Here is a 72,089-nt window from a genome sequence, read left to right on the forward strand (position 1 = left end):
TGCCAAGAACACTCCTGTCCAAGATCGCCCACCTCTAAGCCTAGGACAGCCCATCTACCAGGTAAACTGAATACTTGATTCCAGACACAGGTCAAATAGAGTATCTGGTAGACTGGGAGGGCCATGGACTAGAGGAACGAAACTTGGGGGGAGCCAAGGACATTCTGGACCCTCTTCTAAAACAGGAGTTCCACATACAATACCCTGACAAGCCTGCACCTAGGGGTCGAGGGTGCCCCAGGAAGAATATAGCTCCCAGAGGGAGCTCCTTGGGAGGGGGTTCTGTCGGTAAGGGCGTTGAGAGCTACAGCTCTAACCGAACTACAAACATGGCTTCTCAGAACTACAACACCCAAGAATCACAGCGCCTCCTAGCTTATTGATTACAGCTGTCTCATTCATGTCTAATCAGCCACGGTACTTAAGCCTCTCTCACACTCACTATCATTGCGAAGTATTGTTCTGAGTTCACCCAGTCATATCAAGCCTTTCTATTTCTGCCTGCCTCTAGTTTTCCTGGCCCTTGCTATCTGAGTCTACGCCTCGTCTTCTCTATATTGCCCTGTTGGCCGATCAACCAACCCTTGCCTGCTTTGTGGCGATTCTAGTTCTTTGATTTGCATGCATGCATGCATACATACATACATACATAACATACATACATACGTAAGTGCCTGCATCCTGACAGCAGCTGTTTGCAGGTTTCGGAAGTTGTTCCTCATGAACGTATCAGTCAAAATAATAAATATATAGAGGATAAAGAACATTACACAGTAGCATGAAGATATTAAGTTTATCTTCTCATGTTGAAAATACCTTCACTACTCGAATATAAACTTCATATCTTCATGCAACAGTGTATTACTCTATATTATGTAGACACATCCATACAAAAAAATATGCAAGTTAATTTAAATTTTGAACTGGTTCACCATTTTGACAATGCGCATCGAGTCAGTGGAAAAATACTGTTAGTGACAGAGTGAAATATCTGGAATTATTATACAAACGAGCCACTTTTTCCATGGAATAAAAACATGTATTCTATTCCCTTCTAGTGGGTTTATTGATGGCATGCAATATTATCATCTTGCTTATCCTCCATATGCCAGTCTCCCCAATGGCGAATGAGCATGCAACATTGTTATATTGCATATTGTCAAGACAACACAAAGTCACACAGCAGAGCTCATGCGAAGATCCAATGACGAGACTTTTCTGCTGTGCATGTGCACAATCATTTCTTTGTCGGCTGGGAAAGAGAGAAGATCCAGTGCTAAGCTTAAGCACTAAATAAATAAACTGAAACTAAAAGATGCGCTGACCCCTGAAAGGCTACCAAAACTTCATTATATAGTCTTTACACATATTTACAAGAGAAGAACATGCCAACGGATATCAAAAAACAGGAAAAGAGAGCAATAGCGGAAATATTGTCGAAGTTCTACTTGGAGGTGAGGAAAGGTGATGGAGACTTTTACAAGAGGACTTCACTCATGGACTTCACTCAGCAAAGCCCTTGTTTTGAACAACTGCAATGTAACAATTAACTACTAGAGTGGCAGCTACAATTATCAACACCTTAATGATCTTCTGACCATTGCAAAAGTAGAAGAGACTTTCAATACGTAAATTATGCATGAATAATTACTCAAACTTCCACTGGAAGAAAAAAAAAGTTGATTCCCGATTACTTAATGTATCAGATCACATGACACCGTTTCACAAATTACACATTAAAAAAAATTAATAAATAAAGGCATGTGGTATAAAGTTAACAAAACCATAGTTTTTATTTAAAATTTGTTTTACGTAGACATATTAAGTACAAAATATCTTTTAAATATATCTATGTTGGTGCTTACGTAAATGAGGAGTTCATTCTTCAAATTTTTGTAAACAAATGAACTGGTAACATTTAATCTGTGTCAGAAAATCTTTTTGTTCCACTTTAAGTATTTTGGTAGATCACTTTGTTAATCATTTCATTGTTTGTATTAATTTCTAGTTTTGTCGTTTTGCAATAAATGTCAGGCAATTGACATTGTAACCACATGAAAATCCAGGTCAAAGGTTGCATATATCATTCCTCGAACCAAAAGTTTATATTTTTACATCTAAAAATATTACAATATCAGTAGACATTTTATGTGGTAGATATTTACAACAAACTACCAAAAAAAAAAAATCTGAATGAAATAGAAAAATCTGAATATTTCAAGCATGTAATTTTTTTATATACTAGGAATTTAATTCTGGTCTAATTCTATTTATTGCAATAGGATTCCAAATACTCTATAAGCATTCTATTAAAAAAAGTGTAAAAAAAAAAAAATTATACACACACACACACACACACACGTGTGTGTGTGTGTGTGTGTGATATATATATATATATATATATATATATATATATATTTATTTATTTATTTTTGTGTGTGTGTGTGTGTATGATTGATTATATATCTGTCTGTCAACAATCTAGCATCTGGACGGTTGTACCGATTGACTTCAAATTTTCAGGGTAGGTGGGCAATGGTCTGTAGATTACCTGATTAAATCTTGGGTGTAATCGGGTCAAGGTCACCGGAAAGGTCAACCTTTTGGTCAAAACATTTTCCATTATAACTCAAACAGTTGCTGAAAGACAACATGCTATATTATGAGCATATAGGAACTCCCATATGGCCTTACATTTGGCACCATGATCTTTGACCTTGAAAGGTCAAACTTAAGGTCACGGATTTTCAGAGGGCTGTAACTTAAACGGTTGATGGTAGACAGATATTTATCATCAACTTATAGGAAGTGCCATATGGGCTTTCATTTGGCACCATGATCTTTGAGTGACCTTGAAAAAGTCAAACTGAAGGTCATAGGTTTTCAAAGGGCTATAACTTTAAAAATGTTTCATGATAGCCAGATGTTTACCATTATCAACATATAAGAAGTCCCATATGGACTTTCAGTTGCTGCCATGATCTTTGACCTTGAATGACTGAAATGTCAAACTCAAGGTCATGGATTTTCATAGGACTATAACCTGATAGCTGATTACCATTATCAACATATAGGTATAAAATAAGTACTGCCGGGCGACAGTACTTATTTTTGCCGGGCAACACTTTTTTAAAAAAAAAAAAGCATTTCATCTACTTCAAATGTTACACAAAGATCGATTACAAAACAGTTGTACATGTCACTTTATTCTACAGAGTGTTGATAATGGTGGACACCAGTGAAAGCGATCACCATTATCGACACCTCACATGATTTCTCAAACGAGTTTAGATACAAAATGGCGACTGTCAAATGAAAGAGTAAGAAACAAAGTAGGTTTCAACAAGGATATCATGAAATATTGGTGAACCTGATAAGTAAAAACATGTCCACGATCTTTACACCATGCTTACCTGCGATGATTACGTCCGGGTTTTCCTCAAATTGCTGATCATGCTTTAAAAAACAAAAAAGACAAATTCCATCTCAGGTAACAAGCTATGTCATCAGACAAGATCAAAGGGCGGGCAGGGTGTCTTCCGGTTGACTTGATTAACCAATAATAACTGTTGTAACTGAAACTCACCTTTGTAAAATTTGTTTTTTTGATTGGTAAGTCTGAAAAGGTGTCTAATTATGGATAGTCGATAATTGCAGGCGCCGCTCTACCAAAAGTAACTGAACTTGAACTGTCAACCTGTACATAGCTTGTTTATAAATTGGGTTGTTGTTCAGGCTTTTTGGACTTGCACCATTTTTATTGTTATAACGTTGACTTTGTACATGTACATTGGATTGACAGAACATTGAATTACATTTGATCAGACTCAGCATTCAATATTGGTAAGTTACCCCCCCCCTAACTTTTTGTAAAATCTATAATTGTTCCATCGCCTGTGTATGTATGTATAACAACAACAACAATAACTGTTTTTTCGTGTTATATCAGATGCTAGCTGGATGGAATACATCTGATATACCACTCAAAGCCAGTCAATATTATTTAATTATTTTTTTTTGCGGTCCGGTTTCCATCAAATCTTGCGCTCTGACTGGCTGGCGATCCTACGATACGGACCCTAGTTACGGACCTCTGGCGACTCGCTCGTTCACAACAACAAAAAACACAATAGCAATTTTTGTCAACATTTATCTTTTTTATAAGATTTATAAAGCTAATCAAAAATCTTGTAAATTTTTGCCAGCATTTCTCAGGAGAATAGCATTAATTTTACATCATGGATAGCGATAACGACAGTCTTCACAGCAAAAGCGAGTTTTACTACCCTGAGGAAGAATAAATAAAAGAGAACATTTCAGGAGAAAGCTAAAAACCTCTAACTTGCTAACGCCGAGCAAAAACATGGCTGAATCCTGAATGACTCCATTTTGTATAAATAGGGGACTACATAGGTGGCAAAATGTAGTTTTTTTTTTTCCTGCCATGGAAGTGCACTTGTATACCGAGGAGGAAGCCATTTACATTACAGCCGTTAATGAGGATTCAAAATGACGGCTCGGTTTTCCCTTTCGGGCGCTCTCGTTTTCTGTTAGAATTTGGTAAAGAAAAAAATAAATATTATTTACCAGCTTAAGGTCAGTCCATATGGTGAAATACCTACTTTCAAGACCTCGGTCACGAGGTCATGAGTATTTCATGACACGGACCTCCCAGCTGGTAAATAACACATATATTCCTGAGACTGAAACACACCAAATTCTACTGTGAAATATGAAATTAAATATAAAAAGAACCATTAATTCTGTAAAGATATTTACAGTTTATTGATTAATTTCCAGCAGGTTAATTACAGGTGATAATATGCAGCACATCACTTTTAATTCACAGCACCACTACACTGATTTTTGCATTGAATTCCGTCTGTAGAAACAAACAGCGCACACACTGGCTCATCAGACAAACAGGCATTTCAGTGATCAGATGAAGCCGCATTAAGCTCTGCTTTGCACAGTTTCTGTACATGTTTATACGGGTAAAATATCAGTCTTACATTGACTCTTTGTGGAGAAAATCAAGTTTTATACATTTTTTCTTTCCCCCCCCCCACAGTCAGAACACACAGCACAGTGTATAAAAGACCACCTGTAGACTACAGCAGCCTATAATTATTGTTCACCCTGAAATGTTATTTTGAAATAATGAGAAATAACATGAACATCATATTTGAGGAATCAAGGCTTTTCACTCTGTGTGACTCTACAGCAAATCTCAACTCTGGTCGGTGAACACTGAGCACCAACCAATCAGTGCACTTTGCCTATTAATATATGCATTTTAAGGGTCATCAGCCCTGGCGACTTGTCCAGGGTGTATCCCGCCTCTCACCCGTAGTCAGCTGGGATAGGCTCCAGCTTGCCTGCGACCCTGTAGAACAGGATAAAGCGGCTACAAGTAATGGATGGATGGATGGGGTCATCAGAAAATAAAGAGTTCAGGATCTGTGTTAAAATGTTAAGAATAAAATGGTACACGTAATTGCAATCTCTATATTAGAGCCCTAGATAGGGGAGAGTGTGCATCACTGTATCTGACAGCAGAGACTTGGCGATTAATGAAATTCTTACAGAAACACTACACAACATGAGGTAATGTCAGTGCTGATATGTATAGAAATGCACATGAAATGTCATTACAATGGCAATACAGAGATTTAATATCAGCACACAGCTATTAGTCCCTCTCTGCCTTTACTGTGGAATTTCTGCTGACTCGGCATATGTGAAACTGACACGGAGAAACACTCAGGAGGACAGCAGTCTCTTTGTGGCAGTGAGAATGATGCATTTAGCACCCAGTGGGAAAGTCAAAACCTATGAACCGAAGTGCACCATCTGCAAAAAACGTGTTCAAAGCAGATGTGCGTATGCCTTGCTGTTTCATGACAATGAGAGCTGTTTCAAAACAGTGGGACTGGAGAAAGGAATGCAGAAAATACGTGAATGTAGTACACACTCACTGGTATGTATCAGCGTGAGGGTTTGATAATGTGCATCAGCTGGGCAGTGTGCAGCAGGGACGGTGGGTGGGTGTTGGAGAAATACTGACAGCAGAGCCAGTCCTCAAGCTCTGTGCTCTTCTCGGGTTCCAGCGACCGCTCGGCAAACTTCATCATGAGCAGTGCACGCTTCACATCCAACCAGTTCAACAGTGTGTCGAGGTCCTTGTCCTTCCTGTTGTCAGCAGCGACCCGATCGAGGAGCTCTCGGCGTGGCCCCCACAGCAGACTCTGCAGGCCACGCTTAGCCTCTACAATATGGATCCTCTCACCCGGGTCAGGACGCAGCAGGAGACGGGCAAGACGCTCCAATCCAGATGAGTAGATGGAAACTGAGGGGATGGATGGAAGCTCGTCGATGCGGTAATGACGGTTTCGGAGTGATGGGACGGCCTCGAAAGGATTGGGCAGGTGCAGCATCTCGTAGATCAGGATCCCCGTCTGGAACTCATCAACCTTGCGATATTGAGAGGCAGAGACGACCTCAGGCGCCATGCGGGTCAGCTCGGCTCGCTGCTTCTCATCTGCCTCACAGCGCCGCTTTGCTTTGGAGAAGTTGCTAATTATGAGGCGAGGTAAAGGCTCATGAGGGGTGGGGTCAGAGGTCGGAGGTCGTCTCTGGGGCACCAGGAGCACGTTTTCAAGGCAGAGGTCGCGATGAGTGACACCGTGCACTTTAAGGTGCTCGAGAGCATTACAGAGCTGCAACAGGAGGAAACACACGCGCCGCTCATATACCTCAGGATGAGAACGATGGAATGACTGATACTCACTCACAAAGTCTGCCACGCTCTGACTCGGCACGTCGCGTGTGATCACCACCACACGCTCCTGTTGATCCGAGGGGGTGGGACCTGGTGGGGAAGAAGGCAGGGCTAGAGTCTCTTCATGGCCAGGGAGCATGCTCAGAGGGACACAGGCAATGAAATGACCGCAGTCCTGCTGCAGGTTAAAGTGGGGTGGGATCGACTGCTGCACAGACAGACCAAACAGGTGAGACCGCATCACCTCCTGGTTTTGGCCTTTACAGATCTGCATATGGGACACAAGAAAGACAGGTAAAATGGTTACAGAGGTAAATCTCTCAACAGAAAATGTCATTTTTTCCCCCCTTTTAATTCTTCTCTGTACTGTTGCTATTGTCGCATTCGGTCTTTTCCTCCACTTAGTTTTCCTCTCTGTTCTTCCCATCCTTCACTGCCTATTACTATTTTCTTTTTTTTGTCATTTACTTTTTATTGGTTTTTACGGAAGCCGCGAGAGGCCCTTCATATAATCTTTTTTTATTCACCTTGTTATCCCGAGATAACGACATAATTAATTCAGGATCTTGAGAAAACAACACAACTAATTCGAGATCTCGAGAAAACAAAACCGTTATCCCGAGATAACGACATAATTAATTCAGGATCTCGAGAAAACAACACAACTAATTCAAGATCTCGAGAAAACAAAACCGTTATTTCGAGATCTCGAGAAAACAAAATTATTTCATGATCTCAGCTGGATCACTGTATCTCCGTCGGTAGAGACGAAGCCGGGCCAGTCTTCTGCGGAGGTGCCGCGGACTAATTTTGAAATTATCCCTTATTAAAAGACTTAATGCAATCTCTCCCTGTGTCAACCCCTGATCAAAACATTGCCTTATTAGGTGATCGATTATTCCAGACATTCTAATGACCAAAGTTGCATCTATACAGAATGAGAAATAGCCCCAAAGTCAGCATATCACAAGTCTCTTGGCGCACCTGAATGAACCATTTCTCAGCTGTTTACTCGAGATCATGAAATAATTTTGTTTTCTCGAGATCACGGAATAATTGTTTTGTTTTCTCAAGATCTCAAATTAGTTGTGTTGTTTTCTCGAGATCCTGAATTAATTATGTCGTTATCTCGGGATAACAAGGCGAATAAAAAAAAGGATTATACGAAGGGCCTCTCTCGGGTTCCGTAGGTTTTTGATTTTGTATGTAAATGAACAAACAATCAACCAACATGAAGACCTATAGACAAATACAGAAAATATCAAGGGAAAAGTAAAAGCGTACAAAAGGGGATTGGAAAACACCTCCAGTCATGAAGGTGGAAAGAAAAAAAAAGGTACAGAGAAATGAAAAAACATGAAAGTATTCTGATAGTCCAATCTGAGATTACCTGAAGTCTGGTCTTATGGTAGAAACTTATGTAATCCAATTTGCCAATTTTCAATAAATACCTCTTTTTGTGTTCTTAGATTGAAAGTAATTCTTTCCATTACAAAGATGCTGTACACAATATCAATCCATTCATCTACACTAGGTGCCTCCCTCTTCAGCCATTTCTTCATTATTGATTTCTTACAGACCACCAGTAATATTCTCAGTAAATATTTATCTTTGTTCCTCCACTCCAGTTCCTCTAGATCCACCAAATATAACAAACTGAAACAAAGTTATTTTTGTTGAAAACACAGTCTCTACAGCCCATTACTATTTTCAACACATTCTATTCAACAATGCAGTTCATAAACACTACAAAGTAATTAGGGGTATAATGATGCATCAAATTGCGATGACGCCACAGCCATCTATGTCCGGCAACCCAAGAGAGCAAATTTAGCCTGTGCTTTCAGGTGGCATACTCAGTCTCTCGTCAATTACAGTGATACTAGCAATTCACGGGTTAGTGTCCGTGAGCTCACTGCATACGGAATTGGGCAGAGAGAGCTTTCCTCCAAATGTGTTATGCTGTTTGAAAAGATGTGGTTGGCTGGCTTCACGTGCCTTGGTAGAAGCATGTGATGACCATTGCCCTCCCTGGTTGACAGGGAAGGCCCATTTGGTGGGTGAAAATTAGCCTGGGCCCGCCCATCCTAAGTGTGACGCAACACGGGGGGCTGTTGCGAACTTAGTCTAGCAAGGCAAGCTATCTCCAGCTCTTCCAAGCTCCCGAAAAATCGGGAGCCAATCAACTTTGAGCATCTCCAACGGCCCTGGGTAGAGGCGTGTTCAAGGCAGTGACATAGTAGAACTGCGACCGGAAGCCATAGATTGTTTACAGAATCTATGCCGGAAGCGCTTCATTCACTAGAAACATTACGAACATCGAGTAGCGGCAAGCCTTTGACACAGCGGTAGATGCTGTATCGAAAGCATTCAACGGGAAGTTTCTCTCCATTTCTGCTCGTGTTATTATCTTCCTCTTCAGCTCCTCCTTCTTCTTCCTGTTACTCAAGCAGTTTCCGTCGCGTCACATATGGTATGTCAGAGAAAAGAGTGACGTGATTGGTTTAAGCTTCATCACAGCCTTTTCTGGCTTCGACCAGGAGCAGACTGAGGCATTTCAGGGAGGCGGGTCAAACACGCTCTTTGGGAAACGGTTGGGCTTAATATCTATGCCAGACCAATGATCGCAGAGCTTTGAAGTTGCGTTAGCCAGACTAGGTGAAAATTGCCCAGGATGTTGAAAATTTTGGGGTGGAAAAGGCTCCTTTTTTATTTCAGGTCTGTATAAAACTAAATAAATCAAAAACATTTATACGAATAGAACTTTAATATTATAAACAAAAGTTGTACTACAGGTTCACCATGTCTTAAATAAATAAAACCTTAAATTCCTCCCAAGATTTGATTGAAAAACAAAGTCTGACTTTGGAAAATGATCAATTGAAACATAATGAGCTTTTTAGCAGTGTCTGAAGTGTCATTTTAACCAGAAAGAGGGCTTCAAAATTGACTAAAATGCCTAACTTCTACAGCTTCTTTCTTAGGCACTGTAGACTGCAGCGCTGGTGTCGTTTGCCAGCTACCGAAGAGCTTCTTTTAACACATAACATGGTTGTGTAACATTATAACCTATGTGTGTAGGTTGTTGCAATCCAGAGCCATCAGGCCCAGTGAGCTCGCTATATATTTTAACCAAGTGTGTTGCACTGATGAGACATTTGGTGTTCAAATCTGCAATTACCCTAGATGCATAGAATGCTGATTCCCACCTTGTGAATCTCACATTCCCATGATGCACCTTGTCAAATTTTGTGTGTCCATACATCGTCATACCTCTAGTAGAAGTACATCAAAACCACACACACACACACACACCTTGACAGCGTAGGATGTGTGTGTGTCAGAGGAGCAGGAGGCGGGGTAGTACGCGGCGTCCCTGGTCACACACACGGCACGGCTGCAGCTCAGTTTGAACAGACTCCACTCGTGCTCGTTGAAGAAGCGATGTGTGCGTTTCTGTGTGTGTGTAAAACGCTCCTCACACTTCACTGCCAACCGCCGCACACACTCGCCGTACAGTCCACCCAGCCGTGCGTACACGCTCTCCCGACTTGCCCCGCTGCTCAGGAGTGTTTGCAGAGATGCTGAGGATGAATACGAGAGCTGAGGAGACGAACAGGAAGTGACAGCATGACCTTTGACCTTCGTCTCTGTGTCAGAGGAGGTGGTGCGGCTCAGGAGCTTTTTCTCCGGCAACGGCGGGGGACAGGTACTCTGACTTGGGAACAGAGCAGGACAGGAGCGCTGAGTTGACTCCTGAACAACTATAGAGACAGACGGAGATAAACATTTATTGATTGCAATGATAAAATTTTACACCGAGTTCAGACGGTTAAAAGGTCAGCTGTTTATTATATTGGTCATGTGACTTCCAGACAGAAAACCATTCTGTTAGTCATGCCAAAAACAGACAGACATGACAGATTATATGAGCACTGGAAAGACAGACTGCCTCCTGTGTGCGCGCGTTACTGTTTAACTAGGTAACGCCTTTAACACAATGAGAGGTGGAATGAGAACTGTGTTATCAGGGTGTGCGTGTGTGGTCTGTGTACACGTAGTGAGACAGCACTGATGATTGCCTGAGACAGAATTACACACCTGAGCGAGAGAGAGAGAGAGAAACTGGAAAGAAAGACAGAAGAAAGAAGGAGAAAAAGACAGGTAACAAGAATTGCATAGAAATAGGAGGAAAAAGGGAAAAAAAACCAAACACACAAAAAAAGAGTGAAAGACAGAGGATTGCATGTGTGTGTGCGCGTGTGTGTAATGAGTAGTTTCATGGGGATAAATAGCTGTGGTACGTGACAAACCATTATTTCCTCTTATTATTCTCTCAATCTCTCCCAATTTCATTCGCCAATCCCGCTCTTGTCTGCTAGAGTGTAGAGAGCTAGTCCACTAACGGACTCTGGGCAATCAGTTATGGAGATGTCGTGCACTCACCAGAATCGGACAGAGCCGGCAGGCTATCTGATGAGGCTGTACTCGTTTCCTTCAAAGAGTGAGGGAGCGACTCCACTGATCCCCGCTGATCCAATTCCATACTGCTCACACTGAGCTTAACACAGGAGCTGCGTGCGCACACATACACACACGTTAAATACACAGCTTACCACATAAGCACACGTGAAAAATAACTAAGCAGGACATACAAGGGACATGAGCATGGATAATATTTTTATAGCCAGCAGTTTATATTTTGAAGATATTGTTTCATTACGATAACACTTCACTACCCGTTTTATCCTCATCCTCACAGCAGTCAGCGTTTAATGTATTGCTCACGGCGCTGCTGGGTGTTGGTCATTTGGTGGAACATGATGATTCACTGATGCCAAAATACCATCAAAACAACCAACTGTAACCTGATGCTTTTAAACACACTCATTCTTGACTGTTGTGATGAAATTATGCTAATTTAGATGAAAAACAGCCCATGACCGTTAACTGAACCCTACCTTAACCCTTTACTCCTTAATGACGACATATGACGACCCCGTGTATATCCCATAATGACGACATATGACGCCTTGTCTGAAACCTTGTCTTTAGACTTTTTTTCTTGTAAATATGTTCTAAGGGTGAACAGTATATACATATACAAGGGCAGCTGTAGCAACTGCTTTAAGGGGTAAAGAGTTAAGGTGTCCTTCTTGCTTTCTAGCTTTCTCTTCGTCAGTGTGGGTCTGTCTCCTCCCTTCACAAATCGCCCCCTCTCTACCAATCCCTGTCTGTCATTATTTGTCTATCAGTATTTTTGTCTCCATATTTAAGCCCCAAATCCTGAACAGCCTGTAAAGCACACACTACACAGAAACTCATCTCATCTCATCATCTCTAGCCACTTTATCCTGTTCTACAGGGTCACAGGCAAGCTGGAGCCTATCCCAGCTGACTACGGGCGAAAGGCGGGGTACACCCTGGACAAGTCGCCAGGTCATCACAGGGCTGACACATAGACACAGACAACCATTCACACTCACATTCACACCTACGGTCAATTTAGAGTCACCAGTTAACCTAACCTGCATGTCTTTGGACTGTGGGGGAAACCGGAGCACCCAGAGGAAACCCACACGGACACGGGGAGAACATGCAAACTCCGCACAGAAAGGCCCTCGCCGGCCACGGGGCTCGAACCCGGACCTTCTTGCTGTGAGGCGACAGCGCTAACCACTACACCACCGTGACGCCCACACAGAAACTCACACACTCTTAACACACACACAAAGACAAGTGGGAGTAACACAAAGTCCTGGAGACAGTGAACACAGCTCACCTGCGTCTTCACGTACAACCCTGATTCCAAAAAAGTTGGGACAAAGTACAAATTGTAAATAAAAACGGAATGCAATAATTTACAAAACTCAAAAACTGATATTGTATTCACAATAGAACATAGACAACATATCAAATGTCGAAAGTGAGACATTTTGAAACTTCATGCCAAATATTGGCTCATTTGAAATTTCATTACAGCAACACATCTCAAAAAAGTTGGGACAGGGGCAATAAGAGGCTGGAAAAGTTAAAGGTACGAAAATGGAACAGCTGGAGGACCAAATTGTAACTCATTAGGTCAACTGGCAATAGGTCATTAACATGACTGGGTATAAAAAGAGCATCTTGGAGTGGCAGCGGCTCTCAGAAGTAAAGATGGGAAGAGGATCACCAATCCCCCTAATTCTGCGCCGACAAATAGTGGAGCAATATCAGAAAGGAGTTTGACAGTGTAAAATTGCAAAGAGTTTGAACATATCATCATCTACAGTGCATAATATCATCAAAAGATTCAGAGAATCTGGAAGAATCTCTGTGCGTAAGGGTCAAGGCCGGAAAACCATACTGGGTGCCCGTGATCTTCGGGCCCTTAGACGGCACTGCATCACATACAGGCATGCTTCTGTATTGGAAATCACAAAATGGGCTCAGGAATATTTCCAGAGAACATTATCTGTGAACACAATTCACCGTGCCATCCGCCGTTGCCAGCTAAAACTCTATAGTTCAAAGAAGAAGCCGTATCTAAACATGATCCAGAAGCGCAGACGTCTTCTCTGGGCCAAGGCTCATTTAAAATGGACTGTGGCAAAGTGGAAAACTGTTCTGTGGTCAGACGAATCAGAATTTGAAGTTCTTTATGGAAATCAGGGACGCCGTGTCATTCGGACTAAAGAGGAGAAGGACGACCCAAGTTGTTATCAGCGCTCAGTTCAGAAGCCTGCATCTCTGATGGTATGGGGTTGCATTAGTGCGTGTGGCATGGGCAGCTTACACATCTGGAAAGACACCATCAATGCTGAAAGGTATATCCAGGTTCTAGAGCAACATATGCTCCCATCCAGACGACGTCTCTTTCAGGGAAGACCTTGCATTTTCCAACATGACAATGCCAAACCACATACTGCATCAATTACAGCATCATGGCTGCGTAGAAGGGTCCGGGTACTGAACTGGCCAGCCTGCAGTCCAGATCTTTCACCCATAGAAAACATTTGGCGCATCATAAAACGGAAGATACGACAAAAAAAAGACCTAAGACAGTTGAGCAACTAGAATCCTACATTAGACAAGAATGGGTTAACATTCCTGTCCCTAAACTTGAACAACTTGTCTCCTCAGTCCCCAGACGTTTACAGACTGTTGTAAAGAGAAAAGGGGATGTCTCACAGTGGTAAACATGGGCTTGTCCCAACTTTGAGATGTGTTGTTGTCATGAAATTTAAAATCACCTAATTTTTCTCTTTAAATGATACATTTTCTCAGTTTAAACATTTGATATGTCATCTATGTTCTATTTTGAATAAAATATGGAATTTTGAAACTTCATCATCATTGCATTCCATTTTTATTTACAATTTGTACTTTGTCCCAACTTTTTTGGAATCGGGGTTGTACATGCATGAGGAATCACGCTAACAAACAAACACATGCTGCAGCTCTGTTCCTTATGGCCTCTTACACAATCATACTATACTGTCACAAAGCTAAGGTGAGATAGAGTCCTAGGATGAGATGAGACCTGGGGCATATGGGATAACAACCCGCCAATCAATCAATAAAATAAATGAACCAAAGGCAAAAATCTGCCTTGTCTCATTTCTTTAACGTAGAAAGAGGGTTTAAAAGCTCAGTGCGCCATCCTGCTCTCAGCCAACCCGCACATGGTGCCTTGTTCTCTGTCGACCTGTACGTGTTCACAGCCAATTAATCAGTATCATCGGGTTGTCCGAGAATTACGGTTTTTGGAATTAGTGTGAGAATATTGCTTTGTGGGTGGCATGGTGGTGTAGTGGTTAGCGCTGTCGCCTCACAGCAAGAAGGTCCGGGTTCGAGCCCCGTGGCCGGTGAGGGCCTTTCTGTGCGGAGTTTGCATGTTCTCCCCGTGTCCGTGTGGGTTTCCCCCGGGTGCTCCGGTTTCCCCCACAGTCCAAAGACATGCAGGTTAGGTTAACTGGTGACTCTAAATTGACCGTAGGTGTGAATGTGAGTGTGAATGGTTGTCTGTGTCTATGTGTCAGCCCTGTGATGACCTGGCGACTTGTCCAGGGTGTACCCCGCCTTTCACCCGTAGTCAGCTGGGATAGGCTCCAGCTTGCCTGCGACCCTGTAGAAGGATAAAGCGGCTAGAGATAATGAGATGAGATGAATATTGCTTTGTATGGAGATTACCGAGTGGAAATATTACATCACACGATAAAGCAAACCATATAGAGACCACTGCACTAGTTAGGTGCTACCAGGAAACCATGGCAGCCAGCAGTAAACCTGAGTCAGGAAACACAAGCAAGTGTTCAGGCAATGTGAGAGGATGAATGGTTGGTGGTGGGAGCGCAGGGTAGGATAACACCACCAACTCAGGCTCATCAGCTTCTGCTGTTTGTTGTGAAATCGTGAGGTGCTTTAACTGTCAGACAAACGATGAGCACAAAACAGAGAAAGCAGCCAGGCATGTAGCGAAGCATGTCACTGCATGTGCTGTCGTATTAGCTGCCAACTCCCGCGTGAGGGGGTGTCACTGTGTTGCTACATAAACAGAATAAAAATACAATTACGTATTAAACCTGTAATAAGGACCACATTCAGGACTAATACAGACTCATTCAGTGTATGTGAATGAGTGAGAGTGTGTGTGTGTGTGTGTGTGTGTGTGTGTGGGGGGGGGGGGGGGGGGGCACGGATTTGTTCAAACAAACCAGACTCTGTCTGTGTGTGTGTGTGTGTGTGTGTGTGTGTGTGTGTGTGTGATGTCTGTCTCATTATTTGCCTAAACACACACACACACACACACACACACACAGAGTCAGGATCATCTGATCAGTTGAAAAGAAAGAGCCGGAGTGATGCAGGACTGAGCAGCGCATTCATGCCCTTTTTCCATTCTCTACACACTGCTGAGGTTTCTGCTACTACGGTACATTACAGTTTAATAAGCGTTAAAAAAGTTACAGCTTTTTCTCTGACCGTTACAAAGCACAGACTCTGGAGACTCCTTCCAAACATGTTAAATAAGCATCATATACTAATACCAACCTGGGATTTGCAGCTGCACTGCTATCAGAGCTGCCGTTACAGAAACTTAACACCTTCTGACCCATCAGAATCCAACAGTGCTGTGGTACAAGGGTAACGCACACAAGTACACACGAGCGTGTAATGAGAGCGCAACGTCTTAACCATTGTTCTCTTATCTAGTCACACAGCTCTTACTTGTATTTTGTGTTCGAACATTTCACATGAGGTCAGTGCTTCAAGTCTAACCCCAAATTCCAAAATAAAGGATGCTCAGAATTTATTACGCCACATTAATCTAACGCTGTAGACTGTTTTTCCTCTTGTGCATGTTTATGAATAACAGGAAGTCAAACACAGCCAGAAACCACATTAGCAAGTCTGTTTGAGACCCTGAGCCATTGCATCATGCTACACTGGAGGCTAGAAGAGTCTGTTACTTGTTCGCATCAAAATTCTAGTGCAAAACAAAAAAAAGAGCAAGCTTCTCACAGAGAAAACATCACAGCTGACTCAGAGAACCATACGACGTAAAATAACTACTCTGAAAGGTGTTTCTTACCGGTGGTGTTTTTTGGGTGGAGGCAGTGGAGGTCTGGGCTCACTGCTGCTGCTGTCAGTTTTCATCTCTACTTGTTTCTCACTGGGACTGTTGTCTCTCTCGTTGGTGCCAGGCGTAGAGTCACACTTGTCCTTCCATTCTCTTTCTGTTTTATTCTTCTCCTCCTCCTCCCTTTTCTCCTCCTCGGCTCGAGGCTCTGAGCTCCACAAGCTGCTCAGCACTGTGAATAAAAGTTATTAAAAGCTAAAAATCAGTGCTGTGGTACAAATCGCACTACGTTTCTGGACTGACTGTCTTATTGACACTACACATACGCTTATCCACACACATCCCATGGGCATTTTTACCTGGGCAGGAGGAGTGGGCGTCACCCTGAGACTGTTTTAGGGGTGGAGTGACGTGGAAGTTAAGCTCAGGAAGAGGAGACAAACTAGACGTGCCGAGTTTTGGAGAACGTGTATTTCTTTTGGGAGGAATGGGTGGGCTCGCTTTGGTCCCAGTCTGCACAGACTGGTCTGTGGAGACTGGGGCCGCTCCCAAGACGACAGGGGAAGATGGCCAGTTGAAGACAGGGCTAGAGGGGTCATCAGGGGTCGTGGGGCTGAAATGGAGCCACTGAGTGCTAACAGCAGAATCAGGGCTGCTCAGGTAAAAGGTGCGGTTGTTCTCTTCCGTGTGGGCGGCCATGACGGTGATGGTTGCTCTTTGACCTTCCCCATCGTCGCTGACTTCGGAGATGTCAGCATTCCGGCGAGGACGGCGCTTCCGCTTTGAGCTCTCAGCATAGATGGGCTCTGACTGGAACGTGGCCAGGCCAGATAGTGAGTCTGTACTGCTGCAATGTGAAAAGTCTGACAGACTGGCGTTAAGGGATTCCGGGATGGCTGTGGGTGACGAAAGAAAACCGAGTGTCTCTGAAGATGCACCATTAACAATCCCGTTTATACTTCCTGCAGCTGTGTTTGTTATGACTTGCACTTCCTGTTTGTGATGATGTAAAAGTGAATCACAGGCAGTGATGTAAGTGCACTTGGGTGTTTTGGCCACCTGTGGACTGAAGGTCTCTTTTAGGCCAATAGGACTGCGGCATTCCTCCTGCATGATCAACACACAGCCTGTGGTGGGCAGGGCTTTAGGAGACACAGGTGTCCTGCTTGAATAATCCAGCTTTGTGGAAATGCTGTTCTGCAACATCACATCCTTCAGAGCTTTACTGCAGCCGTTACTGTCGATGTAGAGAGACGACAGGTCCAGGATATTCTTCAGTCCAACTGGGCTCTTATGCACCTTCAAAGAAATAAATGAATGAACAAACAATAAACAAACAACTTTGTCCAACATTTCAAGCAAGTCTTTGAGTGTGTGCAAGAATTAAAAACGGGATGAACAATTAACGATAAAGCACTTACTATCACCTCTTTCAAAATATTTAAATTTTATTCAGTAAGCAAGTTAATATTTGTACACTAAATACTTTCATTGCTCAGTAGAATATTAGACAGAGCCATCATTAAATCAGTGAGTTCTGTCCAGAAATAATTTCAGTGCATAAAACGTAGTTAGAAAATAAAAAACTGTTAAAAGGTGCAGGATGTAAAGTTAGTATACACTACCGTTCAAAAGTTTGGGGTCACTCTGAAATGTCCTTATTTTTGAAAGAAAAGCACTGTTCTTTTCAATGAAGATCACTTTAAACTAATCAGAAATCCACTCTATACATTGCTAATGTGGTAAATGACTATTCTAGCTGCAAATGTCTGGTTTTTGGTGCAATATCTCCATAGGTGTATAGAGGCCCATTTCCAGCAACTATCACTCCAGTGTTCTAATGGTACAATGTGTTTGCTCATTGCCTCAGAAGGCTAATGGATGATTAGAAAACCCTTGTACAATCATGTTAGCACAGCTGAAAACAGTTTAGCTCTTTAGAGAAGCTATAAAACTGACCTTCCTTTGAGCAGATTGAGTTTCTGGAGCATCACATTTGTGGGGTCGATTAAATGCTCAAAATGGCCAGAAAAATGGCTTGACTATATTTTCTATTCATTTTACAACTTATGGTGGTAAATAAAAGTGTGACTTTTCATGGAAAACACAAAATTGTCTGGGTGACCCCAAATTTTTGAACGGTAGTGTACATGCACAGTATACAGTGCCAATCAAAAGTTTGACACAGCTTCTAATTCAATGGTTTTTCTTTATGTTTATTAATTAAAAGACACTTAATGCCTTTTAATATTAAAATAGGAATTTAGATAAAATAGGAAATTACGATAGGAATATTGTTTCGGTTTCCGGTTGAGAGTACGTTGTGCGCATTCTGGCTGCTGCTTCTCACCGGAGCGTTTTATTTTATTTTCTCGCTTTTTTTTTTTTTGGCGTTTGTGTAGTTTGATGTTTGTTTTTGTCCGCCAGTTGTGGTGTAGCTCCAGACCCAGTTCTGGGCGTCAGTTCCCTCCAGGCCGTGGTTCGCCGTGGGTGATGCCTGTGCTCCTAGTTATGGACTGCAGTGAGCTCGTTGCTCATTTTAACATCGTGGTTGTCCAGCGCTCTGCGCTTTAGTGCTTGGTGTGACATTCCAAGCGATATTGCTCGGTGGCGTCACGGTGGCTGTGCTGGCGGTTTGGGACATACCAGCGCTCTGCGTGGAGGTGCGTCTGTGCTTGCTTTGTGGATCCATGGTGTGGAACTTGTTTTCGTGCGCATTTTGGTGGGACTGTGGCTGCTACACCATTGGAATGACATCCTGGCCTCTATTTGGTGGACTTTTTCCCCCCTCCCTATAATTGTAAAGCGACCTTGGGTTTTGAGAAAGGCGCTATATAAAATTGATTATTATTATTAAGGTAATGATGGATGTCTTTTCTCTTTACTTAGTTGAGTGGTTCTTGACATAATATGGATTACTGCAGTTGTGGAATAGGACTATTTACTGCATTTTTATTATTTACTATTTGATCTCAAACACATTATGAAGGCAATAAATTCCTCTAATTAACTTTTGACGAGGCACGCCTGTTCACTGAAAAGCGTTCCAGGTGACTACCTCATGAAGCCGGTTAAGATAACGCCAGTAGTGTGCAAAGAGTCATCAAGGTAAACGCTGGTTACTGTGAAGAATCTAAAATATGAAAACATTTTTTAAAATCACTTTCTTTGTGTACCACATAATTCTATATATGTTCCAGATGTTGTTTCATCGTTTTGAAGTCTTCAGTATTGTTCTACGATGTAGAAAATAGTCGAAATACAGCAGGTGGGGGAACCAACTATGAATGAGTAGGCGCGTCCAAACTTTTGACTAGTAATTTACATCCAGACAAGTCCAGTCTATGCTTAAATGCCAACCACATAAGGACAAATTTTTATTCATTTTGGGAACATAATAAAATTCAAGTCCTTGTTCTTAACATAGTGATCAAGTTTTAATAAAACATTGTATATACTGTTTATTAGTGTTTAATATACCATTTATATATGTACTTAGGGTTGCCACCATTCCGAAATGAAAATAAGGGATGCCCACTACGGCTCCTTGGGGCCATGACCACCACGGGCACGACTCCCATGGGGTGGGGTGCCCGCAGCAGTGGTATGTTTTATTTTGTAGGTGTTTTTAGTAAAGGGGTGATCAAGAAAGCAATTACTCATACTTAAAGCTTGAAATGCTTTATTGCCAATGCTGTAAAAATGTATAATGTACAAGTGGGCAACAATGAACTTTTAAAATATAATCTAAATATATTGAGAACTTAATATCACTGTAAATATAAGTGCATAACTGTTCTTGGTGTAGGGACTCTCTTTGTGAACCTTGGGGACATTTTTACTTAGAGGAAAAAAAGAGAAGAAAAAACAACAAAAAACACAACAAACATGTATGTCTGTTTACAGTTTGCTCTGTAGTCGTCTCCACTCACGCTGTCCAGCCAAGGATGTGCCTCTTCCCACTCACATCTGTATTTTTGTAAGCGTTTACGCTTTTGAGGACGTGGTGGAGTCCCGGGTGCAGCAGACATTTCTAAAAGGCCCGGGTTTTTTGAGCAGCGCCGGTGTGTGTCTGTCTCTAGGCAACCGTGACAGCATCACACGCAGTGACGCAGGCAGCCAGGCACAGACGCACAGAGCGTGACACAGTGGGGAGGGGTTTGTGTCCAGGGTAGATCCCGCAACGGAGTATTTCCTGTTTTATTTTGTTCATTATTGTTAGATTTAGTGTTGATATGTGTGAGACAGACCTGTGTATTGGACATTTATGAAAATACGGAACAAATCGCATCCCGTATCGGTTCAATACAGGACACAAGATTTAATTGCCAAATAAAGGACGATTCCGTATTTTACGGGACAGGTGGCGACCCTATACTATTTATATATGTTTATTCAGTTGGTCTTACTTAGGGGGGCACATTACTCTTGTATCATCTCCTTAGTCTCTGTTCTTAAACTTATGGCTTTCCCTGGCTGCCATTCGTCTCCCCCATTAAAAATTAACATATAGCAGCTGCTAAAATTCTGATATATGTGGCAAATATGGAGTCTTCTGAGAGTTTATTTAAAAAAAAAAAAGTTTGTAAATGTTCATGCAGTAATCTAATTCTATTTACTGTATTACTTAGACCAGGGCTTTTCAAAGTGTGGGGCGCGCCCCCCCTGGGGGGCGCCAGAGTTCTTCAGGGGGGGCGCAACGTGAGAGACAAAATGGATCGATTTTTAGTACCTAAAGCTACAGGGAGTGAGGAGACGGCCAAGCAAAAAAACAGAGCCTCCAGGATGTTGCGATTTGCAACTTCAGCGCAAATTCAACCAATCCCCACGAATTCAGGGCGGTGCTGCAATTATATCCAATCACCGCAACTTTCCCGCAAATTTGACCAATCGTTGGCGTCGTCTTGAGGTGACATCGACAAACTACCTTCCGCCTTACTTCCGGATGTCTATGTTCAAGAGAAGCAGCATGCGCCGCCGTGCGAGTCAGTGTTTCTGTAGGCTTAAATTCTGTTACTGAAAGTGTGTTATGTTTACAGTGAAGGACTGTGTGCACTTTATTTTTTTTTACTTAATACAAGAAATTAATGGATGCCAACATTTTTGCCAAAATGGTATTTTATTTTCCATTGTTTAGGCAGCTTCAGCATCATACTGTGAGATTCTGTTCAAATTGTTTTTTTCTTCTATGAAGCCTGAGCCATTTATTTTATTAGTTTATAATTATTGTTTAATTTAGTCTTCAGGAGAGACTGCCTGCACACGGTACTAGTATTAATAGTTTTTTTTTCTTACATGAAAGCTGAGGCATTTATATTATATTTTAAGGTAACTTCATGTTGTGCTGTGAGGTTCTCTGCACTTTAACTTTTGAACCAACAGGAGCATTTGGATAAGTAAAGCCTATTTTTCTGCATTTTTGTAGTCCTGGTAATCTTTTATATTGGTAAAGTTGTTTATAGGACTATTTCTCAGTGTCTTTGTTTTTTTAATCAATAGTTTTTCAGTAATAACTTAATATTTAACATATCACTCAATTTTAATCACAAAAAGAGAAAATCGCAACAATTTCTCGCAACTTTCACTTCCTCCCGCAGTGTAATCGCAACAAAAACCTAAACGCTGCAACTTTCATCGCAATTTTTTGGAAACCCCCACAACATCAGACATTTTAGCTTGCAACAATCACAAAAAAGGCCCGCGGAATCCTGGGGGACTGGAAAAAGAAGGAAGTATGACCACGATTATTTAAAGTTTGGATTTTCATGGACTGGATCTGAAGATGCTCCACTGCCACAGTGTGTTGTCTGCCAAGAGGTGCTAGCTAACGATGCTATGGGATGTTTAAAATGTGTAAAACAAGATGTTTTAAAAAGCACAGATGTTTAAAATGTGAAAAAGAAAAAAATAATGTGTACAACAACCATTTTCTTTTTAAATACGAATGGAACATTAAGTATAGCAACAACAAAAATTGTAAGGGGGGGCGCTGTTGTTTATTTGCTCTCTGAGGGGGGGCTGACTCTCCCACACTTTGAAAACCCCTGACTTAGACTAATTAAGACCATCCATATTTGAATAAATACCACAGATGTGCACATACAGCATGGTAGTTCTATTATGACTTAACAGACCTTTAGTGCGAGTGGTGTGCATGAATAGGAAGTGCAGAAGTTCTCTCGCAGATACCTGCTGTGTGTTCATGGTAAACTCCGCTGCTGGATCAGTTGTGTCCAAATTCATCATTGTAGGCTTGACGGCGATAGTGGGCTTGATGTAGGGCGAAGCTGAGGTGCCTTCATCCTCCTCTTCGTCCCCACACAAACTCTTCCTGCCTTTCGTGTTAGCGTGGGCACTATGTGGATGGAAGCAGTTCTTACAGGATCCTGGTTTCCACACGTGCTCTGCAAACTCACTGCACGCTGACATTTTATACAAACACTCTTCCGCTCTGGGAAGGATGGGGCTTTGGGTTACAGGTGGGTGAAGCCAGTGGAGCAGAGAAAAGGCCGACTGGTCATGATGTGCACAAGTGTGTGACCTCAGACACCTGAGAGGAAATAAAAAAAAAAAAAAAGGCAGAAAATTAAAACGGATTCTACTTGTAGTCCTGCGATAACTTGGCGACTAGTCCAGGGTGTACCCCGCCTCTCACCCATAGTCAGCTGGGATAGGCTCCAGCTTGCCTGCGACCCTGCACAGGATAAGCGGCTACAGATAATGGATGGATGGATGGATCTACTCGTAGTAATAATAAATTGAACATAGCAGTTGTTAATAAAGCTCTTACCAAACACAACTGATGATGTTGGCAGAGTGTGTGACTTGTCAGTGACCTTTAACCATCATGTTATGCAAGTTACATTCTGAACACCCAAAGCAGCAGCACAAAGCTTGTTTCATTGTGAAAGAGCCACTGAACAGAGCCAACATTTTTCATTTAATCTATATTATTATACAAGAATGCCCAGACCATCTCTCATATCATCTCATTATCTCTAGCCGCTTATCCTGTTCTACAGGGTCGCAGGCAAGCTGGAGCCTATCCCAGCTGACTACGGGCGAAAGGCGGGGTACACCCTGGACAAGTTGCCAGGTCATCACAGGGCTGACACATAGACACAGACAACCATTCACACTCACATTCACACCTACGGTCAACTCACATTCAAAAATACGGTCAAAAAAAAAAAAGAAAGGCCCTCGCCGGCCACGGGGCTCGAACCCGGACCTTCTTGCTGTGAGGCGACAGCGCGAACCACTACACCACTGTGCCGCACCGCCCAGACCAGCATGATAAAATACAGTAATAATAATAAAAAATAGGAATTAGTATTACAAAGAAGTGGGTGGCACGGTGGTGTAGTGGTTAGCGCTGTCGCCTCACAGCAAGAAGGTCCGGGTTCGAGCCCCGTGGCCGGCGAGGGCCTTTCTGTGCGGAGTTTGCATGTTCTCGCCGTGTCCGCGTGGGTTTCCTCTGGGTGCTCCGGTTTCCCCCACAGTCCAAAGACATGCAGGTTAGGTTAACTGGTGACTCTAAATTGACCGTAGGTGTGAATGTGAGTGTGAATGGTTGTCTGTGTCTATGTGTCAGCCCTGTGATGACCTGGCGACTTGTCCAGGGTGTACCCCGCCTTTCACCCGTAGTCAGCTGGGATAGGCTCCAGCTTGCCTGCGAACCTGTAGAACAGGATAAAGCGGCTAGAGATAATGAGATGAGATTAGAAAAGAAGTAGAAACAATTAATTACTTCAATGAATAATAAGCTCCAAAACAATGTCAATTAAAATAAGCACCACAAATATTAGGTACAACCAACATAAAATCCTAATTTATTCTGTGGTCTGAGAAGATTTAATTAAACAAAACATTTTTTATTTATGTATGCATGTTTAAAACAGTGTTTTACTTTAAAACAATAAATATTACAAAAAGCTCTGACATTTCTCCTTTGCTTTGTTTTTCATCTTTTGAGATTCATTTTGGGGATAAAGTTAACAAATAATCCTGAAATCACCTGGATGTGCATCAGCAGCCACTGGGTAGATTAAGAACATGTTGGTGCCTGACGCGCTGCTAATGTAGATCACTGGATGCTTTTTAAAAAAGTAGCTCGATGGTGACGGTAAAGGAGAACACCACGGTGGGAGAACACCACGGTGGACGAAACTGGTCTTCCATTGGAATGAACAAAAACGTAACTTCGCACATGCATACTTGCCAACTTTCAAAATTCTCATGGGGGAGAAAAGTGCGTGAACGACATTTTCAATTGGACGAGGGTATGATGCGCGGTTGAAACGATAAAAACAGTGGATCCCAATTAATTGCAAGCCATTTGAAATTTATACAATTAAAGAGTTTTTGAATTGTTGATATTGTTCTATCAGTTACCATAGGTTATGGGATTCACGTATCAGGCATGAGAGAGCTCAGAGTGAAAAATCTGAAATAATACTCGAATTGTAATACAACCCCGAGTCCAAAAAAGTTGCGACAAAGTACAAATTGTAAATAAAAACAGAATGCAATAATTTACAAATCTCAAAAACTGATATTGTATTCACAATAGAACATAGACGACATATCAAATGTCGAAAGTGAGACATTTTGAAATTTCATGCCAAATATTGGCTCATTTGAAATTTCATGACAGCAACACATCTCAAAAAAGTTGGGACAGGGGCAATAAGAGGCTGGAAAAGTTAAAGGTACAAAAAAGGAACAGCTGGAGGACCAAATTGCAACTCATTAGGTCAATTGGCAATAGGTCATTAACATGACTGGGTATAAAAAGAGCATCTTGGAGTGGCAGCGGCTCTCAGAAGTAAAGATGGGAAGATGATCACCAATCCCCCTAATTCTGCGCCGACAAATAGTGGAGCAATATCAGAAAGGAGTTCGACAGTGTAAAATTGCAAAGAGTTTGAACATATCATCTACAGTGCATAATATCATCAAAAGATTCAGAGAATCTGGAAGAATCTCTGTGCGTAAGGGTCAAGGCCGGAAAACCATACTGGGTGCCCGTGATCTTCGGGCCCTTAGACGGCACTGCATCACATACAGGCATGCTTCTGTATCAGAAATCACAAAATGGGCTCAGGAATATTTCCAGAGAACATTATTTGTGAACACAATTCACCGTGCCATCTGCCGTTGCCAGCTAAAACTCTATAGTTCAAAGAAGAAGCCGTATCTAAACATGATCCAGAAGCGCAGACGTCTTCTCTGGGCCAAGGCTCATTTAAAATGGACTGTGGCAAAGTGGAAAACTGTTCTGTGGTCAGACGAATCAAAATTTGAAGTTCTTTATCGAAATCAGGGACGCCGTGTCATTCGGACTAAAGAGGAGAAGGACGACCCAAGTTGTTATCAGCGCTCAGTTCAGAAGCCTGCATCTCTGATGGTATGGGGTTGCATTAGTGCGTGTGGCATGGGCAGCTTACACATCTGGAAAGACACCATCAATGCTGAAAGGTATATCCAGGTTCTAGAGCAACATATGCTCTCATCCAGACGACGACTCTTTCAGGGAAGACCTTGCATTTTCCAACATGACAATGCCAAACCAAATACTGCATCAATTACAGCATCATGGCTGTGTAGAAGAAGGGTCCGGGTACTGAACTGGCCAGCCTGCAGTCCAGATCTTTCACCCATAGAAAACATTTGGCGCATCATAAAACGGAAGATACGACAAAAAAGACCTAAGAAAGTTGAGCAACTAGAATCCTACATTAGACAAGAATGGGTTAACATTCCTATCCCTAAACTTGAGCAACTTGTCTCCTCAGTCCCCAGACGTTTACAGACTGTTGGAAAGAGAAAAGGGGATGTCTCACAGTGGTAAACATGGCCTTGTCCCAACTTTTTTGAGATGTGTTGTTGTCATGAAATTTAAAATCACCTGATTTTTCTCTTTAAATGATACATTTTCTCAGTTTAAACATTTGATATGTCATCTATGTTCTATTCTGAATAAAATATGGAATTTTGAAACTTCATCATCATTGCATTCCGTTTTTATTTACAATTTGTACTTTGTCCCAACTTTTTTGGAATCGGGGTTGTATAATAACAATGATAGGGAAGTCTTAAAATCAGATTTTTAGCTGAAAAATCTCATGCCTGAATATTGTATACATACAGAGACCCACAGAAAATAACACAAGTGATGCTTTCGAAGAATGTTTAATTTCTTAAAATAGTCACAGTGAATGAAAGTATTATTGGATTGCATCAAATGTGTTTTCCTTCTGTAAGCTCATGTAAAAATACAGAGAACTATAATATATGTAAATTAAATACAATTTTAATAAGATTTAACCAAAATAGTAACAACTCAATTAAATAAATACTGCACTGTCTTAGTACTACTGAAATGCATCTCTCTCACTAAACACTTTCCAACAGAATTTTTAAAAAGCACTAGAAATCCTATCAGAATGCATCAAAGGAATTTGCTCATTTGCAAACTTTTACAAAGTTTTCAAACAAAATTTAAAAATGGCATTATAAATACGACCATACTATCAAAATATACTCCACAAAGAAATTCACTCGAATGCAAAATTTTTGTACGACCAAAATTCAGGGCGGCACGGTGGTGTAGTGGTTAGCACTGTCGCCTCACAGCAAGAAGGTCCGGGTTCGAGCCCCGGGGCCGGCGAGGGCCTTTCTGTGTGGAGTTTGCATGTTCTCCCCGTGTCCGCGTGGGTTTCCTCCGGGTGCTCTGGTTTCCCCCACAGTCCAAAGACATGCAGGTTAGGTTAACTGGTGACTCTAAATTGACCGTAGGTGTGAATGTGAATGGTTGTCTGTGTCTATGTGTCAGCCCTGTGATGACCTGGCGACTTGTCCAGGGTGTACCCCGCCTTTCGCCCGTAGTCAGCTGGGATAGGCTCCAGCTTGCCTGCGACCCTGTAGAACAGGATAAAGCGGCTAGAGATAATGAGATGAGATGAGACCAAAATACACTCACTCGTAATCTTTCACTTAAAACCTCAAAACTCTATCAAAATCAATCACTTTCCAGATAATTCACTTGTAAACTTTCACTTAAAAAAACTTTCAAACAAATTCAAAATAGCACTAAGACACGACCACACTATTCAAATACACTCAAACAAATTCTGTCATGCAAAATTTCACTAAACACTTTAGAAGTTGTACAGTTTGTTTCTGAAATGGTAGGGAAGACTAGTTTAATGTCCATTATATTCTCATTTAAGGTATCTTTACCTTAAAATGTGTAACTGGCTGGTCGAACATTTGTTTATCCATGGAAATTCATTCTCCCGTGCAACCTGGTATTTGCATTCATATTTCTGGTATTTGGTTTAGTGGCCATGATGAATGACTGCTTGTAAAAAATGTCGGACAGCCTGGGTGAATCCTACATTACGGAAGTGACTGTCGTTCTGTTCGTTGATTGGTTAAAAATCAGTTGACATCAGCAGTGTTTCTCACACGATTCTGATTGGACATAATCGGGAGGATTTTTAATTTGGCGGTAGGGATTTCCCAAAACCGGGAGATTATCCAGTTTTTAACAAACACGATCGGGAGGTGGGAGACGGAGGCTAAAATCGGGAGCCTCCTGCCGAAATCGGGAGGGTTGGCAAGTATGCACATGGTGATGTACTTTTACCAACTGGCTCAATTTCACGTTCTTAAGCACTTACACGTACTATTTTGAGTGCAGACGTGCGTTCACACTGAATGACAACGAGCAGTGCGCTATGAATATTCGGATGATGATGCGACAATCGCAGTCAAATGTTGCGATGATCATTTCTGGTAAGTGCACAACTTTCAGTGTTCAATTTGAAACAACACTACATTGTCAAAATTCGCTCTATGCAAGGAAAGTGCATAGTGTGAACAGTGTGCTACAGGGAAGTGTGCTCAGAGAAGTACCCGGAATAACACACAGCACTAGCCAGGGTGAACCTGTTCATTGTTACTGTCCTGCTCGGTCTTGTTTTTATTTCACATTCAGAAGATGAAGAGTCCTCATGCTGGGGCAGGTTTTGTCTCTGAAGGACAACAATTGTCAAAATCGCATCCAAGAAAACACTCATGAGGAGTTTTGCTGGAAGAAGCAGGAATGTTAGGAATGTGTGCATGTTCGTGACTCGCACCATGAAGGAGTTTCACACCACAGTGGTGAGAGACAAGGTCAAACACACACACTTCAAAGTTCTCTCATAATAAAAAGGGTTAAAGACTCCTCTTCCCCCAACAATGAAATTAATGAATTCTATGTGTTATAACTGTGGTATAGTGTTGTACTAACACACATCCACACAGGTCTGTGGCTCAGCAGGCTTAAAAAAAAAAAAAAGGGAAAAAACTTCACCTTTGTCCTGCTTTTAGTTTCATCACAGGAAGCCAGGTTGTTAAGCAACTCCACCCATCTCACACACACACACACACACACACACACACACACACAAGCAACCTGATAACCAGAGAAACTCAGCTGCTTGCTTTCTGTGGGGTTTCGGTCATGTGACACAAGTTGATAACGCTTTACATTCAGCTTCAGTTCATTACAATTGTTTATCCCACATCGCTGTTGAATCCTGGATTTTGTTTGGTGCTGATTAATTTTCAATAACGGTGCTGGTTCATTATCCTTTCTACAGGAACAGATCAGCCACAGGGACTTGTATACTGAACGTTCCACATAAATGGATAAAAAAGCGTGCAACTGTCGATATGGTGAAGTTTTCTGATAGGAGAGGTTTATTTAACATTTATGGAAGGAGTCTTCAGTGTCAGTGCTTTGTAACGGAGATTAACAATTCTTCAAGAAAGAAGAGTTTACACTCTGGGGTTGATTTCTCTTATAAACTTCAAAACAGAGGCTGGCGAGGGTATTATCATAGCTGCAACTATAAACGAGCACACTACTAGTCGGTAAGGCAGTGTAAAGTTAAACTAGTTAACTCAAACGAGTGTGTGAACTCCGCTATACGTGTCAGTGTCTTGTTGCTTGATAATTACAGCAGTTTGTAGTTTGGCTGTGAAAATCTTGCCTGTCTGTCTGTCTGTCTAGTGATTGTTGTTAAATAAAGACTCAGATTGGATGTAGGTGACGAGTCCAAAATCTCATACTGCAATACTTTAAGTCATCTTGATAGACTGTATATAAATTACAACATCTAGTTTGGGTGGCACGGTGGTGTAGTGGTTAGCGCTGTCGCCTCACAGCAAGAAGGTCCGGGTTCGAGCCCCGTGGCCGGCGAGGGCCTTTCTGTGCGGAGTTTGCATGTTCTCCCCGTGTCCGCGTGGGTTTCCCCCACAGTCCAAAGACATGCAGGTTAGGTTAACTGGTGACTCTAAGGCCCTGTCCACACGGCAACGGATTCAGGTGAATCTGATAAAATTGTTTATCGTTTCGGCCTGGCGTCCACACGGCACCGGCGTTTTGGGTGCCCCAAAACGAAATCTTTTGAGAACGGGTTCCAGAGTGGAAAGATCTGGCAACGGCGCCGTTGCGAAGTCGTCTGGATGAGTAGAACGGATTTGTTTACGATGACGTCACAACCACATGTGCTTCACGCCGGCTACAAGTGTAACGAACTCGATGCGAGTTGTCAACAAATCCTATAACTTGGTTCATGAAACACGCTTACAAAATATTTTCACTGTGAATATTTATTGTGTAATGGTGCAAAGAGAGAGAGAGAATAGCCCTTAGGGCAGAGTCAATCCCGCCAGCAAAAATAGGGAAAAAAAGGAGCGATCTCACCTCTTCAGATGTTGGTTTAAGTCCTACAATACATTCCTCAAAAAGGGTGTAGAACAACAAATTAATCCATCAACGTGTAGCATTCAATTTATTCCGGACCATTAAAGACGCCGCCTTCCGCGTAGAATCATACGTCATCCTCGCCGCCATATTGGATGGGTCATCTTGGATGGGTGAAAGCGGAGAATAAAGTTGCCTCATTCATGTGCTGCGTTTAACTGTACCAACAGGTTTGCCGGCTAGAGATAATGAGATGAGATAATGCCAATAATATAAAATGATTATTGTGTAAACCATTTTCTCGACGGTATCCTCAATCCCTGACCTAGTGAACTCGCATGAGGAGGTGTGTTTGATAAGAGACTCCAAAGCACTTCTATAAATTGCTCTGGATAAGGTGTGTGCTAAATAAGCAATTTAAACTCAACAGTATAATCCATCTATAAAAGTGCAGTAATCCATGCAAATTATATGATCTGAAGTTGAGGTTTAAATGAGTTGGTCTTCTCGTGTGTACATTCTCACACACACACACACACACACACACACACACACACACACACACACACACACACACACACACACTTTTCTGAATTTACAGGATTTTAACCAACAAATTTCTTCTGCAAAGCTTGTATGAACATTGATAAACGAGGCTCACTGTCTTTGTTGAAATTTAATTAAAAAAAAAAAAGCACAGCAGTGTTTAATGCTGCTGAGCCCCCCCCCAAAAAAATTACAGCATTGTTCGGTTTAGTTCTGATCAGCAATGCCGTGTATTTCTGTGAACGCTTGATAGCTATCATGTATAATAAAATTGGAAACAAGCTCAGAGCAGCAGCAGAGGTAGCAATAGAACATGTTTACACAGCAGTGGATTAAAGAGTTTTCAGCACAGTCGCGGCCTTGTGCTGAGAAACAGAGCTGCTGGAGCATGATTCAGGACGAGTCCGGAGGGAGGGGTGTGTGAAATTTTTGGGGAGCCGCAGTCAGACACAAAGGGGATGAGAATCGCTGGAGTAGGGAACGTGATTGGGTGGGAAAAAAAAAAAAATTGGACAGTAATAGACAAAATCGCATTGTGAAAAGTCGACAGTGTGGCAACTGTCCAGTCATACACCATGATGAAGGAGGAAACTATAACTAATATACAAACAGACTTTACGGTCCAACCAGTTGCATGTCTCGTTTACTAATGACGCGGACACCTGATGTCACCAAGTGTATAATTGTATTCATATCACATGATCAATATCATTTCACCATCATATCAGCACACATCAGTCTGCAGAGAAAAAAAAAAACACACACAACAGCAAATTCAAATTAGATCCACTTACTGTACTATCAACTAATGACTAGCAATTTGCCAAAGTCTTTCCCACGCCTGTGGCGCATGGGGTGGCACTGAGCTCCGTTTCCGTAGCCCTCGGCATCTCGCCTATTACATAGCTAGGGTTACAGTGGGGCGCTAGTCCTCTGGTAACCACGAGAGTTTGACTCCCCACTCGCATCTGTATTGCGGCGTGCCTTGCCAGACGACAGTAGGTACCATTTTTATGATGGTCTTTGGTATGACCCGACCATGAGTCGAACTCGCGATCTCCCGATCGATAGGCAGACACACGAACCACTAGGCCACTCGCCGGTTACTAGCAATTTGACCTGAACTAATATTTTTTGCTTTACCATTTCCTCCATTTTAAAATATTGTGCATTAAGGAGAGGGTTTTTTTTTTTTAACAATTATATACAGTTTATTTTCAGTCACATTATCCACTCCAGGCTAAAAGCCCACAGCTGGGCTTTTAGAGAACACATTCCAATTAAAATATTCTGATATGCCTCAGGTACAATGAAAATATCTTCCCACATTCAAGATAACGCATTACTATACACCCTGTTAAAGCACACCGTATTCATAAGGAAATCTGTCCCTGAGGGCTGAGATGGTGTTTGTTCAGGAGACGGAAAGGAATGCAGGTGAACATCCTGACGCTAAGACTCCAGGCCTACAGGTCTGACATGTCAATAACCAACAAGACGAGACAAAGACGCAGCTTAAGTTACAGCGCCGGAGTAGGTTTCACTGAACCACTCGCCAAGGCTGTGTATACGTGTGTGTACACAGCAACAGCCAGGATCTATGTGTAACCACCTGTCATTTAAGTCAACACTCATTATTTTATTCACTAAACACGCTTCTGCTCGTAACTTTACAATGCAGTAATGATGGGCAGTTTTATTCTGGAATCATCTGCACATCAGCATCTCAAACACAGAATAGTCAAATCGTTACAGATCTGTATCCAAAACCAAAAACAGACTTTATTTTATATAAAAGGACTGATTCCAAACTTTTCAGTGATAGAGATCTATGACTGCAGTATATAATGCACATACTGCTGTATTCACAGTTAAATGAGTGGAGTGAGGGTTTAATACTGTAATTGCACATGTTATTCAGCACTCGGGTGTAAAAATTCAGCACTTAAGTGCTATTCAGAAGTTACACAAGACAGTAGAAAGAGTGGAGTTTGTCTAAAATAGAGGTGTTTCAATTCTGACCTTGAACATCCTTGCATACATGTTTGTTTTGTTTTATAACCGCTTATCCTGTGCGGGGTCACGGGGGGGCGAGCTGCAGCCTATCCCAGCTGACCATGGGCGAGAGGCAGGGGTACACCCTGGACAAGTCGCCAGCTCATCACAGGGCTGACACACACAACCATTCACACCTACGGTCAATTTAGAGCCACCAAATAACCTAACCTGCATATCTTTGGACTGTGGGAGGAAACCCACGCAGACACGGGGAGAACATGCAAACTCCACACAGAAAGTCGTCACCCCGCTCGTCGGCCGCTGGGTTCGAACCCAGAACCTTCTTGCTGTGAGGTGACAGTGCTAACCACTACACCACCGTGCCGCCCATATACATATCATCTCATTATCTCTAGCCGCTTTATCCTGTTCTACAGGGTCGCAGGCGAGCTGGAGCCTATCCCAGCTGACTACGGGTGAAAGGCGGGGTACACCCTGGACAAGTCGCCAGGTCATCACAGGGCTGACACAGAGACACAGACAACCATTCACACTCACATTCACACCTACGCTCAATTTAGAGTCACCAGTTAACCTAACCTGCATGTCTTTGGACTGTGGGGGAAACCGGAGCACCCGGAGGAAACCCACGCAGACACGAGGAGAACATGCAAACTCCGCACAGAAAGGCCCTCGCCGGCCGCTGGTTTCGAACCCAGAACCTTCTTGCTGTGAAGTAACAGTGCTAACCACTACACCACTGTGCCGCCCATATATATAAAAAAAAAACCACACAAATTAATTGACTGGTTATTAACTAATAAATTTGTTAATTAACAGTATTGTCACTTCAAAGTCCATTAAAAGGTCCCCCCCCACTCCCACTCCAAGGACATCAGAGGAGACATCTTAAAAGGAGACACTGCTTAATTAAATGACTGATTTTTATCAATAAAATAATGAAGGAAGCTGGACGCAAACAGATTGCACTGTGTCACACTGTGGACACTGTGGTTTTCGTCGCAGGAGTGGGCATCAGCTTATAAAAAAAAAAAAAAAAAAACTGGGGTTATTTTATTATTTCAACAAAGCATATAGCAAATTAAAAGCATAATTAAATAACCTACGAGTGCTCATTATGATTTTATGACCCAATTTAGTACCTTGTGGCTTCATTAAATTTTGTACACAAGCAACTACGTGGGCATGATTTAAAAAACAATTTCAATAAAATGTAAAATAACGGGATGTGTGGGATCAAAGGATTACTTAAAGGAAAATGCTTGTGTTTAGAAGCAACAATCGAGACATTATTGAAAAACCTTGTCTCAGATGCGTCTGCTCCGTGAAAGTCTGGCAACCTCGGAGACGTGAACCATCGGCCTACGTAGATGATTTTGATACCAAGTCTTTGGGTTCAAGTCACCGACTCATTAACTGATTCATACAACTATGAATATACGGGTCTGAATATACAGGCCTCATAACTTGTGCATTATAGAAACTGTTCCCATGTTCAAGAAAAGGAAAATAAATTCTCATTTACTGCATTTATTCAATATGCATCCCAGTCTCTTGGTACAAAATCAAAATTCTGGTGTGCATCCCAGTTGCCTAGGCAATGTCAGCATCCTGTAGCAAAGCTTCTCAGAGTCACACCACCTTATTTATTACTTTATTTTATTTAATAATTAACTGACTTAAAAGCTAACTATGTACCAGTTTAATGTTTAGCTAGCGCCACGTGTTCACTGTGTAACACTAGCCAAATATTGGAAAAGAAAAAATTAAAAACAAACAAAAACAAATTTTGGGTATCATTAGCTAGCTAGCCGTTTCAGTTAAGCCAATATATTAAAATCTATCAAGTAATAGGGCATAGAGTCATTTTGCTGCCAGGAACAAGAAAACTAACATTCAAGGTCGACTGCCTTTCAGATTTTTCAAGTTTAGCTCCTAAAAAGAATTTTCCCCCACAGCCAATTATTTTTGTTTAGTGGAACGAAAGCTATTGAATTCAAATCGCAGACTTCCAATTTTATTTCAATAGTTTTTTTTTTAAATAAAACAATTCATGAATTTAGGGCCACGTGGCCCTAAATTCGTCGCTATTTTTTTCTCGCTTCACCCTGGTGCAATACAAGATACTACATCATGCATCATGTGGTGGGCTTTCCCGGTTCACGCAAGGCATTGTGGGATACAAATTCAAAACAGGAGAGAAAAATGGAGGACGCGAGTGTGCGAATGAAACGTGAAAGACCGACTACAGTAACGGAAAGCAAGAAGACAAGACGTTATGTTGCGAAGGAAAGGAAACGCAGGACCAAACTAACAAATCTCGGCGGTCAGCGAGCACTTCGGTGTGATCAGCTGTTCGTTTAGCGACAAAATGATGCAACTGTCAGTGCACGGTCAAGGTAAACCTGTAGATGGCAGTAACGCAACACTGGATGCCAAGGGCCATAAAACCCTAAAGGCCTCTGCATGCTCTTGCGACAAGGCTTTCGCAGATAGCTTTTCGCAGACAGTTGTAATTTATCGTTGAGCGGGGAGTAATAGGCGTGCGCGATGTTATTCACCGCTACAACGCAAGGGGGCACAAAGTCACGAAATCGCTAGGAGTAGTTGGTGGGTGTGGTTAGTGGAGTGTTTATCCTCCGGTTACTTATAATGACTAGAACTGGAGTCGTATAGATGTACGTACTTCCTCACTTCCTCGATCAACCGCTCTTCATGCTGCTCCATCTTCGCTCGTGTTTTTAAAAATGGCGGTCATGAAAACAAGCCAAACCGGGAAAGTAGGGAAGCGGAAGTGCGTGTACAGCGGATGTAGAGTGGACCAATCAGAGCCCTCTTGTCTGCGACGCTGTCTGCGAGGCTTCTGCGGTGGTCACAATCTTTGGGAGGTGCGCGCAGAGCGTCTGCGAAGGTGGGGGGGCTACGCAGACACTGTCTGCGATGCTATCTGCGAGGACTGGGTTGTCAGCATAAATTGGCCTTAAAGATGAAGAAGAAAATGACAACTAAGGTAAGCGTACACATGGACTTCCTCTGTCTGCTTGACTGGACGAAGCGAGTGATTTCATGCACATTATTTGCTAAGGAATCTCTTCAAATTAAATAACTTCCCAGCCACAGAATGGCCTGGGTTTAAGATATTACAGAAATAAACATGCATCACAAATGACCAAATTTCAGAGGGAACTAAATTTCACAGATTTCATGAAATCGAAAGGCCGTCTACTTTTAACAAAATAAATTATGATCGTTATTTTTAAAAAAAGGAATAAAAATAAAAATGTAGACCAAAGGAAAAAAAAACTACTAGCAACATATGTCAAATGTGTCATTATGCTAACTAGAGCAGTTCTCAAAAGGGCTCCCTGGGTTCCTGAGCAGCAGCTCCCGTCCCAGACAAGTGTGCGTGTGTGCCACCTTCTGCATCATTTCCTTTCTAGACAATAAGCGGCATAGTTCCTGCAGGAACAGCAACTTGTACAGGAACTGAAATTGTGCTTTAGGGCAGTTCCTGAACTCTGTGAAACTTTCAGAGGAACTCCAATGTCAGTGCTAACTCATACCACCTGATAACTACATCAGATAAACCTCCAACTTCCTTCCCTTACAGTGCCAACCATTTAGCATTCAGGGACACTACACAGGCTGAGTACAAACACCGTTGCTGGTAAAACAATAGCTCCTACGCCCTATACAGTGCACTGTACATATGGTATGAAGGAAAAACTGTATAGAGTTATGCCAAAATGTAGGTTCCTTCTTCATCTCATAGACGTTTGTGATATTACCAAATGATGTATTTAACCTACTGTATCTAGTGGACTTTATAAGATAAAAATATACAGGCATGTGTGCAAGGTTCCAAAAAAAAAAAAAAAAAGAGGAAAATTTTTTAGTGTCAGATGATGACTCCGAAGGGGTCATCCCGACAACGCAAGTTGTCGTGGGGAGGGTATGGGAGGGTGTGCCCTCCCATGGGGGGTCTGGGGGGCCTCCCCTGGGAAAATTTTTGCAAAATGAAGCTTAAATGGTGCCATTTAAAGCATACTTGAGGCCTTATCAAGACAATTTAAAGAGCAATCTAAATGACAGAATAAAATATAAAATATGCCAATTTCAGAGAAAATACAACAAGTCTCAATAACCATTAAAACATTTATTGACTGTAAAATGATTGAATCATTTAGCTTGAATTCAATTCAGATTTCTTAAACAACCATAAACAACCATCAATGAAAAATTGATAAAGCACTGTCAATCATTTCAATAACTCAAATTAAGAACACACTGCATGTTGCAGAATTTCTCAATATAATGTGACAAAAGGAATTGCCAGTTACATACACAACTTAACATTTATGTCCATCAGGATTAAATGTTTCAATCATATCAGCATAGTTAACATACAGCTAGTGAGACATGAAAAATATAATCACTAAAAACATTGAACACTTAAGTAAGTAACCAGGCCCATCGCCATGGATTTTTCACCCCCTTATCAATTTTCGTGACATCGGACTTCCACTCGACTTTCGCCATGTTTTCATGTTGATGATGGCAAACTCCTCGCACCGCGTGCTTCGATAATGCTTGTCTTAGTCACTACAGCGTCGCTGTACGGAGCTTAGAATGGCAGGAAATCTCGTCGCTTCCGGGCCCAGTTAAAATCCGGAGAATACCAAACGAAATTTCGCGATAATTTTTTTTTTAAAAAACGAGATTGAAATACGCGGATATGACATTTTTACGCGAAAATTAACTTTCAAAAGCGCAGATTTTCGCGTTTTCGCGGAAATTTCACATGCCTGAATATATACTTTAATGATCCTTTGCAGGAAGTTAGATTGTTACAACAGCAAAGACACAAAACACTTTAACAATCAGTCTGCGCACACAGAGGCCATATTACATAAACACAGACATCTTGATAAAAAAAAGTGTATCGACAATGAGCATAAAAGTGCTAGCAGTATATCTAAGTCTAAAAAAATGGCATAAATAAATAAATGGTTTAAAAACTGAGAGCATGTGGTGTAAGTGGTTAGCACGGTCGCCTCACAGCAAGAAGGTTCTGGGTTCGAGCCCAGCGGCCGACGAAGGCTTTTCTGTGTGGAGTTTGCATGTTCTCCCCGTGGGTTTCCTCCGGGTGCTCTGGTTTTCCCCACAGTCCTAAGACATGCGGTTAGGTTAATATGGGACAGCCTTGGGCTCCCCGGGTGCTGTTAGCATGGCTGTCCACTGCTCCGGGTATGTGTGCGCGCACTCATTGCTCACATGTGTGTTCACTGCTTCAGATGGGTTAGAAGACGAAGAAACCTTTATTTGTCACATGCACACTTCAAGCACAGTGAAATTCATCCTCTGCATTTAACCCATCTGAAGCAGTGAACACTTGCACACAGCCACACTAGAGCGCCCGGGGGGCAGTCAGGGGTTAGGTACCTTGCTCAAGGGCACTTCAGCCCAAGGCCACCCCACGTTAACCTAACTGCATGTCTTTGGACTGTGTGAGAAGATGCAAACTCAGAAACCAGCATCAGAAAGGCTCTCGCCATCTGCTGGGCTCGAACCCGGAACCTTCTTGCTGTGAGGCGACCGTACTAACCACTACACCACCGTGCCGGGTTAAATGCAGAGAGGAATTTCACAAGTGTGTGATGCATAAAGTTGTGCTTTCTTTCTTTCATGTGGATAAAAGGACAGAATTGCACATTAAACAGTCTGATAGCAGAAGGCAGGAAAGACTTCCTGAACTTAATTGATATTAAATATGACATTTGGGATTAGGTAGCCTACTCCCTTTATAAGAACACTATAAAGGGGATAACATGCATGTTCAATATTCAGCTTCCTGAAAAGTTTACTATATGTAAGGGTCGTTTTACAATCAGGGTACAAAGTTTGTGTCACAGGGGTCCAAAATCCAAATTGATTCAAACTGGTTCTTGTACCAGTTTTTAAGTGAAGGACAAGTTAAAGAACAGATTTCAGGTAATTTTTTGACATGTGTGTATGGTAATTTTGTGTAATCTGCTATAAGATAAAGAAGATTAAGTGTAGCTTTAAGCAGGCCTGGGAGAAACAAATGAAGTGATTCTCGGAGAGGACATATTTTTTTGACAATTCAGAATCCACTACTTCCATAGTGCTTTTAAATATAAGGCTGGAAGCTTTGTGTTAGTTGTCTAATATTTATGTCCTAATATCTTGACCACATTTTAGGATGAAAATAGTCATTTTAGATATGTTATTTTATATTGAAAAATTAGCTGTCTCGGAGAGGACTTTTTTTTTTTTTTACACAATTACATACTAATTTGATCAAAATAGTCTGAAAACTTACTGGCATTCAACATTAAAATTTAACTACAACCCCGATTCCAAAAAAGTTGGGACAAGGTACAAATTGTAAATAAAAACGGAATGCAATAATTTACAAAACTCAAAAACTGATATTGTATTCACAATAGAACATAGACAACATATCAAATGTCGAAAGTGAAACATTTTGAAATTTCATGCCAAATATTGGCTCATTTGAAATTTCATGACAGCAACACATCTCAAAAAAGTTGGGACAGGGGCAATAAGAGGCTGGAAAAGTTAAAGGTACAAAAAAGGAACAGCTGGAGGACCAAATTGCAACTCATTAGGTCAATTGGCAATAGGTCATTAACATGACTGGGTATAAAAAGAGCATCTTGGAGTGGCAGCGGCTCTCAGAAGTAAAGCTGGGAAGAGGATCGCCAATCCCCCTAATTCTGCACCGACAAATAGTGGAGCAATATCAGAAAGGGAGTTCGACAGTGTAAAATTGCAAAGAGTTTGAACATATCATCATCTACAGTGCATAATATCATCAAAAGATTCAGAGAATCTGGAAGAATCTCTGTGCGTAAGGGTCAAGGTCGGAAAACCATACTGGGTGCCCGTGATCTTCGGGCCCTTAGACGGCACTGCATCACATACAGGCATGCTTCTGTATTGGAAATCACAAAATGGGCTCAGGAATATTTCCAGAGAACATTATCTGTGAACACAATTCACCGTGCCATCCGCCGTTGCCAGCTAAAACTCTATAGTTCAAAGAAGAAGCTGTATCTAAACATGATCCAGAAGCTCAGACGTCTTCTCTGGGCCAAGGCTCATTTAAAATGGACTGTGGCAAAGTGGAAAACTGTTCTGTGGTCAGACGAATCAAAATTTGAAGTTCTTTATGGAAATCAGGGAGGCCGTGTCATTCGGACTAAAGAGGAGAAGGACGACCCGAGTTGTTATCAGCGCTCAATTCAGAAGCCTGCATCTCTGATGGTATGGGGTTGCATTAGTGCGTGTGGCATGGGCAGCTTACACATCTGGAAAGACACCATCAATGCTGAAAGGTATATCCAGGTTCTAGAGCAACATATGCTCCCATCCAGACGACGTCTCTTTCAGGGAAGACCTTGCATTTTCCAACATGACAATGCCAAACCACATACTGCATCAATTACAGCATCATGGCTGCGTAGAAGAAGGGTCCGGGTACTGAACTGGCCAGCCTGCAGTCCAGATCTTTCACCCATAGAAAACATTTGGCGCATCATAAAACAGAAGATACGACAAAAAAGACCTAAGACAGTTGAGCAACTAGAATCCTACATTAGGAATGTTAACCCATTCTTGTCTATCCCTAAACTTGAGCAACTTGTCTCCTCAGTCCCCAGACGTTTACAGACTGTTGTAAAGAGAAAAGGGGATGTCTCACAGTGGTAAACATGGCCTTGTCCCAACTTTTTTGAGATGTGTTGTTGTCATGAAATTTAAAAATCACCTAATTTTTCTCTTTAAATGATACATTTTCTCAGTTTAAACATTTGATATGTCATCTATGTTCTATTCTGCATAAAATATGAAATTTTGAAACTTCCACATCATTGCATTCCGTTTTTATTTACAATTTGTACTTTGTCCCAACTTTTTTGGAATCGGGCTTGTATGTTTCCAATGATATGGAACCAAATATTTGTTTTATGGTATAAAGAATGATTTAAGTGCATCCCTTTTGGAGCTACCTGTGGTCAAAAAAGCACTTTTTCTAAATGACACGAGTAATTTTGCTAAATATGACATATATTGCCATACATTCACCAAAAATAACGTTATCACCATTTTTTTTTCTGCATGGTAAATAGAGCTATCACAGGGCTACAATAAACAACCAAGTTTATTTAGTCAAGCCTTTTGATATTGAAGATAATAAGTGTTAAATGTGATTTTTAGCTTGCCGTACCCTGATTGTAAGATATAATGGATCCGACACCGTCTGTAGTGCACTAAATGTCATTTGAGATTCAGTTTCCTCTATTAGTGCACATGTTCACCAAGGATTTTCAGCTTCCTACTCCACCTCGAGTATAAGTTTACTGAGCAGGGGATGAGATTGATCATCACCTCTACACCAAGTTTAACCCACTAGATATTGTTTTCATGATTTTCTAGCAGCGGCCCGTTTAATTTCTAAACTTTAATTCATTTATAAACTCGAACAGGAAAAAAAAACACACATTTGGCACTTCATAACTCAAAGGAATGTTAATGAAACGTGGCTTAATGTGAAATTCCTGGTTAAAAAAAATAAACAACAACCCAAAAACTATAGCTAGTTTGAAAAGCAAACGCGCGTGACAGGTTTGAGGGGTGTAATTTTGATGGTAGACATTAAACAGCCTGGCTTTACCTCAGTCAGACAGCACGCTGGCTCTCTCCACAGCCTCCACCGGATTTCCGTTACAGTTTAAATCCTTAACGGTTATTTTTGTCGCTACAATTTAAATCCTGAACGGTTTAAATCCTGCCGCGGCAGGAGAAAGCACGCGAGCCCTCTTTGATGTGTTACAGCGTCCGCAGGATCAGTCAGACTGAAGAGACCGCGAGCAGAGGGGCGTGACCAAGATGGAAGAGGTGTGGCTAACAAATCCGCAGGGGGGACATGTTGCCAGATTGGTGGTGCTATTTTCTCAGTTCCCTTTTACACACACACATACACACACACACATCCATCCATCCCAGCTGACTACGGGCGAAAGGCGGGGTACATCCTGGGCAAGTCGCCAGGTCATCACAGGGCTGACACATAGACACAGACAACCATTCACACTCACATTCACACCTACGCTCAATTTAGAGTCACCAGTTAACCTAACCTGCATGTCTTTGGACTGTGGGGGAAACCGGAGCACCCGGAGGAAACCCACGCAGACACAGGGAGAACATGCAAACTCCACACAGAAAGGCCCTCGTCGGCCATGGGGCTCGAACCCGGACCTTCTTGCTGTGAGGCGACAGCGCTAACCACTACACCACCGTGCCGCTGTCCTGTCCAGTCCATCCCATCCCATCCCATCCCATCCCATCCCATCTCATCTCATCTCATTATCTCTAGCCGCTTTATCCTTCTACAGGGTCGCAGGCAAGCTGGAGCCTATCCCAGCTGACTACGGGCGAAAGGCGGGGTACACCCTGGACAAGTCGCCAAGTCATCACAGGGCTGACACAGAGACACCCATTCACACCTACGGTCGATTTAGAGCCACCAATTAGCCTAACCTGCATGTCTTTGGACTGTAGGGGAAACCGGAGCACCCAGAGGAAACCCACAAGAGAGCATGCAAACTCCGCACAGAAAGGCCCTCGTCGGCTGCTGGGCTCGAACCCAGGACCTTCTTGCTGTGAGGCGACAGTGCTAACCACTACACCGCCCACATTATGAATAATTGATCATCTCGTTCAAGTGGCAAGGTTATATTAGGCAGCAAGTGAACAGTCAGTTCTTGAAGTTGATGTGTTGGAAGCAAGAAAAATGGGCAAGTGTACGGATCTGAGCAACTTTGACAAGGGCCAAATTGTGATGGCTAGACTGAATCAGAGAATCTCCAAAACAGCAGGTTTTGTGGGGTGTTCCTGGTATGCACTGGTTAGTACCTACCAATAGCGGTCTATGGAAGGGCAACCACACTGTAAAACATTTCAAATTGGTTTAACTTGGAAATGCAAGTTCACCTGCTGCCTTGAAAATGCAAGTTAACTCAATTTGACGATTATCTTTGTTTCAACTCAGAAAAAGTCTCAATTAGTCAAGACAACTAAGTAATTCAAGTCTAACCTTTGAAAACTTGCACAGATTAGTTCAAATTAAAACACTTTTCAGAGCTCATTGAGTTAAAGAGAAAAAGTAAGTGGACATAACTAAACAAGGCTGAAATGTTGTACAGTGCAGTGAACGAGGGACAGACTATACAGTAGGTGCCCAAGGCTCATTGATACACACGAGAGCAATGGCTAGCCCTTCTGGTTCAATCCTCCAGAAGAGCTACTGTAGCACAAATTGTCAAAAAAGTTAACGCTGGTTATGATAGAAAGGCGTCAGAACACACAGTGCATCACAGTATATGCTGCAGATGGGGCTGCGTAGCCACGGACTGCTCAAAGTGCCCATGCTGATTCCTGTCCACTGCCAAAAGCACCTACAAATATCAGAACTGGACCATGGAGTAATGGAAGAAGGTGGCCTGGTCTGATGAATCATGTGGATGGTCAGGTGTGTATGTGTCGCTTACCTGGGGAAGAGATGGCACCAGGATACACTATGGGAAGGAGGCAAGCTGGCAGAGTCAGTGTGATGCTTTGGGCAATGTTCTGGTAGGAAACATTGGGTCATCGTATTCATGTGTATGTTACTTTGATACGTACCACCTACCTAAACATTGTTGCAGACCAGGTACACCTCTTCATGGCAGCGGTATTTGCTAATGGCTCTGGCCTCTTTCAGCAGGATAATCCACCCTACCACACTGCAAAAATTGTTCAGGAATGCCTTATGGATCTGCTGTGAACATCTTGGTGTCAGATACCACAGCACACCTCTAAAGGTCTTGTAGAGTCCATACCTCAATGGGTTAAAGTTTTTTTTGGCAGCACAAGGGGGACCTACACAATATTAGACAGGTGGTTTTAATGTTATGGCTAATTTGTATACTCGCCATTTACTTTGCCAGACAGGCTGGTTTGAGTATTTCATAAATTGCTGATCTCCTGGAAACTTCATGCACAGTAGACCCTAGGGTTTGCACAGAATGGTGCAAAAAACAAAAAACTGTGTGAACAACAGTTCTGTGGGTGGGAACGCCTTGAGGTTAAGAGATGTCAGAGGAAAATGGCCAGACTGGTTTGAGCTGCCAGGAATTATATACACTGCAACCCTGCTATAACAAACTCTTTTACTATGAACTTTTGCATATAATGAACTGTTTGTGTCCCCTGCCTTTAATGACAATGAGTCGGAGTCTTAAAAAAAAAACATCACTGAGTCATGTGCTCCTCTTCCCCCACAGACAAACAATAAGTAATCAAGTCCGCAGTCAAGTTAACAATACGTGTTAACGCCATAAAACAAAGGCTTAACTAGCATCGCTTAGGTGTCAATCACTAACAATTATTGAGAATGGCTATCGCTGACTTAAAAAACAATGAAGTGATACTCAAGTTTTACTCGAGTCTTTACTCTGTAAACATTGTTGTCATGGCTACTCATAAATGTAAGATACTCTCCGTCTGTCAGAAAACGTAAGTGGTAGATGAACATAATCGCTGGAAGAGTTTTATTTAAAAATACACTAGCAAACAGATCCAAATCAGTGATCAATAATCAAGCTAGGCACAGACAGGATATCAAAGGCAGGGACAACGGGAAAAATCTAAACTCCAAAACAGTGTCAGAAACCAGAATATCAACATGGTGCTACAAAAAGCTTGGTACTGTGAGACACAAGGTACAGCATGTATACTTCGCAAAGCCTGTGGGTCCTTATAAGCACGCTGTGATTGGCTCTAATCCAGAACAGGTGCACAGTAATTAGTTCGAATGGTGCTGCACGTGTGTACGTGACTAGCAGTTCGAGGCATGCTGCTGCATGCATGCGGACATGACACTGCCTAAGACAAACTTCATATCCTGGAATGTCTAAAGTGTGATGAGAAAGCAACGAATTTGTCCAAAGAATATAGTATCCTGAAAAATTCAATTTTAACTTTTAAAGCAAAAGAAAAAGAGCTCTACAGCAAGCAAACAACGGTGAGTGTGACTTATTTCCTTTACTTCATAAATATGTAAGTGAATTAAGTGTACATATAAATTAAGTAAAGTTGGTCTTGGTTTATGTAAGAGTGAGTGCTTGGTGTGACAAGTGGGTCTATTCCAGTATTATGAACTTTTCAGTATAACAAACTATTTGGACATCCCCCAAGGAGTTTGTAATAGTAGGGTTACAGTGTAGTAACTAAAATAATTACTCTTTACAACCATAGTGAGCAGAAAAGCATCTCAGCATGCAGTTCATTGAATGTTGAGGTGGATGGGCTACAATAGCAGAAGACCACACTGTGTTTCACTCATGTCATCCACAAACAAGAATCTGAGGCTATCATAGGCACAAACTCACCCAGACTAGACAGAGGAAGATGAGAAAAAAGTCACCTGGTCTTTTTCCAGTCTTCAACTATTCAATCTTCAGTTGTCTGGTCACCACAAAGAAACTTTTTATAAAAAAAACCCCCAAAGAGTCAAAACACTTTCTTATGCTTACTGAGGTTAAAGTTAGGGTTGGGTACTGGGGTTAAAGTTAAGGTTAGTTACTGAAGTTATGGTTAAGGTTAGATTTATATTATAGCGTAGTAATAATTTGCTGCATTTATCATTATATCAATGGAAGGTCCCCACCTTAGTGGTGCAGTCCATCCATCCATCCATCCATCCATTATCTTTAGCCACTTATCCTGTGCAGGGTTGCGGGCAAGCTGGAGCCTATCCCAGCTGACTAGGGGCAAGAGGCGGTACACCCTGGACAAGTCGCCAAATCATTGCAGGGCTGACACATAGAGACAAACAACCATTCACACTCACATTCACACCTACGGTCAATTGAGAGCCACAAATTAGCCTAACCTGCATGTCTTTGGACTGTGGGGGAAACCGGAGCACCCAGAGAATACCCATGTAGATACGGGGAGAACATGCAAACTCCACACAGAAAGGCCCCCGTCAGCCACTGGGCTCAAACCCAGAACCTTCTTGTTGTGAGGTGACAGTGCTAACCACTACACCACCGTGCCAACTAGTGGTGCAGTAGCTAATAATAATAATGATCTTTATTGAGGACACCAACATCACGGAGTGATTTACAGAAGGATCCTCATTGCTGCTTCACAGGTTTGAATGACTGTGTTAATATGTGTGTGTGTGTGTGTGTGTGTGTGTGTGAGAGAATGTGGGTTCATGGTGCTCTGGTGAGACTGATGTCTCTTGCCTTACCCCCAGTGTTGTTGGTATAAGCTCCGAATCCACCATAACCCTGAGCAGGGTGTGTCCACGTACGTGTGTGTGGCAGCCATGGCCTGAAGGTTAGAGAAACAGCCTTGGGCCCAAAGGGTCACTAGTTTGATTCCTGGGACTGGCAGGGGCTGTTGAGTGAATGAACAGCACTTTCCCCTTCCTCTGTATCATGGATAAAGTGCCCTTGAGCAAGGCACCTAACCCCCAACTGCTCCCTGGGCAGTTGTAGCATAGGTGCCCACTGCTCTGGGTATGTGCACATGTGTGTGTTCACTGCTTCCAATACAGAGGAGGAATTTCACTGTGCCTGAGTGTACAAGTGACAAATAAAGGCTTCTTTTTATGTGTGTGATGGTTTGACATGTGTTTGGCAACGTACGCTTGTCAGTGCCTTCTTATTTTGAATCTTCAATGGAACCATGTGTAATAGAAAAATATGACCACTCGGTTTTGTAGAAACCTCTCTCTCTCTCTCATTATCTCTAGCCGCTTTATCCTTCTACAGGGTCGCAGGCAAGCTGGAGCCTATCCCAGCTGACTACGGGCGAAAGGCGGGGTACACCCTGGACAAGTCGCCAGGTCATCACAGGGCTGACACATAGACACAGACAACCATTCACACTCACATTCACACCTACGGTCAATTTAGAGTCACCAGTTAACCTAACCTGCATGTCTTTGGACTGTGGGGGAAACCGGAGCACCCGGAGGAAACCCACGCGGACACGGGGAGAACATGCAAACTCCACACAGAAAGGCCCTCGCCGGCCCCGGGGCTCGAACCCAGGACCTTCTTGCTGTGAGGCGACAGCGCTAACCAATACACCACCGTGCCGCCCTTGTAGAAACCTACTTTCGGAAAACTGGAAAACATTTGTATGGAAAGTACCAGGAGGTCCTGAAAAAGTGGGTGTGAAAAAGAAAAATAAAGAACATGCTTCAGCTTGTCCGATGCTACTGATAAATGTTTCAGGAGACACAGAGACGTGGGAAAGTCTGTGAGAAATCAAGCACTGCTCCTTCTCCTCATTTCACTCGGTGCTTTTGACTGGGCATGTCCCTAAATTTATAAAACAAAACACATAACATGCTGACTGACATACCACGCTTTTGTATATGTGCATGACTAATGCTTGGATCGGAAGCTTTTCTAATCAGTTTTGGGAAAATTAATCACTTGAAATGTTTAGTAACAATTGTTCACATGAAACTTCTTACTCAGGTCAGTGTTTCTTTAATGATTGTTTAAGGAATGTTTAATGGCCTTAAAGTGATGAAAATGTCTGAGAAAGCGCTCTAAACAATTAGCCTTTTTGAAAATACTTGCATCTATTAAAATACACGAATATGCAAATTTGGAAATCCTCCATGTCCTCTTGCCATCGCTAACAAGCTAATATTAATAACATTAGCTAGCTCATGCAGTTAGTTAACTGCTAATATACTAGCTCACATTAATCAGTGGTATTTCACTATCAGAGTCTCATGTTTCATTTTCCCACTGATTTATTTAAATTCCAAATGTAAGTTGCTGTTGCAGAGATCATGTTGAAGTCATTAGGACTTTGTGTACAAAAGAGGAAAGTTTTGAAATTTCAGAAAAGGAAGAAAAAAAAATAAACAAGAAAACAAAATCAAGGAAACAAAACAGAAATTAAAACTGACTTGTTCTATTCCTTCCATTTCTTATTTCCATATTTAAAACACATAACTGCAGAATGTAAAAACATCTAAACATTTATCCTGCTGGGACAAAATGATATCATTCCTCACACAAATTAATTTGCTTTCTTTGTTCACTCGCTTTTCTTTCCTGAGCTTAAATCCTGCCTTTTCTCATCAGCGCTTTCTTTGTTTGATGCTCTTTTGACATGGCACTTTGACCTTTGACCTTTCGAGTTAATAATTCAGTAAGTCTACCTTTCCTTTTTTTTGCTCTCAGAGTGAGAGATGAATGTGCAGAGTCACGCACTTAGGAAAAAAAAGATAAAAGTAAGAACGAGTCAGGGGTTCAGAAATGTTAAAGCTGAGATAGATAGATAGATAGATAGATAGATAGATAGATAGATAGATAGATAGATAGATAGATAGATAGATAGATAGATGTGTTAGGTGCTAAAGTGTTTTGAACTTATGGGGCACTGTACTGCAGTGATGCCAACATGATCCCTCATCTCATGCTCATATAATACCCATCTAATACGACTTGACTCAAACTGTTCTAAGGATGACTGCGGAGATTTAACCAAGGGGAAACAGATGAGAGGAAGTGGACAACAGGGGGTAAGTGTTAGAATCAGGAATGTGAGACATGAGTTTTGTCACAGTCGTAAATCAGAATTAAGATTTGCTGCTCCAGTCCATATGTAATGCTCTAAATGCTTAAAATGACCCTGAGGGTTGGCTTAGTGCTCATAGCATTTAATGACAACATTAAAGTCCCTATGAGAGCTCATGATTTGATTTTATATGTTGACTTTTTTCCCCCTTTTGAAACAGGAAGTCAGAATGACAGAGTGTTGAAATGCTTGACTCATTTACACATCAGCCAATAGTGTTCGAGATATGCCATACCCATGCTGAATCAAAACAAACTTCACAGTAGCTTTATACACTTGGGAAATATGGAGAACAGTGACACATTTCATGAGGGATTTTTTCAACTGTGGAGTATTTCTCATCACTGCCTTCATGCACACTTTAACCAGAATGATATCCTAGATGATGACATGCGTGTGATTTTAGAGTTATGTTGGATATTTGAGACAAGGTTAACCGTCAGCTGTGCTTATAGTGATGGAGTTGCAGGGTCATCACTGGGAAGCATCTGACATATCAGAGTGGTAGATAAAATGATATTACTTACTCTACTTACTTCCTGATGGGATTGTGTTCTCCATCCGTCTGAAGTAGCGACATTCTGGCACTGAACAGCCTCAAGTTGGTACAAAATTGCTCTGAAAAGTACTTGTCACAAAAATGCCCGTTTGCACAAATTCCACCTTCTTCTATATAAATAAACTCCAACCAACAAGTGATGGCTGGAAAAGGGAATAGCATGCAGGAAAATGCACAGCAAACATCTACAGTGTCTTGCAAAAGTATTCATCCTCCTTGGTGTTTGTCCTGTTTTGTCGCATTACAAGAAGGAATTAAAATGGATTTTTGGAGGGTTAGCACCATTTGATTTACACAACATGCCTACCACTTTAAAGGTGCAAATTATTGTTTTATTGTGACACAAACAATAATTAAGATGAAAAAACAGAAATCTGGAGTGTGCACAGGTATTCACCTCCTTTCATATGAAACCCCTAAATAAGAGCTGGTCCAACCAATTCACTTCATAAGTCACATAATAAGTTGATTAAGTTGATTGAGCTCCACCTGGGGCGGCACGGTGGTGTAGTGGTTAGCGCTGTCGCCTCACAGCAAGAAGGTCCTGGGTTCGAGCCCCGGGGTCGGCGAGGGCCTTTCTGTGTGGAGTTTGCATGTTCTCCCCGTGTCCGCGTGGGTTTCCTCCGGGTGCTCTGGTTCCCCCACAGTCCAAAGACATGCAGGTTAGGTTAACTGGTGACTCTAAATTGACCGTAGGTGTGAATGTGAGTGTGAATGGTTGTCTGTGTCTATGTGTCAGCCCTGTGATGACCTGGCGACTTGTCCAGGGTGTACCCCGCCTTTCGCCCGTGGTCAGCTGGGATGGGCTCCAGCTTGCCTGCGACCCTGTAGAAGGATAAAGCGGCTAGAGATAATGAGATGAGATGAGATCCACCTGTGTGCAATCAAAGTGTCACATGATCTGTCACATGGTGTCCATACAAATCAACCTGTTCTGGAAGGACCCTGACTCTGCAACACTACTAAGCAATCAACATGAAAACCAAGGAGCCTCCAAACAGGTCAGAGACAAAGTTGTGGAGACGTATAGATCAGGGTTGGGTTATAAAAATATCCCAAACTTTGAATATCCCAGGGAGCACCATTAAATCCATTATAGCAAAATGGAAAGAATATGGCACCACTACAAACCTGACAAGAGAAGGCTGCCCACCAAAACTCACAGACCAGGCAAGGAGGGCATTAATCAAGTCAAGTCAAGTTTATTTTTATAGCGCTTTTAACAATAAACATTGTCGCAAAGTAGCTTTACAGAATTTGAATGACTTTTTTTTAAAGATTCTTTTTGGGCTTTTTTCACCTTTATTGGATAGGACAGTGTAGAGAGAGACAGGGAGAGATTGGGAAATGACCTCAGGTCAGAATCAAACCCAGGTCCCCGGATTTATGGTATGGTGCCTTAGTCGACTGAGCCACAACACCCCTGAATGACTTTAAACATGAGCTAATTTTATCCCAAGTTGATCCCCAATGAGCAAGCCTGTGGCGACAGTGGCAAGGAAAAACTCCCTCAGACGACATGAGGAAGAAACCTCGAAAGGAACCAGACTCAGAAGGGAACCCATCCTCATTTGGGTGATAGATAATGTGCTTATAACATTTTTAACAGTTTTAATACACTGTAAAAAATGTCCATAGAATTAACAGTGAATTTATGTATAATCATGACATAAAAAAACTGTAAATACAAAAACAATGAAGCAGTGTGTAATTTACATCAATATACTGTAAAACTAACCAAATACCACTGTTAATTTAACAGTAAGAATATGCTGAATTGATCATATTTTTTTGTAGAATTTACAAATTGTTGTAGTTTAAACACAGACAAACTGTAATACTAAAACAGAATGTGATAGTTAAAATTACATCATTGCCCTGTTAAAAAAATAAATAAAAAAATGGCCACCGTCGTGGCTCAGTCGACTAAGGCGCCATGCCATGAATCCAGGGACCTGGGTTTGATTCTGACCCAAGGTCATTTCCGATCCCTCCCCGTCTCTCTCTCCAGCTCATTTCCTGTCTCTACACTATCCTACCCAATAAAGGTGAAAAAAGCCCCCCCCAAAAACATCTGTCTAGTAGATCATTGCTTGTAACCATTTTGAATCATTGTTTATTGTACAATGAATATCCGTAAAATTAACAGTTATGTATTGATTATTGTACATTGAATACCTGTAAAATTTACATTTAGTTATCATTAATTGTACATGGAATCCCAGTAAAATGTACAAGTTATTCTGTAATATTGTTTATATTTCACTGTATTTTTAACAGGATTATTCTGGCAACCACAGCTGCCAGTGTTTTTCCGTAAAAACAATGGATTTTTTTTTTTTTTACAGTGTATGAAGTCTGTATTGTTGATGTTATAAACTGTTCATTAATGGAAACTTGAGTGCAAAACTGTTCATGACAACTGCAGTCCTAAAGATAGCAAGTCAACTGTAGTCCACAGCCATAAAAGCATTACTGTAAGTGTCCAGAGCATCTTCCAAGTACGACTTTCAATTGTCCATATGGGGCCGTCCTCCACAGGAGCAATATGATGAGATTTGAGACATTAATCAGAGATGCAACAAAGACATCAAAGATAACACTGAAGGAGCTGCAAAGATCCACAGCGGAGATGGGAGTATCTGTCCATAGGACCACTTTAAGCCACAGAGTGGGGCTTTATGGAAGAGTGGCCAGAAAAAAGTCATTACTTAAGAAAACACATTTGGAGTTTGCCCAACAGCATGTGGCAGACTCCCCAAACACATGGAAGAAGATTCTCTGGTCAGAAGAAACTAAAATTGTTCTTTTTGGCCATCATGGGAAATGCCATGTGTGGCACAAACCTGAGAACACCATTCCTACAGTGAAGCATGGTGGTGGCAGCATCATACTGTGGGAATATTTTTCATCTGCAGGGACAGGAAAGCTGGTCAGAACTGAAGGAAAGATGGATGGCACTAAATGCAGGGCAATTCTGGAGGAAAACCTGTTTGAGTCAGCCAGAGGCTTGAGATTGGGATGAAGGTTCACATTCCAGCAGGACAACGACCCTAAACATATTGCTAAAGCTACACTGGAGTGGTTTAAAGGGAAACATTTAAATGTCTTGGAATGGCCTAATCAAAGCCCAGACCTCAATCCAATTGAGAATCTGTGGCATAACTTGAAGATTGCTGTACGCCAATATAACCCCTCTAACTTGAAGGAGTTGGAGCAGTTTTGCCTTGAGGAAGGGGCAAAAATCCCAGTGGCTAAATACCTATGCACATTCTAGATTTCTGTTTTTTTTTATTTGAATTATTGTTTGTGTCACAATAAAACAACAATTTGCACCTTTAAAGTGGTAGGCATGTTGTGTAAATCAAATGGTGCTACCCACACCCCCCCAAAAAAAATCCATTTTAATTCTAGCTTGTGATGCGACAAAACAGGACAAACACGAAGGGGGATGAATACTTTTGCAAGACACTGTATATGCAGTGCCCTCCACAGTTATTGGCACCCCTTGTAAAAAAAAAAGGCAAGACACTGTATATTTACTGCTCATGGGCTGCTACTATAGAGCAAGACAGGCCCGGCGGGGGGGGGGGGGGGGGGGGGGGGGGGGGGGGGGGGGGGGGGGGGGGGGGGGGGATATATTCCAAAGAGCATTTAATTGAGCACAACAACACTAGTGAAGGATGAGCCAGCAAAAAAAGTGTATAATTTTCCTGTAGGAAACTATAACATTAAAATGAGAATACCTCCAAGCTTATTTTTGTCTTTTTTTTCCCTACTTGGTGTCCATAATACTAGTGACAAGGACCAAAAGCTCTGAATCCCCAATTTTGATTTCAGTAGTACAGTAAAAACATAATTTCTCATTCCCTATTCTAACTATGACTCTTTTGTGAATGATTATATTATAAACAGACGTGTAACTGTAATACATCTTTGGCTGGAATGCTCTGGGGAATGCAGCACTCAGGAACTTCAAGGTCTTTTTTTTTTAAGGATCCAGTTTCAAAAGACAAGATCAGTAAAAGGAAATGTTAGAGACAGTAGTTGAAGTGGGGGAAAAACCACACTGATCCTTCATTTTTTACCACGTTAGTGTTAAAAAATTATTCTGAAGCGAACAGACACTAAAATGTCAATGTTTAAAATAAACTCCATATTGCTTTAATAAATAAGGTAGAAATAAAATATCGTAAACCATTCAAGCATTCAAAGCATTTAAAACTCTCCATGAAAGAACTGTGTGGTTTGTCAGTGTTTGAGTGTTTCACTCGCTCATATTGAAGAGATAGTAATGTTGCATTCTGGCTCTATTCAGGCCGATTAACAAAAGATTCTTTCTCTATTTTTTTTTCACTTGTGTGTAATGGAAGCATAAACTACACAGAAATCCAGTAAAGTCACACTATTTCTATATGCTATTTCTAATACCTGTAATCTTCCACTTTTGAGTGTGTCTCCAAAAATGGTTATTATTATCTTATTATTCCATTTGATTCCTTTATATAAAAATCATACACACATGTTCATGTGAAAAACTATGTGAACAGGATTTCATCAAGTTAGGTACTGAAATGACATGCATATGTGGATTTACATAAACACACATGACATAATGCAAATATTATGATGTTACTATAGAACTATAAAACTCTAACAAGAGCACTTCTCACAAACACTAGCAGTTGGGACACAGCTGGAAAACTTTCACAAAACATCTCCTAATTTCTTTAACAGTATTATGATGCATACTCCATATGAGTGTTTCTCCTCCCTAAAAAAACACACACACACACACACACACACACACACACACACACACACACACACACACACACACACGGCCAAAAGGTAGAGATTAGAGTTCAGACTCCTGCTGTGTTTGTGCTTGATGATGGACGAAACATGTCCTGAAGTCCCCCCCATGCACAATTACACACACACACACATTATTACCGGCAGTACGGCAGTATTTACAGTCACGCAGGTATCTGAGGCGCCACCAATGAAGGAACTCTCGAAAGATAAGATGCTTTTTACACACACAGACACACACACACACACACACACACACACACACACACACACACACTGAGGTTATTGATGTCCATGGAGAGTGGGTTTAGTGTGTAACTGTATGCCTATGGGTGTGAAACATGATTTAAAAAGCAAAGGTGGTAACCTGTATGTGTGTGTGTGTGTGTGTGTGTGTGTGTGTAAGAGAGAGAGAGAGAGAGGTGGTTGCCTGCTTCAGAGCTCTTTCCCAGCTGTTAGTGCTGGTGTTATTTTGGTGGAGGAAAAAAATGTGGTTTTCCTCATGAAGATTTTTGAGAAACAAAACCTTCTTGAGTTCACACCCATCCATCCATCCATCCATCCATCCATTATTTGTAGTCGTTTATCCTGTTCTACAGGGTCACAGGCAAGCTGGAGCCTATCCCAGCTGATTATGAGCGAGAGGCAGGGTACACCCTGGACAAGTTGCCAGGTTATCGCAGGGCTGACACAGAGACAAGCAGCCATTCACACCTACGGTCAATTTAGAGCCACCAATTAACCTAACCTGCATGTCTTTGGACTGTGGGGGAAACCGGAGCACCCAGAGGAAACCCATGTAGACACGAGGAGAACATGCAAACTCCACACAGAAAGGCCCTCACCGGCCGCTGGGCTCGAACCCAGGACCTTCTTGCTGTGAGGTGACAGTGCTAACCACTACACCACCGTGCCGCCCCGAGTTCACACCCTGATACTGAAAAAAAAAAAAAATCCAATGCAGGTAGTCAGGTGTGTGTGTCAATGTGTGTTGTTTGCTTATTTAGTTATGAGGCTAAATCTTTGCTATTTTGCTAATGTATCTAGCAAGTAATGGGGGTGGCATGGTGGTGTAGTGGTTAGCACTGTTGCCTCACAACAAGCATGTTCTGGGTTCGAACCTAACGGCCAACAGGGGCCTTTCTGTGTGGAGTTTGCATGTTCTCCCCTTGTCTGCATGGGTTTCCTCTGGGTGCTCCGGTTTCCTCTCACAGTTCAAAGACATACAGATTAGGTAAAATATCCAGCCACTGGGGTTGCACAAGTCAGTGCATACTTAGTGCTGGTCCCAAGCCTGGATAGATTGGAAGGGCAGCTGCTGTAAAACCTATGCCAAATCAAATATATGGAACAGATCCGCTGTACCGGGAACAGCCAAAAGAAAAACAAGAAGATCTAGCAAGTAATGGAAGTTTCTGTCACTCAAACTCTGTTCTGTAAACACATGCTCTGATATTCATATACATCCTTTACACTTGTTATAAAACATCTATCCATCCATCCATCCATTATCCGTAACCGCTTATCCTATGCAAGGTCATAGGCAAGGTGGAACCTAACCCAGCTGACTATCGGCAAGAGGCAGGGTATACCCTGGACAAGTCGTCAAATCATTGCAGGGCTGACACTTAGAGACAAACCATTCACACCTACGGTCAATTTACAGCCACCAATTAGCCTAACCAGCATGTCTTTGGACTGTGGGGGAAACTGGAGCACCCGGAGAAAGCCCACACAGACACAGGGAGAACATGCAAAGTCCACACAGAAAGGCCCCCATTGGCCATAAGGTTCAAACCCGGAACCTTCTTGCTGTGAGGTGACAGTGCTAACCACTACACCACCATGCTGCTGTTTGTCATAAAACATCACTGTAGTAATTCAAATTGCAAATCTTAATTTGTGATCAGACATTTTGTTGTTTTTCTGAGTACAGCTATGCTCAACCTACTGTAGCTTATTAGCTGTAGTGTGTGTTTGTGTGTATTAGCTTACAATGTAACTGTGTTATGAATTCAAATGATTTTCCTCTTTAAAGCACTGGTGAACATGTTTGCCTGTAATGGCAAACTTCTCGTTAATACCGGAATGTTGCTGGAAGTTTGCCACTAGTGGCCAACATTAGCAAACTTGTGGCAACATTTTTTTCTTGGAAAACTAATTTGTTTGTTGCAAATTTACCACAAACATTTTGCGGTGTTGTGCAAGTGTTGCCTGTCCTGCTTTCAACTTACTGACAAGACTACTAAACTTGATGAAAAAATAATGAGGCTCCCATCCTTATAATTCAGCAGTTTATAAAATAGCACTTGATCCAGCACATCCTATTATTTTGCTTTTTTTTTTATTGTGTTCCATCAGGTAATTTTGCATACAACTTCATACTTGCCACCTCTACTGATTCATGCAGTAGTTTACTGATTTTGACAGGTGAATACTGCCTACAGATTTTTGTTCTAAAAACTACTGCATTGCAAAATAATCAGTGAACACCGTTGGATTTGTTCTTCTGACCTCACTTCAGCTATTTTCGGCACAGGGGATACAAGTACAGTATATAGCGTTAAATAGTCATACTGTATGAAGCGAAGCTGAGAGCCAATGGACCGGCATGATAATGATGTTGACTCTACATTATTTCGCTCTATCGCGCCATTCCATTGGCTCTTGTTATGGTTCTAGCCAATCGGCAATGAGGTCATATATTAATACAAATTGCACCAGTATTTGTAAAAACCAAACACACTCTGATGATCACAAACAATGAAAACTCCCAAGAAAAAAAAGCCGGATGGACAGATGGACGGACGGATGACACTACCGCTTTTCCTTCTCTGGGTCTCTGGGGGTTGGCAAGTATGCAACTTCATGAGGACACTAGTTGCTAAATTAAGGTCACTAAATTGTAATATGTGTGTTGTAGTGTAATGCAGTTGCTTGTGGAAAACACAACAAGTTTAGTGGCCACATGGTCAGTAAAGCTAGCTAGGTCTAGTTATCTTTATTTTGAAAGAAGACATTGAAACTTTAGCTACATTAACCTCATAGTTTCAGTGCAAACCTCCAAACACGCGCGCACACACACACACACACACACACACACACACACACACACACACACACACACACACACACACACCTCTTTTAATAGAACAGGCTGTAGCAGGCCCCTGATCACACCGATTATGAATTATTTTGTTTAACTCATGTTTTGAGAGACTTAACTGCAATTGTGAGGGATTTGTGAAAAGTGTGTCCTCTGTTACAGCATGAGAAAAGCAAAAACACACACTCGTCATTCAGGATTGACTGCACAATTTACAGCTCGTACTAACCTGGATGTTTTTTTTTTAATTTTTAAAAAAATTTTGATTACATATTGAACATAAAAGTATGAACATTATATTTATATACAGTTCTAGTGGATCAAAGATAATTTGCCAAATGCTTAACTTTACCTGCACAATGTACAAACAAATTATTAGTGCATAAAAATTTTGACTTGAGAACACAAATCATGAGACCACAGTTGCTAAGCATCTGAGAAACAGAGACACAAAGCTTTCACTAGCTAATGACTGAAGTGAATGATTTCGCTTGCTAGCATTCAGATGTTAAGCCTTTTATACTGACAGGGAAAAGTCACGCTGAGAGTGAAAATGAGACTCTGTCCACACAGCAACGGATTCAGGTGAATCCAATAAAATTTTTTATCGTTTCGGCCTGGCGTCCACACGGCACTGGCGTTTTGGGTGCCCCAAAACGATATTTTTTGAGAACGGTTTCCAGAGTGGAAAAATCTGGCAACGGCGCCGTTGCGAAGTCGTCTGGATGAGTAGAACGGATTTGTTTACGATGACGTCACAACCACATGACTAGAACAAGCAGCACTCTCGCGCGCATCATTCGTAACAACAACAGCAACAATGGCGGACCCCAGGAGTAACTCGCAGGAGTAACTCGCAGGAGTAACTCCACCTTGTCATCGGTCCAGACAAGAGAGTCGGTTTTTCCTCGCGTAGTCGCAGCCATCTTCTTCTTGTTGTTGTGTGTTTGTTCCTGTGAGTGCTTCACGCCGGGTAGAAGAAGGGGTTTATGTGCATGCGTCCTACTTCTTCTATTGTTCTGGTGTCTCCGATGGGACCGTCTTACAGCGCACGTAGAGGTGTGGCATGTGTATTGCATCGTTTTCAGCAAGCGTTGCGTTGCCATATGTACCTGATATTTTACTGATCCGTTGCCCATGTGGACGCGATATTTTTTTTACCCGCTAAAAAAAAAATCTCGTTGCCGTTGTCGTGTGGATGTGGCCTGAGACAGAATCATCTGGAACATCAATAGTTCCCTCACATGTGTTTGTAAATTAGTCAGGAAACACCATAAAACTAAAATTAGACCTAGCATAAATCACTAACACAGTTAACATGGGTTCTGAATCATCATACAGGAAAACAGCAATGTTGTATCAGAACTCGTGAAGAAAATTTAGACTTCTGAAGCAGAGAATATCAAAAGAGTGAGCCATTCATATGAAATCTTTTCTTAAACATAAAATATAGATATTTAGGCACTGCCTAAAAGTGGAGCTCCTGATGAGTAAAATAATTGCAAGGGCACAAAATCAACCTGAATAGAATAATAGGAGTGCACAGCCACAGACTACAACACACACGCAATGCCATTAGGACTATTTGCCATGCAGCTGTTCCTGAATAGAGTGCAATCACAGCGCATACATACAAGGACTCTCAGTAACACACAGACTTTGCAAAGTAAGCGCTTTGTATCCTGCATCTGATGTTACAAAGCGTAGTATTTTGTATCCCTTTTCTGGTTTTGACTGTGTTTGTGTTTTTGGACTGTGAGTATTGTATTACCTCTGATATCCTGTCTGTGCCTCATTTAGGGTTGCCACCTGTGTCTGACAGAAATCCTGGACATTTCGACCATCCAATCGACCTTTTTGCTTGTAAGCAACGGCGCCCTTCGCACATCTAACCCAAGACAAAAATCGCCCTTCTATGCTGAAATTGTATTGCTCTAATTAGTAAAAATGACACTTTTGCTAGTTATTTGTTTAGTTAATTGCTTTACATAATATAGCAGGTCTTCATTATTTTGGTTTATTTCCAACAGTTTTTGGTTGTGGACACCTGGGGCAGTAGTGGGCACAGGTAAAAGGGGAATACATACTGTAATTAAATTCTGTTTGTTTGCTTATGTGGAATAAAAATAAATAATCTAATTTTTCATTGTATCTAAGAATACCTGAATGTAACAATGTAAGGTGTAGTGTCAAACAGCTTACCTGATTGCTTAGAGTGTGGTGTGTGCTTTGCTTGTGCTTGCCTGTGCCTCTGCTGCTCTTGGCTAAACAAATACATAGGAGGACATGTAACTGATATAACTGGGCACATACAGGAGTATGTACTACACTACACTATTTCATTTAATTCACCAAAACCTTACTGTAGCGCGTATTGAGTGTGGGTGGAGCACAGAGGACGGCAGGACAGCGTTTGGAGGCAGACAAGGTGATTTATTCTTACAACTTTTCAGTCTACAAATCTTAGTTATTCGTTTGTTTATTCACACACACACTCGTCTGGTCCCGGGTTGCGCTCCCTCTCCTCTCTCTCTGCCTCCTTAAATAGGGAGCGGTTACTGGGAAAACACACACACAAACACAGGTTAATTATCCTCAGGTGTCGCGATTCTGCCACTCACCTTCCCCGGCTCCACCCTCCTGTCACAGACCGGCGCTTGACCACGCCCCCGCTGCCACATACCCCCACCGCCCGACTCAGGCCGGGCGCTCGTCCGGCCGGCAGCCGACTCCCCCCCCCCTTGACGGGAGAGGAAGTCCGCCACGACCATCTGCGCCCCCGGCCTGTGGACCACCTTGAAGTTGAAGGGTTGGAGTGCCAGATACCAACGGGTGATCCGCGCGTTGGCATCCTTCATGCGGTGGAGCCACTGGAGGGGCGCGTGGTCTGAACAGAGAGTGAAAGAGCGCCCCAGCAGGTAGTAACGGAGGGCGAGGACCGCCCACTTAATCGCCAGGCACTCTTTTTCAATGGTGCTGTAGCGCCCCTCACGCACCGACAGCTTCCGGCTGATATACAGGACCGGGCGGTCCTCCCCCTCCACCTGCTGGGACAAAACGGCCCCCAGCCCTCTGTCCGACGCATCGGTCTGCAACACAAAAGGGAGAGAGAAGTCAGGGGAGTGTAAAAGTGGCCCCCCACACAGTGCAGCCTTTACCTCAGAGAAAGCCCGCTGGCACTGCTCCGTCCACTGGACCGGATCTGGCGCCCCCTTTTTAGTGAGGTCAGTCAGCGGGCTGGTGACGTCCGAATAATTAGGTATAAACCTACGATAGTAGCCAGCCAGCCCCAGGAACTGCCTCACCCCCTTTTTGGTCTTGGGCCTCGGGCAGGCCGCAATCGCTGCCGTCTTATTAATTTGGGGACGCACCTGCCCGTTGCCCAAGTGGAAGCCCAGATACCGTACTTCCACCCGCCCAATCGCACACTTCTTCGGGTTGGCAGTGAGTCCCGCCCGCCTCAGCGACCTAAGGACGGCCCTCAGGTGTTGTAGGTGCCGCTGCCAATCATTACTATAAATGATGATATCATCTAGGTAAGCGGCGGCATAGGTGGCGTGGGGCCGGAGGACCCTGTCCATCAGCCGCTGAAATGTAGCGGGCGCCCCAAACAGCCCAAAAGGAAGTGTGACGAACTGGTGTAAGCCGAACGGTGTGGAAAAGGCCGTTTTTTCCCGGGATAATGGAGTCAAGGGGATCTGCCAATATCCCTTCGTCAAATCCAGTGTCGAGTAAAAGCGAGCCGTGCCTAGTCGATCGAGCAGCTCATCAATACGAGGCATTGGGTACGCATCAAATTTAGACACCGCGTTGACTTTTCTATAGTCCACACAGAACCGGACCGAGCCGTCGGCCTTGGGAACCAAGACCACCGGGCTGCTCCAGTCACTGTGGGACTCCTCGACGATGCCCATTTCGAGCATGGCCTGAAGTTCTTCCCGAACCACCTTTTTTTTGTGTTCGGGTAATCTATAAGGACGGCTCCGCACTACCACCCCCGGGGGCGTCTCTATGTGGTGTTCTATGAGGTTAGTGCGACCGGGCAGGGGCGAGAACACATCCGAAAACTCGGCCTGCAACTGGGCGACCTCCGTGAGTTGGGTCGGGGAGAGGTGGTCTCCACAGGGGACCGGAGAGGTACGCGATGCCAATGACCCTTTTTGGACCTCCGGCCCCAGCTCCGCCTTCTCCGGAACTACCGACACCAACGCCACGGGGACCTCCTCGTTCCAAAGTTTCAGCAGATTGAGGTGGTAGATCTGTAGCGCCCCCTCCCTGTCCGTTCGCCTAACCTCATAGTCGACGTCCCCGACTCGCCGTGTGACCTCAAAGGGTCCTTGCCACTTGGCGATTAATTTGGAGCTCGACATGGGCAACAGGACGAGTACCTTATCTCCCGGAGTGAACTCTCTAAGGCGCGTGCCCTTGTTGTACAGGCGGGTTTGCCGTTCCTGGGCCTGCCGCAAATTCTCCTGAGTTAGGTGGGTGAGCGTGTGGAGTTTTGCGCGCAGATCCATAACGTACTGAATTTCGTTTTTGCTCGGTGAAGGTCCCTCCTCCCAATTTTCCCGCAGTACATCTAAGATGCCGCGCGGCTTACGCCCATATAATAATTCAAACGGGGAGAACCCCGTGGAGGCTTGGGGGACCTCTCGCACTGCAAACAACAAGGGTTCGAGCCACTTATCCCAGTTACGTGCGTCCTCACTTACGAATTTTTTGATAATATTCTTGAGGGTGCGGTTGAACCGTTCAACTAAACCGTCCGTCTGTGGGTGATAAACGCTGGTGCGGATCGGCTTAATACCCAGTAGCCCATACAGTTCGCTCAGTGTTCGTGACATAAACGAGGTGCCTTGGTCAGTCAGAATCTCTTTCGGGATTCCAACCCGGGAGATGACGTGGAAGAGGGCCTCCGCAATACTGCGTGCTGAGATATTGCGAAGAGGCACCGCTTCCGGGTATCGCGTTGCATAGTCCACCAGAACCAATATAAAGCGGTACCCTCGTGTTGACCGATCTAATGGCCCGACGAGATCCATCCCAATCCTTTCGAATGGGGTCTCGATTAATGGTAGGGGGCGCAAGGGCGCTTTTGGAATGGCCGCTGGATTTACTAACTGGCATTCGCGGCACGCCGTACACCACTTACGGACGTCGCCGCGAATCCCCGGCCAATAGAACCGGGCCATTATCCGGGCGAGTGTCTTATCCTGCCCGAGGTGTCCAGCCATGGGATTAAAGTGAGCCGCTTGAAATACTAATTCCCGGCGGCTCTTTGGAATTAGCAATTGGGTGACTCGCTCTTTCGTCTGAGTGTCCTGCGTCACTCGGTATAACCTATCCTTCAAAATGGCAAAATAGGGGAAGGACGGGGTGGCGCCCGGCGGGAGCGTCTGACCATCGATTACTCTCACTTGGTCAAACGCGTGTCGCAGAGTCTCGTCTCGCGATTGTTCCAGTGGGAAATCCGCGAGGGATTCCCCAATAGAAAGAGGAGGGGCCGGTGGCTCCTCACTCTGTCGCGGAGATGACGTAGACGGCTCTGCGACCGCAGCTCCAGCCAAAGCGACACCGGGACCCTCCCCTGTTAACCGGCAGGACCCACTCTTTATTAGGCGTGCCATTAAACCCCGAAATCCCGGCCAATCAGTCCCCAAGATCAAAGAGTGGGTAAGGCGAGGATTAACCGCCGCCTTCACTATCGATTTCTCCCCTCTGAAATGTATGTGGACCGACACCAACGGGTAGCTGTGAATATCCCCGTGCACACACAACACCTTCACCCCTTGTGCTCCCCCCAATGCCTCGCCTTGCACCAGGCTTTGGCGGATTGAGGTCTGATTGCAACCTGAATCCACCAACGCCTGATATGTAGCCCCTTGTACACTTACCGGTATGCGATACGCTCCGGCCCGATCGAGGGCAGCCTCTGGCGCGTCGGGGATCCGCACCACCGCCCCCACTTCCATCGCTGCACACTGTTGCTGCAGGTGGCCCGGATCCCCGCAGCGCCAGCAAACCGGCCCGGGCCTTCCCTCTGCAGCTGTGTTCTGGGGCTCACTCACCTGAGGGGGGGGAGAGACAGACACAGAAGGGAGAAACGGGAGGGCACCACGGGGGCGGCGGGCCGGCTGGGGTGGAGCCGGCCCCCGCCTCCGCGGTGGGGGAATGGGGCGAGGACGGGACACGGGAGGAGGGGGGGGAGAAAGAGAGAGAGAAGAGGAGAAAGAAGATGCTGTCGTCCGCTGTCCTGCTGCAGGAACAGCCGCCAGATGATCCTCCGCCAGTCCCACGGCCTGATCCAGCGACGCCGGGCGGTGGCACTGGACCCAGTCCGCGGTTCCAGCTGGTAAGCGGGCGATGAACTGCTCCAGCGCCACCTGGTCGATGATTCCCTCGGCGTCGCGATCTTCAGCCCTCAGCCACCGCCAGCAGGCGTCCCGGAGCTGCTGGCCGAACGCGAACGGGCTGCCGACTTCCTCCATCCGCAGCGCGCGGAAGCGCTGGCGCTGCTGCTCCGGCGTGCGCCCCACGCGCTGGAGGACAGCCCGGCGAAGGTCGGCGTAGGCCAGCCTGCGATCGGCGGGGAGCTGTAGCGCGGCCAGCTGCGCCTCTCCCGTCAGGAGGGGGAGGAGGCGCGCCGCGCGCTGCTCCATCGGCCACCCCGAGGCTTCGGCGACCTGTTCAAACAATGTGATGAAAGCCTCGGGGTCGTCCTGCGGGCCCATCTTGGTCACGGTGAGGGGAGACGGGCCCGCGGCCGGGGCGCTGGTGGGCCCCGCCGACGCGAGGAGACGCCGGAACGCCTCTCGATCTTCCTGCTGGGCCAGCACCAGGGCTTCGAAGCGGCGCTCCTGCTCCTTTCGGAGCGTGACAAGTGCCTGGTGCTGGCTCTGCTGAGCCGTGGCGAGGGCGTGGACCAAGTCCGTGAACGGGGAGGATTCCATGGGGCTGCTGTGTTGGTGCTCCACCGTGTCCCGGGTTTCGGCACCACTGTAGCGCGTATTGAGTGTGGGTGGAGCACAGAGGACGGCAGGACAGCGTTTGGAGGCAGACAAGGTGATTTATTCTTACAACTTTTCAGTCTACAAATCTTAGTTATTCGTTTGTTTATTCACACACACACTCGTCTGGTCCCGGGTTGCGCTCCCTCTCCTCTCTCTCTGCCTCCTTAAATAGGGAGCGGTTACTGGGAAAACACACACACAAACACAGGTTAATTATCCTCAGGTGTCGCGATTCTGCCACTCACCTTCCCCGGCTCCACCCTCCTGTCACAGACCGGCGCTTGACCACGCCCCCGCTGCCACACTTACCTAATCTTCCATTTATATTTGGTGTTTTTCTTTGCTGCTGCTATGAGTCCTGGCTGATTTTCAATGAATGTCTTGAACTCAGTACAGGACAACTGAAAGTTTAGCCTGACTTGAAGCTCAGCCTTCACCATTGCAACAGAGAGTCTGTTTGTTTCTTTTATCAGTCCAAGCATCCTCCATTGCCCCTTTTCCACCAAAGCAGTTCCAGGGCTGGTTCAGGGCCAGTGCTTAGTTTGGAACCGGGTTTTCTGTTTCCACTGACAAAGAACTGGCTCTGGGGCCAGAAAAACCAGTTCCAGGCTAGCACCAACTCTCTGCTGGGCCAGAGGAAAGAACCGCTTACGTCAGCAGGGGGGCGGAGTTGTTAAGACCAACAACAATAAAAAAGACCGCGAAAGATCGCCATTTTTAGGCGATGAGAAGCAGCAGCTGTACAAACGCGAAGTCATCCATTATTATTATTATTGTTGTTGTTGTTGCTGCTGCTTCTTCGTGTTGTTTTTGCTTTGATATTCGCGCCAAGGTTTATGCAAACGTAGCGCCGTAACTGACGTATACAGCGACGTAATGACGTATTCAGCGACGTAATGACGTTTTCAGCGACGTAATGACGTGGCTCTGCTTAGCACGGCGAGCTTGGAAAAGCAAACTGGTTCTCAGCTGGCTCGCAAGTTGAAATACACATTTTGCCCATTATGTACAAAAAACCGGGACATTCAGTGTCCCGGATTTTTATTTTTTTTTCCGGGACAGACCATGAAAATCCGGGACAATCAGGAAAAACCGGGACAGGTGGCAACACTAGCCTCATTTGACCATTCCCTGTTTATCGACTCTGCCATTGTTTTGGATCTGTTTGCTAGCCTGTTTTCAATAAAACCCTTCTTGCACTTGCATCTGTCTACTGTCCTTACATGATAGAAACTGTCAATTTTCCAATAAGCTAGTGGATTCATAAAACTGTTTTAACTAGTTTTATATGAAACTGTTCTGAATATTTTCCGTAATATGTGTTAGTAAACTGTGGCAGCAAGGATGTGGTTGAGCATCGGCTGTGAATGGCGAGGAGTCAGGTTGAACCAGCAAGTAACATGTGATGAGTTACACCTGTGTCTAATTACTGGCTGTTTATTAATGTGTGTCTCTCTGTGTCTTTCAGATAGCCACTAACGAGAGAGAGCTGTGTTCCCCCAATGCACGTGGTGGCTGTGTGTGCATAGTATTCACTGAAAAGTGCAGAAATAAAGCACACTTTGTCTCCGTGTTCCTTTTTGCCCAATCCAAAGAGAACCTTTACATACAACCCCAATTTCAAAAAAGTTGGGACACTGTGTAAAATATAAATAAAAACAGAAGGTGAAGTTTTGCAAATCATGGAAACTCTATATTTCATTGAAAATAGTAAAAGACAGAAACATATCAAATGTTGAATGTGAGAAATTTTATTGTTTTTTTTAAATATATGCTCATTTTGAATTTGATGTCAGCAACACGTTTCAGAAAAGTTGGAACAGGGGCAACAAAAGTCTGAAAAAGTTGTGTAATGCTAAAAAAAACCAACAAAACAACCTAATTTGGTCAATTGGCAACAGGTGAATAACATGGTTGGGTATAAAAAGAGCATCCTAGAGAGGTGGAGTCTCTCAGAAGTAAAGATGGGGAGAGATTCACTGCTCTGTGGAAGACTGTATGGGCAAACAGTGCAACAATTTAAGAATAATGTTCCTCAATGTAAAATTACAAAGAATTTGGGAATCACATCATCTATGGTACTTCAGAAAACCATCGCCTGTGAAAACAGTTCATCACTGCATCCAGAAATGCAAGTTAAAAACCATATATAAACAATATCCAGAAACACTGCCACCTTCTCTGGGCCCGAGCTCTTTTACAATGGACTGAGGCAAAGTGGAAAATTGTCCTGAGGTCTGATGAATCAAAATTAGAAATTCTTTTAAAAAATCACGGACACTACATCCTCCAGGCTAAAGAGGAGAGGGACCATCTGGCTTGTTATCAGTGCATAGTTTATAAGCCAGCATCTGTGATGGTATGAGGGTGCATTAGTGCACATGACATGGGTAGCGTGTACATCAGGGAAGGCATCATTAATGTTGAATGATATATACATGTTTCAGAGCAATATGCTGCCATTCAGACAAAATCTTTTCCAGGGAAGGCCTTCCTGCTTTCTGCACATATTAAAACTGCATGACTCCGTAGTAAAATAGTCTGGGTGCTAAACTGGCCTGCCTGCAGCCCAGACCTGTCTCCCATTTAAAATATATGGCGCATTATGAAGCGCAAAATATGACAAAGGAGACCCCGAACTGTTGAGCAACTGAAATTGTATATCAGGCAAGAATGGGACAACATTTCTCTTTCAAAACTACAGCAATTAGTCTCCTCAGTTCCTAAACATTTACAGAGTGTTGTTAAAAATAGAGGTGATGCAACACAATCATAAAATACCCCTGTCCCAACTTTTTTGAGACATGTTGCTGACATCAAATTCAAAATGAGCATATATTTTTCAAAAAACAATAAAAAAATTCAATTTCAACATTTGATATGTTATCTTTGTATTGTTTTCAATTAAATATAGGGTTTCCATGATTTGCAAATCTTCACATTCTGTTTTTATTTACAGTTTACACAGCGTCCCAACTTTTTTGGAATTGGGGTTGTAAATAATCCCACATTATTTTTTAAATAGCAAAGTAAAAATAAAAACTGGATAAAACCCATCTATCTTATGGAAATAAAGATACAAATTTCATTGTCCGGTGGTCAAGTGTTTATGAGATGTTGCCTTGCACTTACGATCGGGTTCCCTGTGGTGGTACATGTATGTACATACATTATAGAGTCAAGCCATTAAAAATCAGGTTGATACATTACCATATTCTCTTAAGTATGGGGCTCTGCTCCAAGTGCAAAGTGCGCAGGGAGCTCTGCTATGAACTGACTCTGAAATGTTGTGTTTAGCTGGACTAAAGAAAAATGGCATTACTTGATGTAAAGAATGCATCTAACATTAGTTAATACATAACTAACAAAATGCTTTAATTTCCTTAAATATAGATAATAATTTTGAGTACTTTGAATGGTCTTCATATTGAGATTAAGGTAAAAACAGACAAACAAACAAATAATATTCACAGAACAGATATTTTTGGGTTCAGGAAGATGAAGTTTATGATAAATGTTACTAATCAACTGGTTGGCAAACATTTAAAAAGAAAATAAAAATTTTTGTGAGGATAATATCAAAAATAGCTCTACGTTTTTAGTCACTCCTAATGGAGTAGGCTACAAATCACAGGTTGTTCTAATACATTATTACATGGTTCATTTGAATACTCAATTCTGATTGGTCAATTATGCAATTCTATGGTCTGTTATTTCTGTTTAACAGACCGTTGTTAGGTATATCAGACTGTTGCTATGCACCATGCCATTAGTGGAATCAATAAAATCGTTTCTAAATCAGCATTTTGTTTCAAAGGATTGATTTATTTAGTAAGTAGCAGTGTAAAATGTGCAGTGAGTAAGCCATTATTGTGAAATAAACCTCTTCAGGATAATTCAAGACCTGCATCACACTGTCAGGGTTTATTTCACAATAATGACTGTCTCACTGTATTATCCCTGACTTATTGTTCTAATACTGTATTATTTCTTTAGTAACAACTAATTCACAAGAACTTGTGTGACATAAGTATATAAGTATATAGCTGATACAGTGAAGTTTCCTGTTAGGAGATGCTTATTTAACATTTATGGAAGAAATCTACAGTGTCATTGCTTTGTAACAGTCAAAGGTAAAGCTACAACTTGAAGTTTTTAGACATGGGAAAGTCTGAAGTTTATGCTTTGTGGTTTTTCTGTAACATGTCAAACTGTTTTTTTTTGGTGTAACTAACTTCCTGGAGTAAGAAAAAAGGAAAGGCTGGCAAGGGTATGACTGATTTACTGTATGTTCTATTGTAAGTGATAACAGGAACTAACTTGCTTCACTGAGGTTCCACAAAATTAAATACGTCAATAAATGGATAAAAAGCACAATGAGTCATTCTTTCATGAATGAAAAGTTTAATCATTGGCAAATTGGAGAATAAAACATTTGTGGATGTGCTGTTATTGGAAAGTAATGAACTTCAGGGTGGGTAACAGTAACACTGCTTTATTACACCTCTCCTTCACTGATTATTTTCCTTCAATAACATGAGTGCTTCTCACATATTTAATCTGACACAAACTAAAAAGATCTTAACATGAGGATTTATTAATATTATTGAATATAATAGTCATTCAGACATCTTCAGTGAGAGCTTTATCCTGGTCAAGGTCTTGGTGGTTTTGGAGTCTATTCTGGGAACAGTAGATGTGAGAACACACCCTGGATGGGACACTAATTCATTGCATGGCACCAGCATACATTCACACTCTGCTTCACACCTAGGGGCAATTAATGCCTCCAATCCCTCTTCTTGCATGTTTTTGGGAGGTGGGAGTAAACTGGAGAACCTGGAGAAAAGCCAATCAGACACAGGGAAAACATACAAAACTCCACACAGACAGTAACCTGAGCTCAGGATCGAATCAGGAAACCTGGAGTTGTCAGGTAATAATAATAATAATGATGATGATGATGATGATGATGAGAAGAAGCAGAAGTTTATGCTCGTGGGTGCAAAACAATGAGTGTTTGCTGCAACAGGAAAACAAACCTGTGTAAAACACTCATCCCAACAGGTGTGTGTACGTCATAATGTGTTAGATTACTCTCTCTCTCTCTCTGCGTGTGCAAGACAGTTTTCAAGGTTGTATGTTGAGTTCTAATCTTTATTCATGAGTATGAGGGTATGCGTTAAGACGTGTGTGTTTGTGTGGTTTTGTTAAAAATTTTCATTTGGATAATTAAATATTTTTTTATTTCTTAGCATAAAGTTTACACTTTTTTCCATCTTTACTAAGGGTGCCAATACTTCTAGAGCTGATGATACAGAGGCATGGTTTATTCAATGAGCAAAGATGATGACACTAAGAATGGCATGTTAAAACAGAGTGTGGAGAACACAACTAAATACCAGGAAGGATGATACAACAACACAAAAATAACATCTGGTTTTAACACACACACACACACACACAACCGCAAAAGACATCACGGTTTCTCATACGCAAATATGACCTTCTCATAAAACCAGGTGGATGAAAACACTGACTGCACACACACACACACACACACACACACACACACACACACACACACACACACACACACACACACACACACACACACAGAGTGAGTCAAAAACAGGTGACTTTGGTGTGTCTGTCCAGCAGATTTGGAGACAATGACACTATGACAGATCATATCATACATTACATTACACTCAGGTGTGTGTGTGTGTGGGAGAGAGGGGTACGTGTATGGAGCACACAAAGCTTTGAAAACACACACACACAGAGCACATATTCTAAAATAGCTATGCAGTAATACATGAAAATTCTCCCTGAAAACGCTTACATAGATTATGCCCTATAATTTTATACTTTGTAACGTTAAGACGCTTACTTTATAAACATATGCTATATATTTTATATATAATATTTATAATTTTTAGATATGATTTGAACAGCCCTGGTGCATATGACTCAGCTCATTTTCCCAGTCCTATGTGAGAAAGAGGAAGTGCGAGTCAAAAAATGGCTAAAAATAATCCTGAGAAACTGAATACTATTGAAACTAAGCACTGAGAAATAAAGTTCCAGGAAGCATTAAACAGTTAATATTTCAACTTGACTCGTATTATGTTCATGTTGGTAGTCCATGTTGGTGGTGTATGTTTTCAGGTGAGTGTGTGGAGGTTTGTTTTTTATCTCAGTGAGGTGTAGATAAAGTAATCGCCCCTCTTCTTAGGTTTAGCTTAACTTTAGAGTATGACAGTGAGTGTGTTAAAGCCATTAGCAGTACAATAACACTCCTGACACACTCCAAAATCACTAACAGCAAAGCCAGATGGTGTGTGTGGAATGAACAGGTGGCAGACATGTTTTAAACAGATATAAATTGGAGGAGCATTATTAAATTTTTTCTCGTCTCTCATATGTGATTTATCCCAGTAGCCTAACTGAAACACTACACTCCAACCCCCCATATTTCTCCCATATTTCTATACAAACTGAACTGAAATTCACATATATCCTAAACAACACAGTATTGTATTGTTTAGCAGTACAATTTGTTAGACCAAACTTGAATTTTGCAACAAATATGTCATTTACATTTGTTTTCTGTGCATACAGTCTTGTATAATATGCGAAGGTGTAGGTAACATAGGTAGGGAGACAAAAGGATACTCCACAGAAGGTGATCTTCTCATTTTATTAGTACCATTTGGTAACTGTTGTCCAAGTTTTCTCCTAACCCCATTTCCAGAAAAGTTGGGACATTTTCCAAAATGAAAAAAAAGTGATTTGTTATTTAACTGACAAAAGTACAAAGAAAAGATTTTCAGTAGTTTTACTGACCAATGTAATTGTATTTTTGTAAAGATAAATGAAGTTAGAATTTGATGCCTGCAACACACTCAAAAAAGTTGGGACAGAGGCATTATTACCATTGTATTACATCACCTTTCCTTTTAATAACACTTTTTAATCATATGGGAACTGATAATACTAATTGTTTCAGTTTTGCAACTGGAATTTTTGCCCATTCTTGCTTGATACAAGACTTCAGCTACTCAACAGTCTGTGGTCGTTGTTGTCTGATCCTCCTCTTCATGATGTGCCATACATTCTCAGTAGGAGACAGATCTGGACTGGCAGCAAGCCAGTCAAGCACACACACTCTGTGTCAGTGAAGTCTATTGTAGCCTGTGCAGAATGATACCTGGCATTGTCCTGCTGAAATAAGCATGGACTTTCCGGGAAGAGACATTGCCTTGATGAATATGTCTCTCTAAAATCCCAATATATGTTCCAATATATCAATGGTACCTTCACACACACGCAACTCACCCATACCATGGGTACTAATTCACCCCACACTATCACAGATGCTGGCTTTTGCACCTTTCTCTGATAGCAAACTGGATGGTCGTGTTCACCTTTGTCACGGAGAACTCAATGTCTGTTTTTCCTGAAAGCAAGCTGAAATGTGGACTCATCTGATCACAGCACACATTTCCACTGTCTTTCAGTCCATCTGAGATGTGTTCGGGCCCAGAGAAATCGGTGACGTTTCTGCATAGAATTGATGAATGGCTTCCTCCTTGCATAATACAGTTTCAGGTTGCATTTCTGAGTACAGTGGTGGACTGTGTTAATTGCCAACTGTTTTCCAAAATACTCCTGAGCCCATGTGGCTATATTTGTCACATTAGCATGACGGTTTCTCAGACAGTGCCGCCATGAGGGCTGAAAGGTCACGCACATTCAACAATGGTTTCTGACCTTGCTCTTTACGCAATGTCTCTGAATTCCCTGAATCTTTTCACAATATTATGTGCTATAGATTTTAAAAGATCTAAAATCTTGCACTGAGAAATGTTCTTTTTGAATTGACTAACAATTCTCTCATGAATTTTGGCACAAAGGCGTGAGCCATGACCCATCCTTGCTTGCAAAGACTGAGCCTTTGGTGCTGCTCCTTTTACACCCAATCATGTTACCAATTAACCTGCTTATTGTGGAATCTTCCAAAATGGTGTTACTCGAATATTCTGTAAACTTTTCAATCTTATTTTGCCTCTGTCCCGACTTTTTTTGAGTGTGTTGTAGGCATCAAATTCTAACTGTGCTCATATTTACAAAATATAATAAAGTTGGTCAGTAAAACTATTGAAAATATTTTCTTTGTACTTTTGTCAGTTAAATAAAACTCCACATGAATTGA

At 42.6% G+C, this 72,089-nt stretch overlaps 1 protein-coding gene across 1 annotated transcript; it reads right to left on the reverse strand.

The window, feature by feature from the left end:
- Window positions 1–4,761: 4,761 nt before the first annotated feature.
- Window positions 4,762–41,566, reverse strand: LOC132895420 (inactive tyrosine-protein kinase PRAG1). The gene is made up of 7 exons (XM_060936012.1): window positions 41,393–41,566; window positions 22,536–22,896; window positions 16,706–17,645; window positions 16,359–16,578; window positions 11,228–11,355; window positions 10,097–10,545; window positions 4,762–7,049 (listed from the first exon to the last, which is right to left on the reverse strand). The coding sequence occupies exons 2-7, from the start codon at window positions 22,773–22,775 to the stop codon at window positions 5,988–5,990; spliced, it is 3,039 nt and encodes a 1,012-aa protein (XP_060791995.1). The 5' UTR covers window positions 22,776–22,896; window positions 41,393–41,566; the 3' UTR covers window positions 4,762–5,987.
- Between the last annotated feature and the right edge of the window lie 30,523 nt (window positions 41,567–72,089).

This window comes from Neoarius graeffei, chromosome 12 (genome assembly GCF_027579695.1).
Source record: "Neoarius graeffei isolate fNeoGra1 chromosome 12, fNeoGra1.pri, whole genome shotgun sequence".
NCBI lineage: Eukaryota > Metazoa > Chordata > Actinopteri > Siluriformes > Ariidae > Neoarius > Neoarius graeffei.

What these genes read in the sequence shown, in the direction of transcription:
- LOC132895420 (XM_060936012.1), bottom strand. Translation starts at nt 22,775, where the DNA reads ATGTCAGCGTGCAGTGAGTTTGCAGAGCACGTGTGGAAACCAGGATCC. An exon ending in TTACCATGAACACACAGCAG is followed by an intron (nt 17,646 to 22,535) that starts GTATCTGCGAGA and finishes ATTTCTTTGAAG; the next exon opens with GTGCATAAGAGCCCAGTTGG. An exon ending in CGCCCACTCCTCCTGCCCAG is followed by an intron (nt 16,579 to 16,705) that starts GTAAAAATGCCC and finishes TTTTATTCACAG; the next exon opens with TGCTGAGCAGCTTGTGGAGC.